The following is a 72,089-nucleotide window of genomic DNA, read 5'->3' as shown; positions in this document are numbered from 1 at the left end:
AGGGTTTTTTGAGAATACCTCGAAAAATATGCATTTAATAAAAAAAAAAAAAATTGTAGATATCACAATTGTATCTTTTAGTAACATAAACCAAATTCTTTTCCAATAATATCTTTAAGACCAATACAAACCGAGATACGGCATGTTAAAGGTTAGCTTTTTTCGTCAAATGCATAATTTGAAATATTCAAAGCCAAATAATGGGAAAAATTTGCATTTTTCGAGGAAAACTTAAATAATCTTTTTCAAGTATATAATTAGACCTTTCAAAAAAAATAATAAAAAGTTTCTAGCATAAAAATTAAGCTACTTTAATAAAAAAAGTCGGTACCTGCTTTTCTCTACGAAAAAATCAGTGAAAACAACCCCCTAACTACCTTCCTAATTCAAAATTGGTCTTCACCTTTCTGTAGTTCCTTTTATATTTATGTTATCAATACACTCAAGGAGTTTGATCTATTTAAAATGCCTAATTTTGGAAAAATATTATATCTCACTGTCTACTGATTTTCAGCCTTAGTAAATGGATTTAATTACCTTCGTAGGAAAGCAACTTTGATACCCTCTCAGTAATGAGACCCCTCAAAAATGATTTTGTAGGATTTTTAAAGAGCTATAAGATTCTGTAAATTAAATTCCGTAAGATGCCTTAGATTTTAATTGGGGCGGGTTTAAAGGGCTCGAATAAGGGGGTGTTTGCTGGTAAATAGAGGTTTTAAACAGCTATATCTGGCTAACTATTCACTGTAATGAAAATCTATGCACAGGGTAATTTTAGTCATTAAAAAAGCTACAAGTGGCTAACTATTCACTGTAATGAGAATCTATGCACAGGGTAATTTTAGTCATTAAAAAAGCTACAATTTACATAGTAGTACATATATAATTTTTTTCATTTCTTCAGTATTTTCGGAAAAATTTTGAAGTAAAAGGTGAAAAATACCAAATTGCAAAAAATAAATTTTTCTTTAAACTCCAGTTATTCCGAAATTAGGCATTTTAAATAGGTCAAACACCGCGAGTATATTGATAATATAAATACAAAAGGAACTACAGAAAGGTGAAGACCAATTTTGAATTAGGAAGGTAGTTAGGGGGTTGTTTTCACTGATTTTTTCGCAGAGAAAAGCAGGTATCGACATTTTCTTGTAAGTCGCGTAATTTTCATGCTAGAAACTTTTTATTATTTTTTTTTGAAAGGTCGAATTGTATGCTTAAGAAAAGATTATTTATATTTTCCTCGAAAATGCAAATTTTTCCCATTATTTGGCTTGAATATTTCAAATTGTGTATTTGACGAAAAATCTAATTTTACATGCCGTATCTCGGTTTGTATTGGTCTTAAAGATATTATAGGAAAATATATTGGTTTGTGTTACTAAAAGATACAATTTCGAAATCTACAGTTTTTTTGATTAAATGCATATTTTTCGAGGTATTCCCAAAAAACCCTCTAAAAAAGTCGATTTTTTCGTCGAAAAACTGTTATTATCAAGCGCGAATAACTCGAAAAATATTAGTTATACGAAGAAAATGTAAAAAACATTTTTTTCTTAAATCACTTTTTCCATCGAATTACATGGTTAAAATATAATAAAAAATTCCCACCCCCGAGATGGGGTGGCAACCACCCCCAAGGTTTTAGCATATGATAGCGGCATGATTTATAAAATGATCCTTGGACTATTCCCTACCTTCTGTGAAAATTTCAAGTAAATCAATGATGGACGAAAAAATTGCGAGCCAAAATGCTTCATTTCCTCAATCGACTATTGGGTCCGACCGACCGGCTCTGTCCCGTCATACAGCTGACCGACTATAATAACTATATTTATAACTATTATTTATATTTAATTTAGAATGTGTGTACTGATTTTCAGCCTTAGTAAATGGAAATAATTACCTTTGTAGGAAACAACTTTGATACCCTCTCAGTAACCCCTGTTCTACGTTTCGCTTGACCGACCGCAGTATGTTTCTCTACACACTCACAGTAATCAACTGTGAAAATCTAGCTTTAGTAAATTCAAAGAGATTTTTCAGCGCTGCCTCTTGGTCTATTACAATAGCGCCCACGCTCGGGGAATCAAGAGCTGGTCGCTAAAGAGGAGTGGTCGTTAAGAGAGTACAGTAAAGTACTAGTTCTTTTTATAAAGCGCCATCGCTGATTTACATCTTCACTTTCATGTTAATTTATTTCCAAAACCTGAAACCTATTTCCTATTTCTACTTGGTACTGTTGTTCCTTATCTTCTTCCAGATTCACCACATTCCATCTTTCCTTCTTTGTCTGTTTATCTATTGTTTGTGTTGAAAATGGTCCGTGTCGCTATCTGGCGCTCTCATAGCTCTTTCCCTTACGCTTTTGATGCTGCTAGAATGTCTCCCATCAATCAATACATGATCTATTTGATTACTTGTTTTTTCATTGTTCGATCTCCCTGTTGCCTTGTGGATCTTTTTTCTGGAAATCTGATAATTTTAATCAATTATAATTTCAATTATAATTGATTGCAAATTTTGGTTGATCGTACTACGAACTACTTCGAGAGGTATGGAATGGAATGCTCTAAACACACATAAAAAAAGAATGTGTGTGTACTTTGTACGCACGTAAGAAGTTATACTTCTATTATAATTTCAACGAAATAAATATACTTAACAGTTACAATACCAAAAATTAATAATAATTACCAAAAATTAACCAAAACTTAACAATACCAAAAATAAAAAAAAATGAATATGGATCGTCCGGGATTTGAACCGGCGATTTGAACCGGCGGATTTTAAATATATACTATATTATTATAATACATAAATATAAAACTATATATTATCTTTAAAGTTTTACTGTTGTAGGTACAGATTATAGATAATTCTGTTGATAATATTTTGATTTGTCACACTTTACAATACGTAAGTACCTAATACCTAATAAACTATGCTAAAACTATTAAAGTGTGGTCTTATAAATGCCCGTTCATTGGTGGCTCACTTTGATGAAGTAAGGGCTGTTATATTACATGAGAACTTTGACATACTTGCAATTACCGAATCATGGCTTAAAAGTACAGACGTAAATATTAATATTCCTGGATATTTTTTCGAAAGAGTTGATCGTGGCACTGATGTTATGGGTGGAGGTGTTGGTATTTATATAAAAACTAATATTAATTATACAGTCATTCCCAGTAGTACTAAAATAGAACAGATTTGCTTAAAAATTTCTTTTAATTCAAAAACTTGTGCTATTGGTGTATTTTATAATCCCAACGAGAAATATTACAGATATTTTTTAGATAGTTTTGAAGAAATAGTGTCTCTGATCCAACCTTCAGTTGATTTTGTTGTGTGTCTGGGTGATTTTAATGTAGACCTTTTAAACATAAATAGTTCAGCATGTGACATGGTCATTAATACGTTGGAGGGACTTGGATTGAAGCAGCTTATAAATCAAGCAACTCGCATTACGGAATCTACGGCAACGCTGTTAGATTATCTAATCACATCCGATGATAATATGGTAACAGACCATGAAGTCCAGCATATTCCCCAAATTAGTGATCATGAGATGATTTTATTCAATATTAATATTAAAATAGAGTTAAAACAACCTAAATTTGTGACATGTCGAAATTTCAAAAATTTGGATTACGAAAAATTTAATACTGTTTTACAATCTATACCTTGGAAAAATATATATGATTTGGATAATATCGAAAGTAAAGTAGATTTTTTAACAAATAATATCACTACTCTTTTAGACTTGCATGTGCCTTTACGTTCATATAGAATTACCAAACCATATGCTCCTTGGCTAACAGATGGAATCTTGGCTATGATGACTGATAGGGACAAAGCACTTAAAACTTTTCAACTAACTAAGGTGAAAAGGGACTGGCAACGCTATAAACAATTACGTAATTTAGTTACTCTTACAATTAAAAAAGAAAAAAAAGCATATGTAAATAATAAATTAAAGGATCAGTCCCCAAAGGAGATGTGGTCTAGTTTGAATTCAATCGTAAGGCATAAAAATCAAAACCGTAGCACAAATAACTCACAAATGGAATGTGAATGAAATAAATGAATATTTTTTAAACTCTATTTCCAAATTGACCCCCGATCACGAAACTGCTCTTTTTTATAATCAGAATATTAAAAACTCTGTAAATTCTATGTTGCACTTTCATGCTGTATCTGAAGTTGATGTACTAAATGTTTTAAAGACTATTAAAACTAAAGCTATTGGACATGATGGCATAAATATACTAACCTTAAATTTATGTATACCATTTCTGTTGCCATATATAACTCATATTATTAATTATTGCTTAATACACTCGGTTTTTCGTGACAGTTGGAAAAAGTCATTTGTTACTCCATTACCCAAAACAAATAATCCGGAAACATTACAGCAGTTACGACCAATAAGTATTTTGCCAAATTTGTCAAAAATTTTGGAAAAAATTATAAATTTACAACTATTATCTCATTTAAATAAAAATGCCATTGTACCTTCGACACAATCTGGGTTTAAAACGGGACATAGTTGTACTTCTGTGCTACTAAAGATTACAGATGACATCATTACTGCCATTGACCAGGGAAAATTAACAATATTATTTCTATTCGACTACTCGAAGGCTTTCGATACGTTAAACCATAGTTTACTTTTCTCAATACTAGCATATAGTGGTTTGGGTAACAAAGCCATAGATCTTTTTAGGTCTTACCTTTATAACAGATCTCAAGCAGTTAAATGTAATGAAAATATATCGAGTTTTTTACCTGTAACAACAGGTGTACCGCAAGGATCTATTTTAGGCCGTATTCTTTTTTCCGTTTATACTTCTAATTTTTCAAATGCTTTCGTATCCTGTTCGCAGCATTACTACGCTGATGACACCCAGTTATATATATCTTTTTACCAATCTGAGGCTCAACAGGTTACAAGTGCAATAAACTTTGACTTAAGCAATCTTCAAACTTTTTCTACAAATCACTGCCTACATTTGAATGCATCCAAAACCAATGCCATTATTTTTGGAAATAAAGTAAATGCACAACTTTTTGAACAGAATTTATCTTCTAGTATATCATTAAATGGGCATAATATTACATTTAATAATAAAGTTAAAAACTTGGGAGTTTGGTTGGACCAAAAACTGAGATTTACTCATCATATTAGTGTATGTTTACAAAGGGCATATGCGGCTTTAAAGCTTATATTTAAATATAGATATGTTTTGAACAGGTCAATTAAGTTAATGTTATGTGATACACTAGTTTTATCAAAATTAAACTACTGTGACATTGTATATAACTCTTATCTTGATTACTTTGATGCCAACAGAATACAAAAATTACAAAATTCATGTCTTAGACTAATTTATGGTATTCGGAAGCATCAGCCAATTAGGCATACTCTTAATACATCTAAATGGCTTAATATCAAAAATCGTAGAGAGATGCACGCAGTTATGTTTTATGTCAAATTGCTCAAAGAAAAATCTCCTCCATATCTTTATTATAAAATTAGATATAGAACAGACATACACACACTTAATTTAAGACATAAACATGCATTGTCATTGCCCAGACATAACACACAATTGTTTAAAAGAAGCTTTTCCTATAACATTGCTTGCTGTATCAATGATTTACCCTTCGATCATCGGCAAATATCCACAAACAAACTTAAAAGGGCACTATTCGACCACTACTTTTCTACACAATCTTAGTTTTCTCATGGTGAATACTCTTACATTTTATTTGTAATGTTTGTTACTTTATTAGGTAAGTTGTAAAGTTGTGTAGATATTATAATTTTAATTTTTTTTATGTTTTTATAGTGATACCTATTTGTAATTTGAATCTTCAAGTTTTGTTCTGTACACCATCTACAACTTTTAGGGGTTAGGTGGAAGAGCAGACGTACGTTGACTGCTAAAGCTTCTCTGTAAAAATATATTGTTAAAAGTAACGTACGAACTGAATCTCGCCCCAAATTTATTTTCTGTTACTTTTGTATCTTTTTTTTGGAAGACATTAATAAAGACATTTATTATTATTATTATTATTATCTCTCGATCTCTGGTCCAATGTTATACCAACCGAGCTATCAAGCCCCGGGCTATTGACTTGTCGGATATAATTACACATCACGGTGGCAAATAGATCAAAGTGAAGTATAAAAATAGATATTGTATTATCTTCTTCTTCTTTAAGTACCGTGCCTAAATTTTTAGGCGTGGGTAGCTTCCATAACAATTTGCCGATATCGTTCTCGATCTTGTGCGGCATGTAACAATTGATCTGCTGATAAGCCAGTCCATTGACGAAGGTTTCGGAGCCATGAATATTTCTTTCGACCAATTCCTCTTTTTCCGTCGATCTTTCCATTGAGTATTAACTGCAGCATCCTGTATCTGCTACCTCTCATTATATGCCCCAGATATTATCTTAGAGGAAGACAAATCCAAAGACACAAAAATTATAATAAATAATACATTTACTAAGAACACTAATATATTCTTTTAATGACTTATTTGCGCTGATACATACATAATTTGAAAGATTAGCAACGAACTACATGCTGTCTGTCTGCGCATGCGCCAGGAAATTATAAAATTTCACCCTCGATCTTAAAGAAGTATAACTTCAAAAAACAAAATTCATGATTCTCAGTCAGAACAATTTTGTAGACGAAACAATTTACGTTAAAGGAAAAGGTTTAGAGTTTAGAGAAAGTATCCAGATACAATTATGTACTTGTATCAAGATGTAAGTTAAATGAACAATGGGACCGCAGCCTTAAAATAAAACAACGCATTGAGATGGCCATAAGTATTATCGTATTATGAAGATACCTAAAGACTATTAGGTGTTAGAATAAAGAATCAACAGCCATACATTAAAAACAGTGCAATCAAAAGGCACATCAATAATTAATTATGAAAGAAACGTATAGGAAAAAAGGAAAATCAAAGGAGTAGCCCTCATGTTTTTTTCTTTAAACAATGTTTATTGTAAACCGGTAGTACTGCAGCGAGTCAGCTTATTCAACGTCTTCAATTTCTATATCGTACCCATTTCAGGATTCTGGAACCCCATACCAGCTTATACAAATCTAGTGAATGGGTACCATATATTTTTGGAATCACTTGGTAGTTTCCAAAAAAAATTTTCCGCATGCGAGCTAATTCTCAAAGTTATACAGTGCGCTGGAATAAGTGTTACCCCCCCTTATTAACTTATTTATTTTTAGTACATAAGCAAAACGCTCGGACAGGTCGATTTTTAAAATAATCAAAGTATATTATAACATCAATGTTTCGAACTTTACGCGATCCCTCTTCAAGTGACAGGAATAACTTTGATTTTTTTACATGGAAAAGTACATCATGTGACACCTCATTTAAAAGCCTTTGAAACACTGATTATAAAAATGTATAACACTTTGGTACTTTTTGAAAGCGTTGGCGCAAAACTTCGGTCGAATTATTTTTAAATGCATTAACTTTTTTCGAATCCTCAGAAAACTAATAAGTATTTTTGAAGCATTTAAACGCAGAATGAAATACTACAGTATTCTCCAGGGTCGAAAGTCCCTGAGAACTTCTATAATGTTTATTTTAATAAGTCACAATGGTGAAAAAAAAAGAGAAAATTTAGTTTGAGTTTTAATTTCAAATATATCATTCAAAAAAAAACTTTTTGTGTATTCTAAGTGAATTTCAGCTCTTGGTAATAATATATCCTTTCATTCTGCGGTTAAATTTGTCAAAAATACTTATTAGTTTCCTCAGGATTCGAAAAAAATTAAAGCCGTTAAAAATAATTCGATCGAAATTTTGCGCCTACTCTTTCAAAAAGTATCAAAGTGTTATACATTTTTGTAATCAGTTTTAACTATTTAATGGGAAATAAGCCACAATATTATTAAAAAAAATGATTTTTATTAACGTTTCGACGCCCAAATCGGGTGCCGTTGTCAAAATACAAAATACTACTAACATAAACAAAAATGTTGTTGCTTAGTTAAAAAATTCTTCTAATAATTTATTTAATTTGACTCATTTATATCGGCAATTCAGATACATATGGTACATTTTAAAGTAGAAGACTTTAAAATGATGTTGCCAATATTTATGAGTTGCGTTCCTGGGACGACTTTACTGAAAGATAGCTCATTCGATTATTTGAAATCAACCACAACTCAAGAATATCCGTCACAAAAAAATCATAGCATGTGATCTGTCTTTAAAAAGACAACCACATGCAACGGTGACATTAAAATTCTCGCGTTGGAGATCTCATAGTAAATCACGAGGGAAAACCAGGAAAAACCTCGTAATACTATCCCGACATCGTAAGTATTTGGTCTTACATTTAATTTACTCTCAAAATTAATACCAAATTCTGACTTTACTATAATTTTGTTTAAATTATAAATAATATCAATAATACATGGATATATAAATAATACTAAAATATAAAATATGTACTAACTCGACTATTGACTTACTAATTGTGGTATTTTCTTTCTATTGACTTCCTCTTTCAGTATGGGTATCCACATCCTACTGCATTCCACCGAGGAATTTGCGACACAATTGGTTTCGTTTAGCATAATTAGAGCCGCTTCTTTGAGTTTTCTCTTTTTTTACTATCTGTTTTTTTTTTTCAGATTTTTCCTGGTTTTCCCTCGTGATTTACTATGAGATCTCCAACGCGAGAATTTTAATGTCACCGTTGCATGTGGTTGTCTTTTTAAAGACAGATCACATGCTATGATTTTTTTGTGACGGATATTCTTGAGTTGTGGTTGATTTCAAATAATCGAATGAACTATCTTTCAGTAAAGTCGTCCCAGGAACGCAACTCATAAATATTGGAAAGTCTTCTACTTTAAAATGTATCATATGTATCTGAATTGCCGATATAAATGAGTCAAATTAAATAAATTATTAGAAGAATTTTTTTTACTAAGCAACAACATTTTTGTTTATGTTAGTAGTATTTTGTATTTTGACAACGGCACCCGATTTGGGCGTCGAAACCTTAATAAAAATCATTTTTTTTAATAATATTGTGGCTTATTTCCCATTAAATAGTTAAAATTGTAAAAATGCCACAAGAAAATAGCTTCAGAACAACATTTGTAATCAGTATTTCAAAAGTTTTAAATGAGGTGTCACATGATGACATGTACTTTCCAATGTAAAAAAAATTCAAAGTTATGCCTGTCATCTGAAGAGGGATTGCGTAAAGTTCGAAATATTGATGCTGTAATATACAATGACTATTTTAAAAATCGACCTGTCCGAGCGTTTTGCTTATGTACTAAAAATAAATAAGTAAATAAGGGGGGGTAACACTTACTCCAGCGCACTGTATAAGATATTAAGATATTGTTGACTATTTTAAGTTCTCTGCTACAGAGTCCACGTCTTAAGACTTTATAAAACAACCCCATTGTATGCAGCTCTCCCTTGTTTTGCGCATGGTCAATAATGAAGGTTGTTATTATTCTGAGTTGATTTCTGCTTGTTTTCCGACAGTACCTATTAGCACATGTCTGTCTAATATACATTTTAGCATGTGTTTGACCAGATATGCTTTCCCCTGTGAGAGTTATGTTACCTTCGGATCCAGGGTTTTTTTCGGTCGCAGACGACACTTTTTGGCACTACCACGGCTGATTCTGGACCGAAATATTTTGTAACTGATGCTCTTCTGACAAGCGCATAAACTTTTTCCATTGCCGTGTATTTACAGGTGAAGTGCAACTCATTCCGGTGTTATGCCAGTCCGTTAGTTCCTCTCGGCATTCTCAAACTAGCCTAAAGTCCTCTTCTAAGACCTTCTAAGTCCTTAAAGGGTTAGAACAGCCCTCACGGCTGCTTAGATATCTGTGGATATGTTAGGCTTCAGTTTGATACCTCATTTTAATTTCTCTTACACACTGCAAGATTGACTGAAAAATGAATGAGTTATAAGAGAAAATGCGGGATATCATAAGTTAGGCTAGACAGAGGCGCCGCGCTGGGATTGGAGAGAATACATCAGTAGGATAGGCAATGAAAGGCTCGCAAAATTGCAAGATATGAAATACCCAATACATCAAAATTACCTGGGAGACCTTTAAAACGATGGTACGAGAGCTGAGTTTGCAGACCCAATGCTTAGGTAAAATCTTAAATTAAGAGGAAGAAGACACAGTAATGCCTACAAAAGAGATGTGTCAAATTGCCAGATGCCTACAAGTACATCAACTGTCAAATTGGTATTATCATCTACCTCCGAATAAAATCATTTACAGGGTTTCAATAATTTTAAAAATTTCAAAAATTTTTGAAAACGATTTTTGCATCTGAAATTAAAACGTCAACACAAATGTAAAATGTAATTCTGATTTCAACCAATTGTAGTTTAGTCCTGTATACAATTATATTTAACCGTTATTTAACTTATACATACAGTGGAACCTCGATAAGTCGGATTACCGGTAGTCGATCCGGGTTATCGAAAATCCGGATTAGCCGTAGAATATGATAAAAATTAATAAAATACGGTATACTTACAGACTCAATTATAATTGCAAAAACATGAAATACAAATGCAGAATACTTACATCTATATTACGTACATTTGTATACCTACAGTGTTGTTTATTTCTTGGTAAAAAATTCAAAGTGAAGAAATGTTCTTTTTTGTCCAATGAAAATCGGTCTGGGTTAGCCGGACTTCCGGGTTATCGGATGCCGACTTATTGGGGTTCCACTATATCATAGTCTAGGAACCGAAGCTTTTCACCTAGCAACTTTTACAGATTGGATCGATTTGCTTGAAAATTTGAGAATAAGTAGTGGATAGTCCAAGGATCAAAATCTATATCATGTTGAAAGGATCTTTTACCATTGGGGTGGTTCCCACCCCATCTCGAGGGTGGAAATTTTTTATTATACTTTGACCGCAAAAGTTGATAAAAACATTCATTCTAAGCAAAAAACGTCCTATACATTTTTTTGATTAACTTAATTGTTTTCGATTTATTCGCTATCGAAAGTGTTAGTTTTATATCTAAAAAATCAATGTTTTTCGATAGTATAGGTACTCATTTACGATTCATTCAATTTTGGCCGTTAGCCCAGTAAATAAATGGGAAATTCGGCGATACCGTGTAATTTTCAGGGGCAACTCCGAATTGCATGAAAATTTGGATTTAGGTTCTACTTACCCTTCATTTCAAAGTTGAAATTTTACCGTTGGTTGCTTTTACTTGGGGGGTGACAGTCACCCCTTCTCGGGGGGTGAAAAAACATACGTTCAAGGTAAAACCGGAAATGGATAAATTGACTGATTTTAAGCAACTTTTGTTCTATAGAGTTTTTTACTTAAGTCAATACTTTTCGAGTTATTTGCCATTGAAAATGCTGATTTCTCGACAAAAAAACTACGTTTTCAGACGGTTTTTCGCAAATAACTCAAAAAGTAAATATTTTATCGAAAAAAATATCCTTAGCAATATTGTAGCTTATAAAAAACCCAAAAAATGGTGTGTCAGTAAAGTCTATCAATCAAATAAAAACAAAGTTGTAGCTCATGAAAAATACGTTCTTATTCGTCTAATTCCAAATCTAATATTTCAAGGTGAAATCACCGAAAAATTAAGCACTTTTCGGGAAAAACCCATTTAAAGTTTTTTAAAGTGTTTATAAAAAGCTTTGATTTAATGGTTAACAAAAGTTTTAGCATTAAAAATAAGCGAGTTACGCTCAAAATAAAGTTGGCCCTCTTTTTTTTGTAAAAAATCATGAAAATCTCGCCGTGTTTAGCTCCCCAAATGAAATTATTCGCTACCGCTTTACAAACAATTTACTTACCTATCTATTTTTTATATGATCTGCCAGTCTCACCGGTTTAAAGGGTTTATTTTTGAAAGGGTTATAATTGAGAAAGCTTGAATGGGTCACTGATCACGAGTGTATGCAAATTTTGAACAGCCCTATCTTAACCAATTTTTGTCTTACGGAGAAACAAAATAAACTAGCATATTTATAATAGCAAAACCTACATTTTTTTACTCTTTAAGATTTTTCTTATCACTAACACTTTTTAAGTTATTTTGAAAAAATGAAATTTTTAAAAAAATTTTAGAAATTTTTTTTACTATAAAACCAAATGTTTTCAAAAATAAGCACTTCAAACCAATCAAACTTACAGATCATATAAACAATACACTTCTTCTTAACGTGCCCTATCAAGTCCCCTTGACGTTGGCGATTAACATGGCGAAACTGTCTCTGTCTCGAGCTATTCTAAATAGGTGTTCTGCTTTCTTTATTCCTGTCCACTCCCGGATATTCTTCAACTAAGAGGCCTGCTTTCTACCAATTCCTCTGCGTCCTTCGATTTTACCCATCATAATAAGTTGAAGAATATTATACCGGTCTCCCCTTACTACGTGTCCAAAATAGGCCATCTTTCTATATTTGATGTTATCAAGCAGCTCGCGGGTAGCATTTGCTCTCTTAAGGACTGCCACATTTGTCAGAATAGCCGTCCATGGTATTTTCAGAATACGTCTGTGCAGCCACATTTCAAAGGCCTCCAAACGGTTAATGGTGGATATTTTTAATGTCCATGCTTCGACACCATACAAGAGGACTGACCAAATGTAGCATTTAATCATGCGCTTTCGAAGTTGAAGTTGCAAGGTATCATTACAGAAGAATGACCTCATTTTTAAAAATGTCGTGCGGGCTATCTCGATTCTACATTTTATCTCTTTATCTGGATCTAGTTGTTCAGTAATACGGCAACCAAGATATTTAAAACTGGGTACTCTTTGAATTATATGACCATCAACATATAAACGTGAATCTTGATGGGCCAAACGGCTAAATACCATGTATTTTGTTTTTGAACAGTTTATATTTAGGCAAAACTCTCTTCCCACTGTGTCAATGGCATTTAAAAGGTGTTGTAATCCATTCATATCATCACTTAAAATAACTGTATCGTCTGCATATCTGACTGTATTTATCAGAATTCCATTAACCTTCACACCCCATTCCAAATTATGCAGCGCTTCCTTAAATATTCTATCTGAATACAAATTAAACAACAGTGGGGACAGTATACAACCTTGTCTGACACCTCTTTGTATTTTGCATATTTCTGTTGATTTTCCATTTATGCAAGCTGTCGCTGTTTGACGCCAGTATAATTTTTCTATGATTCGCACATCTTGACTATCAACTCCTTTATCCTTTAATATTTTAATTAATTTGTGATGTTGTACTCGATCAAAGGCCTTCTCATAGTCAATAAATACAGCAAAGACGTCTTTCCTTTGATCTCGGCATTTCTGCAATAACACATTTAGTGCAAAAAGTGCGTCCCGGGTTCCCAGTCCATTTCTGAAGCCAAATTGTGTTTCATCCTGGTCTTCTTCACATTTATCTCTGATTCTACTGTGGATGATACGTAGAAAGATTTTCAAGGTGTGGCTCATAAGGCTTATCATTCTATAGTCGCTACAGTTTTTCGGACGTTGTTTTTTTGGTAGGGTTATGAATTCGGACTTTAACCAATCTTCAGGGATATCACCAGTCGAATAAACATCATTGAAAAGTTTGACTAGTATTTCAATGTTTTCCTCATTTATGAGCTTTAACATTTCTGTAGGTATGTTGTCGGGACCAACGGATTTCTTGTTTTTTGCCAATTTTATAGCATGTTGTATTTCTGATTTTAGTATTTCTGGTCCTTCACCTTCATCTAAAGTGTCCAGTTCGTCGGGTCTATCAATACACATACAGTTAAAATAGATGGTAAAGCCAAACGATTAATTTCATTTAGGTTGCTAAATAGAGGGAGGTTTTCACGATTTTTTTTTACCAAAAAAAAGGGACCAACTTTTTTTTCAGTGTAACTCGTTTATTTTTGATGCTGTAAACTTTTGTAAAAAACAAATAATAAGTTTTTTTCGATACTTTAAAAATATTAATAAGGTTTTCCCGAAAAACGCTTCTTTCTTCGGTGATTTCGCGTTGAATTATTCAATTTTGAATTAGACGAATAAGAACGTATTCCTCATGAGCTACAACTTTGCTTCTACTCAAATTGTAGACTTTACTTGTACACCATTTTTTTCGTTTTTTCATAGGCTACACTTTTGCCAAAAATATTTTTTTCGATAAAATATTTACTTTTTGAGTTATTTGGGAAAAACGGTCTGAAAACTTAGTTTTTTTGTCCAAAAATCAACATTTTAAATTGCGAAAAACTCGAAAAGTATTGACTTACATAAAAAAATTTATAGAACAAAAGGTGTTTAAAATAAGTCAATTTATAGATTTACGGCCTTGTTTTAAACACGCGTTTTTCACCCCCCGAAAAGGGGTAAATGTCACCCCCCAAGTAAAAGCAACTAACGGCACAAATTCAACTTTGAAGTGGAGGGTAAGTAGAACCTAAATCCAAATTTTCATGCAATTCGGAGTTGCCCCTGGAAATTACACTCGAAAACGGTCATTTAGTGGACTACGTAGAAAATTTTTTTCAAACCAAGTTGTTGGGAATTAAATAACCTACAATTTCACATTTAAACATTTTTTCGTATCTCTGATACTAATTTTTTTATTCTGAAGAGAATGGCATTTTTACCAAATTACAAGAATTCGTTATTCGTTTTAAACTCCAGTTTTTTAAAAACTAATTAATCTAAGACAGTCAAACTTCTAGAATCCAGTAATAATACATTAATAAAGACAAATGAATAAGGCCAATGCTTAAAAACACCTCTAACTTACATTATTATGCTTCCTATTTTATTTCTCCTTTTTTTTCAAAATAATATATTGATTTTTTAACCGTAACTTTTTTATTTTTATCTTAGAAAGTTTGGTAAAAAATAATTTTGTAGGTTTTTACAGGATCTATAAGGCTGTTAATCTTAAATCCTTTTAAAATCATCAATCACAAAAAGACGTGACATTGAAGGGGTTGGTAAAGGTGGCCTTTGCATGCTATTACAAGTTTTAATTGTCAATAACTCACTTAAATTTTGCCGTAGGAAAATTATTTGCAAACCAAGTTTTTGTGAATTAAATAAGCTACAGTTTCAGATTCAAATATTTTTTCGTATCTCTGATGCTAATCTTTCTATTCTGAAGAAAAAGGCACTTTTACCAAACTACATAAATTCGTTATTCGATTGTAACTCCATTTTTTTAAAAACTAATCATTCTAAGTCGATCGAACTTCTAGAACTATTAATAATACATAAATAAAGAAGACCAAATTAAGTCAATGACTAACTTTAATTAGATTGGTGATTAGGGGGTTGTTTTCTATAATTTTTGTTGCAAAAAATAGGGACTGCCATTGTTTTCATTATAAATCACTTAATTTTTGAGCTAGAAACTTTTTTTTATTTCTGGAGATAGATATTTCTAAATACTTCAAATTAGTTTGAACAAGTTATCCTCGATAAATGCATAGTTTTGACGTCTTTTGACTTTGAAACTACAATATTTAGCATTTGGCGAAGAAGAGTTAAAATATAATAAAATATAGCTCGATTACTGTTGGTCTTAAAGAAAATTAGAAAAATAGGGTTTTGTTTATTTTTTTAAAAGGTACATTTTTTAAGTAAAGTTGTTTTGCTAGAACGAAAACTTTTTGAGTTATTAGCAGAAAACTGATTAAAAACATTGATTTTTTCGATATAAAAGTAACACTTTCGATTGCGAATAAATCGAAAACTATTAATTTTATCAAAAAAAATGTAGAGAACGTTTTTTGCTTATAATGAACGTTTTTACCAACTTTTATGGTCAAAATATAATAAAAAAATTTCCAACTCCGAGATAGGGTGGCAACCAACCCCATGGTAAAAGAGCCTTTCAGGATCATATAGATTTTGATCCTTGGACTATCCACTACTTATTTTCTAAAATTTTCAAGCAAATCGATCTATTCTGTAAAAATTGCGAGGTTTTGTCCTATTTTAAGCTTCATTATTATGTACTTGGACTATCACAAGAATATAGGTTCGAAACCTTTTTTATTGCAGACTTGCAAAAAATACTGTATTTTTTTCTGCTTATTAGAGAGATTTGTAAATTTTTACTAAAATTTTATGCATGGGCAGATTTGGAGTATTTATTAAGAAAGAATGATTTTTATTTCACAATTTTACAGTTCACCATCGTTCCTTTATAGACCAGGGCCCATCTGTAAAAATATTAATACATTTGGACGTTGAGAGGTGACTCAAATTTTTTTGCAGAAATGGCTTGAAAATAAATCAAATAATAATATTTGAGTTATCCTCCCTCTCAAAAAGGTCCGGAACATTGTTTAAATAATCAAAATGTCAAAAAATTAAGGAAAAATTCGATTTTTTTCTTGGTTCTTTGATTATAACTTTAAAAGTATTCATTTCCGAGAAAAGTTGTACTGACATAAAAGTTGCGTAATTAAATTTAATACAATATAGAATCGGTTAAAAATTTAAAAAAACAGTCACCCTTTTTGCAAAATAGCAATAATTGTGAAAAAAACATACAAAAACAAGTATTCGCATTTTACATTTTTCAACCATTTATGCTACACTTAGGACCTTCGTATATTTCACTCTGAAAAACTTTATTACACAGTAAAATAATGCTGTAAATTTCATTAAGATCGGTTTAATAGATTTTGCAAAATAAATTTTGAAATCCAGCTTTCGTAAAAAAAATTCATTTTTTCAAAATGTTACAGGACTGAAAATAAAGCAGATAGCAAGTTGAAATTTTTTGCATATAGAAGTATACTGTACCTTTCATTTGCAATTTTGAAAAATTAAAATCGGTTAACACCACGGCGTCAGGAATTTTTTTAAATAAACATTAATTATTGGTGCTACGCGCAGGACAGCGGATAGTTTTCTCTGATTGGGCATTCCAATGACCTTTGATAATGATTGATACATTTTAATTTTTATTACATTTCGATATAAATAAATAAATTTGTTTATTGCAAAATAAAAACACATACTCTATCCTTTGAAATAACACTTTTATTAGCAAAAACTTTCTTTGTTCATATATTTTAACTTAAATAATAAAAGTTTATTATTTTCAAACATATACAATTGTTTAAATAATATTTCACAAACAATAATAAAATTAGTTTGATTTTTGTGGAATTAAAATATTAAAATACAACAAAATATAGAGTAAGAAAATAATATATTAGATAAAGATAGGAAGAAATTTTGGTGGAAATCAACTTGTGTGAATCGAACACCGCTGTCCTGCGTGTAGCACCAAAAATTATTGTTTATTTCAAAAATTTTCTGACGCCGTGGTAATCAATCGATTTTAATTTTGAAAATTGCAAATGAAAGGTAAAGTACACTTCTATAATTCAAAAAAATTTCAACTTGCTAACTGCTTTATTTTCGGTCCTGTAACATTTTGAAAAAATGAATTTTTTTGCGAAGGCTGGATTGCAAAATTTATTTTGCAAAATCTATTGAACCGATCTTAATGAAATTTACAGTATTGTTTTAATATATCATAATATTTTTCTGGGTGAAATATGGAGGTCCTAAGAGTAGCATAAATGGTTGAAAAAACGTAAAATGCGAATACTTGTTTTTGTATAGTTTTTTCGCAATTAATGCTATTTTGCAACTAGGGTGAACATTTTTTAAAATATTGACCAATTCTATGTTGTAGGAAATTTAATTACACAACTTTTATGTTAGTAAAACTTTTCTCGGAAATGAATACTTTTAATGTTATAATCAAAAAACGAAGAAAAAAATCGAATTTTTCTTTCAATTTTTGACATTTTGATTATTTAAACAATGTTCCGGACCTTTTTGAGAGGGAGGATAACTCAAATATTATTATTTGATTTATTTTCAAGCAATTTCTGCAAAAACATTTGAGTCACCTCTCAACGTCCATCTCAAAACAGATGCGCCCTGGACTATTAAAGTAAATAAGTCAAATCCCGTATTATTTATTCAGTGAGTTCGTCAAGGATTTGCGTTTTATCGAAATTTATGCAAGTTTCAAACTCTTCTTATTAACTTTAGTAACAGTCCAGCACTTGTAGATACTTATCGAATCGATAGAGCTAAGTGCATTTAAATGCTCCAATTTTGAGGCTACTTTCTTTTTTATTGGTTAAGTTTTCCTTTTATCCCTGATTTCCGTAGTGTTTAACATGAAATATTAAACAGTGGATTTATAGTTTCGTGTATATTAAGGCTTATTTTCCCAAGTATTATAATTTATTATTGTACGCTGGCATGTGTGACTAATAATTTTATTTATTTTCGACATGTTGCATGTTGTTGATGTTATTAAACTGTACCAAATATTATTTGTTTTATTTTATTTGGTATGAGGCTTCAAGCGTGGAGCTTGTAAAAAAGTTTTCCTTTTATAAATTTATAACAAAGCTCACATCAATATATTGTAATTATTAAATAGTCCATTGAAATGTTACAACATTTTTTAGGCTGTACCTTGCATTTATTAGAGGAGACAATTTTATTTCTTTAATATTTAGAAGGGATCAGCAGAAACTTAAGTTCAAGATTTTGGGGTCGCCACCCTTGTCCCCCGGCCGCCATCTTGGAAAAGATGTGTAAAAGAATTTTGCGCTGTATCTCGTAAACTACTTAGCCTACCCAAAATGTAATAAACATAAAATGTAGCAAATTAAATTTTCCACAATTTTATTTATATTACTCTTTATCGTCAAGTGACCAACAGAAAAATATAAACAAAAATAAGTAAACATTTTTTAACAAGTTTCCTTTTGGAGGTTATAACTTTTTTTAAGTTCATTTTACATTAAAATAACATTATAAAAATTTTGTAGAGGGTTTTTCAGCGAACAATTTGCACTATAAAGTTGTTTAATTCTATTTATTTATCTAGGCTTTACAGCGCTCCAAACTTGACCAGATTCTCGAATGCTCATAGGGATACAATAAAAACAAAACGTTAGGCCTACTTTTCTATCTATATATTTTTTATTTATACAATTTATTATGATTTTAACATTACTATGCTATTACCAATCTATTTTTGACCTTTCTCCCCACTATAAAACTTAGAACCCTAAGCATATATTATAGAAAAGACTCAAGAAGTTGTTTGACGACAAATTTGCCGGTCAAGAAGAAGAATAACGCAACCGCATATTGCAAAATTCTTCAGAAGAGCAAAAAAGCAATTTTTAAGTATTTAAAATAGGAAAAAAAATCAAGAATATGTAACGATCCACCCGTTATAATATCATTTTTAGCGCTTTAATTATTTTTATAACTATTTTCTTTGGTCGCGCAATTAAATTCTCTAATTTTGTCGTAATTAAATATTTACGTGACGTCACGTTCTATACGGAACATATTCTACGCCTCTGTTGGTTAATTTAATTCGTGTTTCGTGGTAGTTGACGTTCTGATCGTTCTGAAAATTTGACAAAGCGATCGTCCGTTACTTGGTTGTGAAGTGTGCTGGAATTAGGTCGACGAACTTTTGGTTCCATAATGGCGGAAGCTTTCATTTCTCAAGCCATTTTATTTGGAAAAATACGTTCCACTGAAGTAAAAATGGTATCCTGTGGTTTTCCCAGAATCCATCCAGAGTTTCTAGAGGGACAGTAAATGACCAACTGACCTATCCGGTAAATATTTTTTTTGACATATAAAGGTAGGGGATATTACAATCATTTTTCATATAAAATATTCTTTCTTAATTTGGTTTCTCTTAATCACTCCACTGTGTGTAATATGTGTTCGGAGAAAATTCTCATAGTCATAATTTTTTTTGGGGTAGTAAAGTTTAAAGTTAGTCCACGCCCAATATTTGATAAATTGTGAATAAAAAAATCTAATGCTATGCTCATATCACACTGGCAATATAATTATCCTATAATCTTTTGTTCTCAATATCATATTCTGTATTTAACGACTACATCAAGGTCACACACACAATATCTTCTTACATCTGATAAGCCTTGCTAATTGATGTTTTTTATTGCTGTTCATTATAAAAACCTCTTCTTCATTACTTCTTCTGTTGTTTTTTATTCACACATGTTCGAGTGTAAAAATAAACTAAAACTGGAAATGTTTTTTTAACCATTTGGGAGAAATATTAAAACATACCATGTAAATCCTTCAACCACCTGGAAGGCGTCGATTCCAGCCACGACCACAGCCAAGTCCCTATTGGGGTTTTGGGGAACAAGCTTTTTGGGGGCATTCCAGCTCCTTTTCGTCCTGCCACCTGGGCCTACGGAGGGCATGGGGGCGCATCATCCTGATGCTCATTTCTGAGGATGCAGTAGCAACCTCTTTAGGAGTCGTTTGGGTTTGATTGGGAACAATTAGTGTGCTTTAAGTAACTATTGGTTTTTACGTTTCAGACATTTGGTTGAATGCACTATTAATTTTTTTCCAGATTTAGTTTACCTCTGTTTTTTTTATATGACATATTTGTATACTATTGTATTAGGTTCCCAAACTTATTTACGATCTATGGTAAGTTGCTTGTGTACACAAGGTAATAAGCCTAGAAAATTAGGTTTTTATATTTTATTATTGGTTTGATATTTATTTTTGTAATATTACTTGCTTGTTTCCCAAATATTTTATTGTTATTCGCTTTATTCCATTTGTTCGGTTAATTTAGGTCATCGTTTCGGTATTTATCTCAACTTCATTTCTATTTCATTCATTGTATATTTAACTTGCTTAATTCATCATTGTATTTTCTCTTCGTCAGGCTTGTGCCCATTTATTTATATATTTTCAATATTTTTCGGGTTTTAATGCAGTTGTATGTAGCAGGCGTACTATAACCATTTGGTAGAAGACTCATGTGAGTTGTACCCTATATGTAAGCAAGAGGTACTTATACCTATAATTTTGTAACAGGTAACATGATTGTTGTTATCTTAGATAGATATAATTTTTTGTGTAACTTATGTCATTTTAGAGTCACATGATATGCACTTTGTGTAACTCAGAGATTGTCAAAAATCTAGTAGCTATTTTTAATAAATATTTATTTGTTTTGTATATCAGTTATTTCTTATTATTCCTTTATATTTACATTTACTCATATATTTAATATATTTAATATTTGACAGCAGTGTAATATACCTGGGAGAATGATCGAAGATCATTTTCATGGCGCCCATGATTTGTTAGTTTTATTTAGTTTGTTCGTCTTTAGCAATTATTCATCTTCATTCATTTTCAGTACATTATTCTTATTTTATTATTTCACCTTTTAGTCATCATTACTATCTACTTAGAACTACTGTTCTTCGACAGGCATGCAAACGAGCCGTATCCATCCTTGAGTGTCAAGTTGTTCTCTTGCATCTATAGCTAGCCAACTCTATTCAGGTTGCCTCTGTCTCTATATCCTTCCACTTTCCTCCACCATAGTACTGGAAAGTAGTATTTTCCCTACTGCGGCTTCTCAACGTAGAAGCCACTTCACTCACTTCTTTACATCCCATCTATTTTCATTTTTGTCCCACTAGTTACTTCCTTTTTCCTTACTTCTGTTGAAGTATATCTTTCTTTTTACTTTCACTCCAACAGAAGTTTTCTTATTTTTGTTAAAAGTAATCGTCCAGGAGTATTGGCATGGCGTTGGTTTTTTGAAAACGATGACTTTTATTTTCAGCGATATTGGTTCGAATTTCATTATCTTAATTTAGTCACCATCATTGCAATTTTCAACCCTATCTACAGTTGCATCATTATGCATCTGAAATAAGGTCTAACATAGCGTGTATTTCAGTAACGACGCAACTACCCTATAGTGGCTGAGCATATTTTTACAGTTCGGTCGCTTTTTTATCATCTGTACAATGTATTTTAGAAGTTAATTGCACAATAAACAGGAATTAACAAAATTTGGAGTTAAGTCATTCTTCTTCCGTACCGGACTGAACATCTGCCTGCTATTACTTTTATTATTATAATTTATCCTAGGTGGCACAGCAGTAGGTTCCCCTATACTTAACTTATTCTTACAGTTGTGCTACCTATTTGGCCACGTGCAGTCGTATTAAAAATTGTTAAAAGTATTTTGAGTTTTATAGATAATACTATTGAGAGTCTTGTGGGTAAAATTTATATTTGTGTGATTACATAAGCAATTTCGGTTTTTTGTTAGTGCGCATTATGAGTGGTGGTTCTTTTATTTGTAAGAAAAAATATATTGGTATGACGTCTCCTAATGTTTAAGTACACTTGTCCCTTGGAAAAGTCTGCGGAAAATTTTCACCCTGATTCCGTGATTTTCTTAGTCCTGCCTTTAAAAAGTTATAATACTCAAATACAATCAACACCTTTTCGGTACTCGGCAGGAAGGTTAAACGGTTCTTGTAAGACGGCAGGAGTCCTAGAATTGTAAGAAAATTCGTGAAAAAGTCAACGATTTTCTGAGTCATGCCATTTTGCACATGTTTCAAGAATCTTAATATAAGTCTATTTACAAAGAGGCAGGATGGTTTTATGGTTATTTTATATTCAGGGTGGGGCATTAGTGTGACAAAGTCCAATTACTCGTTTGCCGTAAAATATACGAAAAAAGTTATTTAGGTAAAACTTGGGCCACAGATAGGACTATGATTTAACAGTATTTTCTAATATACAGGGCTACCCGTTTTCACAGGGTGACACAAATTTTTGTGTTTTAAATGGAATACCCTGTATATTTTTATATTTTTGGATTCTACTCGATGTTCTCTTTAATAAAATATAGTGTTTTGAAATTTATACGAGGTAGTTTAAAATATAATTACGTTTTTTTGTTAATTTTGTAGGAACATTCACACCCTATATATATTGTTAGTGATTTGATATCTAAACTTCTATTAATTTATGTTTAAACAATTTTTAATATAGCCTACTATTGTCAGTTATTAATAGTATAACAAAATGTTTAATTTTATTTTACGGGGTTGGTTGAAACTCGGAATGAGTATTTTCTGAGTTTTCTTAAATGGGGCACCCTGTATTTTAGTATTATAATAAAATGATATTTTATGGTACCTTTTTATTTGTTAAGCATTTTCTATACCATATTTATATATTAATTTCGGCAGTAAATTGATACAGACAGATTACTCAGGTGGTTTTTGGGATTTCTGAACAAGAACGTCACATTAGAACAGATCTTTACCTAGTGCTCGGGGTGACTAATACACACGCCATATTCTAAAATTTCGAGGCTTTCAGACACTAAAGTGATGCAAGCAGATTACTCGAGGAGTTTTGTGGTTGCTGAACATGAATACGCCATCAGAATCGACCTCCAAAAACTCTCTAAATTCGAGATCAGTCACCCTGGGCATCAGGTGCTCCGAGGGTCGGTTGTAATGTCATATTCGTGTTCGACCATCCCAAAAACCCTCGAATAATATGTTTTCTTTAATTTATTGCCGATATCTTACGAAACTCCAGATGACGTGCCTTAGCAGCAACTCTGGGCACTAGGTGATTCGGAGGTCGGTTCTGCTTGCGTATTCGTAACTCCATAAACCTCCCAAATAACAAAATTTTGCCCGTAATACACTGATTTTGACAGGTTTATGCACTTTTGGATGCATGTTATGCACTAAAATGCAATTTCCACCCATTTTTATATTATACACCTTTTTCTGATATTATCCTGAACACAATGCAAAAAGTTGCAAGTAGATAGATGCTGTATTTAAAAATCGATTTATTCTGGTGAAAAATTCCGAGACATTATTCAAGAAAATAATAATTATTAGGATACGATTGTTTTAATGATATACAAATTAATTTTTTGCATTACTCATCTTTGCGGTTATCCTGCCAAGTTTTAAACGGTTTTAGATTAGTGTTTTTTAAGCATACTCGACAAGGTATGACTCAGAAAATTGTGGTAATATGAATATGTTTGTATAACACTCTGAAATAATTTTACAGACACACAATTTAATTTTTTATACGAAACAACTATACAACCATCCTGCCTCTTTGAAAATAGATTTATATTAACCTTCTTGAGATATGTGCGAAATGGCATGACTTAGAAAATCGTGTAATTTTCCACGAATTTTCTTACAAATTGTTTAACTATATATAGTAAAAAAGGTGTAATTAAACATCCTGCCATTTTGAATAATGTCTACTGAAATTATTTATTTTATAACACAATTTATTTTATGACTTAGAAAATCATGGAACCAGAGTGAAAATTTTATACAGAATTTTCCAAGAAACAAGTGCAGTTAAACATTAGGTGACGTCATGCCAACATTTTTTTTTGGTCATTTTGAAATAAATATGATTAATTTATTAAGTTGGCAGGACTTAGAAAATTATGAAAATTTCATTATTTTCATTACATGTTTGTATATCTGTATACTTCCTTAGTCCTTTTGCAACCGTCCTGCCAAAAAATTTTCTTCATAAAATAGATAGTATCGTGTTATTCTATGGATATGGCAGGACTTAAGAATTCATCGCAACTCCCAATTTTTTTTTCATGGAAAATCTAATTTTCACAGGAAAATGTCAAAGGAAACCCGTGGATTTTTCCACAAATTGTGAGTACCTTCTCTAACCTTCCAGTATTGCAAAGGGCAGGACTTAGAAAATCGTGGTTGAACTTCTGTTAACATCTCCCGGTTTAATAGTGGCTGAGAATATTTTTACAGTTCGGTCGTTTTTTTATCATCTGTACAATGTATTTTAGAAGTTAATTGCGCAATAAACAGGAATTAACAAAATTTGCAGTTACGTCATTCTTCTTCCGTACCGGCTGAACATCTGCCTGCTATTACTTTTATTAATATAATTTATCCTAGGTGGCACAGCAGTAGGTTCCCCTATACTTAACTTATTCTTACAGTTGTGCTACCTATTTGGCCACGTGTAGTCGTATTAAAAATTGTGAAAAGTATTTTGAGTTTTATAGATAATACTATTGAGAGTCTTGTGGGTAAAATTTATATTTGCGTGATTAGATAAGCATTTTGGGTTTTTTTTGTAAGTGCGCATTATGAGTGGTGGTTCTTTTATTTGTAAGAAACCTCTGGGGAAAATTATTCGTCATTGAGAAAGTCAAGCCATCTTAACTCACTGTTGTCGGCCAACGTTTGTCGTCTCTTTATATGGTGGAAATAAAGACGATTCTCTGGAAGCCGTGAGATACAAACGATTCACTAAAACAATGACAAAAAATGCATTTAATCTTATCTCACTTCCTTCAACACAAGATGCAGCCCGCTTCCACAGACTCCGAGTGTATCACCAGATTCAGTCATGGCTCGGTAAACATTGTGATTCAGAAGATTGGGGCTGGAAAAAGCATAGAAAATTTTGGATACCAATCCCAACTTCCAAGCCTCCAGTACACCCGAGCTTATTAAATCCATCTTTTGCAGATGCAATGGAAACTGGAAGTGCATGTGGTTGCCGAAAAGCAGGCCTCAAATGTTAGCAGTGTGCCTCCATTATGGTGGTGAAAGTTGCAGCAACATCGTAGACATATAAACATTAATTATTGAAGAAAATGAATTAGAAAATTAATTACCGACAATGACGCCAACTCTAACTCTCATTATACCACAAAAATTTACCTCGTATACTTATTCAGATCTTGACTTGTAGCCTGGACCATCGAAAAAAAAAATTAAAAAAATTATAACTATGATAGATCTTTTTCAACATATTTATAATAATAAATAATATTATTTTCTCTAGAAATTGTCAGTGGATTAGGCCTATTGGGGACACCACACAAAAACGTCCCTCCAGACTCTACCTCCTAGGTGGCGGGGAAAAGTGCCAAAAAAGATTTAATAATAGCATAGGAATGTTAAAATCATAATAAATAAATATATAGATAGAAAAGTAAGCCTAAGGTTTTGTTTTTATTGTATTCCTATAAGAATTCGATGGAGCGCTGTAAAACCTAGATAAATAAATAAAATTAAACAACTTTTAGTGAAAATTGTTCCCTCAAAAATACTCTACAAAACCGCTATGATGTTATTTTATTGTGAAATGAACGGAGCAAAAGTTATAATCTCCAAAAGGAAACTTCTTACAACATTTTCTCTTATTTTTGTTTATAACATTTTTGTTGGTCACTTGACGATAAAAAGTAATAGATATAGAATTGTATAAAATTGAATTTGCTACATTTTATGTGAAATTAAATTTTCTATAGGGCTGCTAGTTTAGGAGATACAGCGCGAAAGCTCTTTGCACCCCTTTTTCCAAGATGGCGGCCGGGAGACAAGGGTGGCGACCCCAAAAACTTGAACTTAAGCTTCTACTGAACCTAATTGATGGATTCGACCGTTACTTCCACAAAATTTATTACAGCTAAGTGACTACAGATGTTTCGGCAGATTGCCTTTCTCAGTGAGGAACCCCTCTACACATCTACACATGAACCCCTCTACACAGTTTCTCTACTGAACCCCTCTACACATTAAAAAAATAAAATTGACTCCTCTAAGAAATGCAACCCTAAATGTAACATTTCAATGGACTAAAAGTATAATTTTGATTAATATAATTGACTCTTTAATATATAATATATTAAATAATTATATATTGAATAATTTATTTTTATTTGGACTTAATCACAATTACAACCGAAGTGGAAGTAGAAATGTCAAAATATTTGATTTTAAACTTGAATTATTGTTAATTACCAATTAAAATACAAAATTAATTAAAATGACACAAGAAAAAAGCTTCACAACAAAACAGGTATTAAAGTTTTTATATAATGATTAAGTCTACATTAATATAATAATTATCGAAACGAGGACGTGCGAAGCAGGACGAAGGTGGAAGATGTAATTGGAAGAATTGCGCAAATGAAATGGAACTGGGTGGGATACGGGGCACGGCAAAACAACGACATGTAGACGACAAACATTTAGAGCTTCACGATACGGTACAATATCGATACTTTTTAAGTATTGAGTATTGTATTGGTTATACCGAGCAAAGGCAATACAGAGAAGAAATGAGGGAACTCCGAATTGAATTAGAAGAATTAAGACAAGAGAATAGTGAAGTGCGAAGAGAAAATGAACATATGAAAAAGGAACTGGAAGATGTAAAAGTGCGCCTTGAAAGACTCGATAGAGCAAGAAAAGAAAATAATGTTATAGTACAGAGAATGACAATAGATACGTGAGATAGAAGATTACTAAAAGAAACAATGGAGAACTTTATAAAAAAAGAACTAGATATTAATATAAAGATAGAAGAAGCTGTGAAATTAGGAAACAAAACATGTTTAGTCAGATTGCCAAACAAAGAGGAAAAAATAAAAATAATGGAAAATAAAAGAAAACTTAAAGAAGTAAAAGAAGAAAGAATATATATAAACAATGATTTAACGAAAGAGGAATTACAAATACAAAAAGAAATAGTCAAAATAGCAAATGATGAAATAAAGAAAGGAAAACGCATCCAAATTAAGCACAACAAATTGATAATAGATGGACGGGAGAGGAAATGGAATAAGAACAAGAATTAGTTGGATGAGGTTTTTTAAAACGTTTCAAAAAACTAGCAACTGATGAGAAAATACAAGACAATACTTATTTGGCGACGGACGAGGCAAATAAAAAGGAAAGGAGTGCAGATAAATTGATGTATCACAAAAAAGAAATAAATAAGAGCAGACAAGGAAACAAAAATACAAGACGAAAACAAAAAAATAAAAAACATAAAGAACTGAAAATAAGCACATGGAATATAAGAACGATGTTGGCACCAGGAAAAATGCAAGAAATAAGCAAATAACTAGCAAAGTATAAAATAGATATTGCAGCACTGCAAGAGATACGGTAGGAGGGATAAGGACAGATTGATAAACAAAACTTTACACTATTATGCTCAGGAGGAAAGAAGCAAGGACAAAAAGGACTGGGATTCATGATTCTAGGACAGCTAAGAGAAAAAGTCATAAACTTTAAACCGATATGTGAAAGAATTGCGTATGTAAGAATAAATAATAAACCATTCAATATATCACTATTAAACCTATACGCACCTACAGAAACAAGCAATACAGACGATAAAGACAATTTTTATGATAAGATAGAACAAGAGATGGAAAAAATACCCAACAAGATGTTATAATTATACTAGGAGACCTCAATGCCCAGATTGGAAAAGAAGATTTTTTACAGCAAATTGCAGGAAAACACACCGTACACAAAAACACTAATGATAATTGTCTAAGACTATGTAACCTAGCAACAAGAACAAACATGATAATAAGCTCAACAACATTTGAACACCCTAAAATGCATAAAGTAATATGGAGGTCACCTGATCAGAAAACGTATAGCCAAATTGATCACATACTAATAAACAAAAGAAAACAATCTTCAATGAAGGACGTGAGAACATTCAGAGGTTCGTGTGCGGATTCAGACCACTATATGGTCACAGCCACCATAAGACAAAAAGTTAAAATCCAAACTAAACAGAAAAATCAACAGAAAAAATGGAATATCAATAAATTGCAGAATGCAGATATTGGCAAAAAATATGAAGAAGAAGTAACAGTGCAAATAAGAGAGAAATATAAAGCAGAGGACATTAAATCAGAATGGGACATGATCAAAAAGTCAATAGAAGAAGCTACAAAAAAGCAGGTAGGCAAACACCAGAAGAAAACAAAAAACGAATGGTATAACAACGAACGTAAAGAGCTAATAGCACAAAAGGTGCAAGCAAGAATTAAATGTCTGAGAACGGATAAAGAGGAAGACAGAGAAAGTTATGAAAAATTAACAAAGGACGCTAAGAAAATTACAAGACAAAATAAAAGAAGATGGGCAGATGAAAAGATGCAAGAAATAGAACAGGAAAGAACAAATAGGAACACGAAAAATTTCTATAAAAATATTAAAGAACAAACCAAAAAATACAAAGGTAAAACAAACGGAATAAAAAATAAAGAGGGAATAGTCATTGTAGAAGACAATGAATATAGGCAGGTATGGGCAGATCACTACAGAGAACTCTTGACGGAGGAATACAATTGAAAATAAATGCACGAAGAAGAGGAAACGGTGGACGAAGAAGCAGACGAAATACACATTGAAGTCTCAAAGGAGCCAACAATAGATGAACTCGAGGAAGTAATACAGAAGAGCAAAAATGGAAAAGCTCCAGGAAAAGACGAAATTAACATGGAACTTATAAAATATGGAGGAAAGGAACTGAAGGAAAAAATACTATCACTATTGAAAAATATATGGAAGGAAGAGAAGATATATTATTTTTTTCAGTTTTTTAAATGATTCCAGCGGAATGGTTTTTTTCTCCTGGATTTATTAATTATAAAATATATAAGTTAATTCTCGTGTATGTAGGTATAGCATATACACCAATATAATACAACTATGATCGCACAGCTGATTGATACTATAATATCTATTTTTTTCTATTTTAATATATATTTTTAACTAGGATTCCCAATTCAACAAGCAAGACATGCTTATTCTCAAGTTCATCAAAGAGCCAATTCAGCTTATCACATTTCTTAAACATATTTCAGTGAGTGCGAGAGTCAATAACGAATATAAACATTAAACAAATCAATAATTGATGGATTCGACCGTTACTTGATGGAAGTTCATTTTATCTAACAATAAAAAACTGAAAACGTTTGTTTTCTATACTTCCACAAAATTTATTATATCTAAGTGACTACAAGATAAGTCATTATACAAGTCTAATTTATTATATCTAAGTGACTACAGCTGTAGTCACTTAGATATAATAAATTTTGTGGAAGTATAGAAAACAAACGTTTTCAGTTTTTTATTGTTAAATCAATAATTATTCATGAATAATATTTTTTCTTCGAATTCCTTATTTCTTTTCATAGGTAACTTATCCGGTTTTTCACCGGTTATTAACGTAAAAAAAACATCGGTTATAACCTGGACAAAAAAACAACCGCTAAAACCGGTTATTGCGAACCAAAAAAGACCGGTTTTAGGCTATAACCGGTAGATTTTTCCCATCCCTATACAGGGTGAGTCATGAGGAACTGTACATACTCCTACCTCGTATAGAGGCCCCTATGGGGAATAACAAATGACCATTAAAAAGTGTCTGCTCCCATTGTTTAATAATATACAGGGCGAGTTTCGTATTTTGGCAGAAAATTGTATTCGTCATAATTTTTGAACGGTCAGATCGATGTGTCTCTTATTTTGGTTAATCGTTACACTATTGCCACCTAATCAACTGATTTATTCAAACCAGAAAAAAATCAGGTCCGGCTTTAAAAAAATTAGTTCGTTTGGGTCTTAGAAAAAATTTCACCCTGTATAAGCTTTTTGAAAACTCTAATATGAATTTTACAAATTAGACAAATAGGTAATTAAAACACCATATTTATTTTTTTCCGCACACAATTGCTTAATTTTTTATAAAAAAAATCAAATTTGTTTATGAATTAAAAGTTTGGTAAAGTGAACCATAGATTTAACAAAATTAACTTTTACTACCAAAATTAATTTTTTTTTAACAAATATTTAATTTATGCTACCACCAATCAACTGATTTAAAAAATTAGTTTGTTTGGGTCTTAAAAAAAATTTCACCTTGTATACGTTTTTTGCAAACTCTAATATGAATTTTACAAATAAGACAAATAGGCAATTAAAATGGCATATTTATTTTTTCCCTACACGATTACTTATTTTTTTATTAAAAAAATCAAATTTGACTATGCATAAAAAGTTTGGCAAAGTTTTTGCATAGATTTAAAAAAAATAACTTTTTTTACAAAAACTAATTTACAAAAACAACGTTTTTCTTAAAATTAAAAGTTTTACCATTTTTTTTTTCTATAATACGTCTAGATCTAAAACTTTCCATAACACTTCTTTTGGACTCTATATTTTAACATAGACGTGATCAAATTGATAAATTTTAAATTTTTCCACCTAATTTTTGCGATTTACAAGTTTGCAACTTTTACAAGAAGAAGACTGAAAGTCTACAACAATTTTCATAGTCTTCACAATGGTAAGAGGTATGTGCTGTAAAAATTTCAGAAAAAAAATATTAAAATGGAACAGAGTTGTAGCGAGTTAAACCGAGAGTTCATTTTTTTTCATATTTAGGTTAAAATTCCGATTTTGATAAATTTGATTTTTTAATAAAAAATTAAGTAATCGTGTGGGGAGAAAATAAATATGCCGTTTTAATTGCCTATTTGTCTAATTTGTAAAATTCATATCAGAGTTTTCAAAAAGCGTATACATGGTGAAATTTTTTCTAAGACTAAAACGAACTATTTTTTTAAATCCGGACCTGATTTTTCTCTAGTTTGAATAAATCAGTTGATTGGATGGTAACATCAATTACTTATTTGTGCAAAAAAAATTAATATTTGTAATAAAAGTTATTTTTTTTAAATCTATAGTTCACTTTACCAAACTTTTAATTCCTAGTCAAATTTGATTTTTTTATAAAAAATTAAGTAATCGTGTGCGAAAAAAAATAAATATGCCATTTTAATTGCCTATTTGTCTAATTTGCTAAATTCATATTAGAGTTTTCAAAAAGCGTATACAGGGTGAAATTTTTTCTAAGACCCAAACGAACTAATTTTTTTAAAGCCGGACCTGATTTTTTTCTAGTTTGAATAAATTAGTTGATTAGGTGGTAATAGTGTAACGATTGGCCAAAATAAGAGTCACATCGATCTGACCGTTCAAAAATTATGACGAATACAAATTTCTGTCAAAATGCGAAACTCGCCCTGTATATTATTAAACAATGGGAGCAGACACTTTTTAATGGTCATTTGTTATTCCCCATAGGAGCCCCTATACGAGGTAGGAGTATGTACAGTTCCTCATGACTCACCCTGTACTAACTCACGTGGTAGCAAAGTAGTCATTTGCTAAATATAAGTAACTCTCGTGTCCATTATTTCCATTGAATGACCATGTGACATACTATATTTTTTTGTGTTGCCGGACTCGAGAATGAACAAAGAAATAAATGACGCTTTTCCTACAACAATAATTATTTTGTGTATTCAGTCCATAAACACTCAAGGATTGTCCTTGTGATTTATTTATTGTTATAGCGAATCGGATACTAAATTCGCTAAAATCAAATGACGTATAAGTTAGTACTTATCATCGGAATTCTCGGAATGAGAACGTCCTCATCCTTAAATTTCTCTTTGAGTATCGGCGCGTGTATAATATTGCCTATGAATTTTCACACTATCAGACGCGTTCTGTTACATAGTTCTAGTAGCTTCAGATTTCAAATTATGATGTCGACGGAGCCAACTTTTCAAATCGAAATATATATTATGTATTTCCTACCGGTAGGTACAAAATATATACAGAGTGAGTTTTATGTATCAATTATATCGAAAACTGCTTGTACGATTTTTATAAATTTTGGTGGATGAGGGTCTTTTAGTAAGACCGATATTATTATAGTTCTATTTACATTATAATCAGATCTTCAGTTTTTCTGGAAATCTAACGAACTTTCTTATTTTAAATGTAACACCCTGTATATTTTTCACGTTTAAAAGCCCCTAAGAAATATTGATTGTTTTTCTTGTAATAATTTCTACACCTAAATGACGTAATTTCGGAGTTATTTGTACATTTATTAAAAAAAAATTATAACAAAAATTATTAAAATCAAAATTGGAAAGAAATCCTTTGTAAAAGGTATAACATTTTTTATTAAAAATCCCTTAAAAGGGCTACATCACAACAAAACGTTTTCGATTTTTATAAAAAATCATCATCAGTGTTCGATCTAAAAATAAGTATAACCGATTTAATGAATATAAAGTTATTATTTAAATTTTGACAAAGGTTAGAGCAAGTTGGTTATACTTACAAACTGGATGCTAGCTGAGCCACAAAAGAAAAATATTTGGGTAAAAACCCTTTACATAAAATATAGATGCCTTAAAAGTGCATACTTCAGTAAAAAGGCCTGTGATGGTCACATGGCAAACAGGATAATGCCCTAAGGTAAGGTATACAGGTTTCCCAACACGTGGGATCCAAATTGAGTTGATCACATTTCAATGACTTAATGGCAACTGAATGCAAAATGAGTGATGTTTCTGAAAGGTGTCAAAAGACAGATGGACAACGTGACGTGGAATTTACCCTGTATTCCGACAGCCAACTAACTGTTAGTAAAATATTTAATGAAAATTTACCTAGTAATAACAAACATCAACAAAGTAAATATAACAAACATCATTAAATATTTTACTAACAATTAGTTGGCTGTCGGAATACAGGGTAAATTCCACGTCACGTTGTCCATCTGTCTTTTGATACCTTTCAGAAACATCACTCATTTTGCATTCAGTTGCCATTAAGTCATTGAAATGTGATCAACTCAATTTGGATCCCACGTGTTGGGAAACCTGTATACCTTACCTTAGGGCATTATCCTGTTTGCCATGTGACCATCACAGGCCTTTTTACTGAAGTATGCACTTTTAAGGCATCTATATTTTATGTAAAGGGTTTTTACCCAAATATTTTTCTTTTGTGGCTCAGCTAGCATCCAGTTTGTAAGTATAACCAACTTGCTCTAACCTGTGTCAAAATTTAAATAACTTTATATTCATTAAATCGGTTATACTTATTTTTAGATCGAACACTGATGATGATTTTTTATAAAAATCGAAAACGTTTTGTTGTGATGTAGCCCTTTTAAGGGATTTTTAATAAAAAAATTTTATACCTTTTACAAAGGATTTCTTTCCAATTTTGTGATTGATGGTATACAGCCAACTACAGGAAAACCTTTTCTTTTCCTTGTGGATTTTATTAAAATCAATTTTTTAGGCTCAGGCAGACATTATTTTAGGTTATTTGGATCATTGGGAATAAAAAAGGTCTTTTGTAATCTTTCTTTATAGTTGATCGTTTTCGAGTTAAACAATTTAAAACTGAACAGAAAAGGAAAAAATAGAATCTTTAAGGCTCAAAAACACAAGTAAATAGTACTATATATTTTTGAAATCCTGAAGTACCTGTATCAAAGATCAATCCTAATTTTATCCGTTACCGATAAATAATTTGGTCATATTTTATTTTAAAATACTAGTTTTTAGTTGTTAATGTCTGATCGTCCGTCCTCTCATACGCGCATCATTAACAATAATTATTAAAAAAACAATATTTTACATTAGAACATGCAAAAAATTCTTATGGGAAGCTGTCAAAAGGTTTAAAATAGAATTTAGGCACTTCGTAATTTCAAAAATTATATTTTTTACGTGTATTTTTGACCTTGAAATTCGTAGTTTTTCATTGTTTTTTTCAGTTTTAAATTGTTAAACTCGAAAACGATCATCTTTAGAGAATAATTACAAAATACCCTTTCTGTTCCGAATGGTCGAAAGTATGAATCTAAAATAATGTTTGCCCGAGCCGAAAATAATAATTTTTTCTACGAGCGTGCAAAAATGTCTACTTTCGCGCACGCATTTTAGTTTAGAAAGTTTCACTTTTCCGCACGCGTGTTACTATTCCGCACGCGGTTTTTAATTTTCCGCACGCGTGTTAATTTAGATATGTTAATATGGCCTTAAAGTAATTATAATACATGCAATAAACTAATATTTAGATATCATTTACTAATTTATTTCAAATATATCTTCGCGACAATTCGATGAAATAAAATTATTTTGACATAATATGCGAAAGTCAAATTGGTAGACAATAACAGTCGTTTTGAATCATCGTCATGGAAACCAAGATCGTCGTCATGCTAACTAATTATATTGAAAGTTTGGTTTTGACAACCTTGTCAAAGAATTAATTTGTGTATATATTTTCATATTAATTAAATTAATTGATTAAGATTTGGTAATTTTTTAAAGACTCTTAGAAAAAATATTGTTCCTAACTCTTGCAGAAAGTCTCTTTTCGCAGATCCATTTAGAAAGCGTCCATAGTTGAGAATGTATTAGGCGTACGGCACACATAGATATAATAACAAATATATTAAGCAAGGTCCGAAAAGTAGCGTTACGCCGAGCAGTTCGGGTCGGTTGTCTATCTATCTCTCTCTACCGGCGCGTAGCTTTCTCTCTCAAGCAAATAATGGCCGCTGTTTCTTTCCATTACTCCCACCTCTTGGTAGATACGCTCACACTCGTACGACAGACAAAGATAGCTAGACCATTGTACTTGATATTGGCGTTACACCTGATGCATTGAGTGGCATATCCCTAACCTAGTCTATCGTTAATATGTCCATGGCAAGCAAGCAAGCATAGTGATTTAACCCAGCCTGAGAGACTTGCTCACCCCTAGAGAATGACATTCGGGTGATACAATTCATTGGGGCGAGGAGGATTAACTCTCGTAAGCAGGAATCACTCCACCCCGCTTCAATGCTCCAGACCATCCACTTACCCCCCGATAGCACTCTGATGCGCTATAGGGGCTCTCAATCAGCAAAGTGCTTATCATATGGGAGTCTTGGGTACACGGACTCCCATATGAAATCCTACCCCGATCAATGCAGGCCAGCGTGAGGCGCTCTATTCCCGCTATCTCTAGTGACTTATCTTCGATCTGTTTTGCTTGCTCGGGCGCCGAGTCCCCGCTCTGGGCTATGTCCAGTTCGGCGACTCGGCGCTCGAGGATGTGGGCCCCTCATGCCCTTTTTTGGGTTTTGTTACTAATATTTTTTTTGTGGCTTTCGCCTATTGTTAATATTTTATTGATTTGTTTAGTGGCTGAAGCCGTTTTGAAGTTTTTTGTATATTTTTTTTGAAGGATGTCTGAAAATTATAAAAATCAACATTAATAAATACAATGAGATGCCAAAGGTGAGCAAGTTGTCTTCTTTTGATAGAGCTACGATTATCTAGCCTTTATTATATATTTACTAATATTTGTTGTTTGGGTCTCCTATGTTTCCATCTATGGTACACATCATACCTTAATATCTCTTGCAAGATCCGGTTTGGGTGGTCTTCTAGCTCAGCAAATTTTGTTCTGGCTTTTTCCTCCATAATATCCAGTACTCTTATTTGTTTTAGGTCTCTAAATAAGAACCGTTCGGCGACGTATCTGGGCACGTTTGCAGCTTCTCTGAGGCAGTTGTTGTGTGCCGCTTGTATCTTCTTTTTGTTACTTTGACTTATGTGACCCCATGCAAGAGATGCGTATGTAATTATTGGCAGTATAATGCTATTTATCAGTCTTAATTTTGTTTTCATAGCTAATTTGCTTCTTCTTCCTGTGAGTCCTCTTATTGCCGATCTGGCCGCTGCTGTTTTCTGGACTGTTGCGTTGACATGTGATGTGAATGTAAGACCTTGGTCCATTGTGACTCCTAAATATTTAACTTCGTTTTGCCATTCGATGGGTCTGTCTTGCAATGTTAGCTGTTCTTCTGGGTTATCTCTTCTCTTTTTGAAGATAACCGCTTGGGTCTTATCTGGATTTATTGCTATTTTCCATTGGATACTCCATTCTTCTATTGTATCCAATGCCGTCTGTAGATTTCTTACAGCTATATCTAGGTTCATGTGTTTTGCAGCAATTGCAGTGTCGTCTGCATAAAGGCTGATCAATGTTCCGGGTGTTCTTGGAACATCTGCTGTATATATGGTATACAGAAGGGGTGATAAAACTGCCCCCTGTGGTACTCCAGCTTCCGGCATTCCGTGTTCTGATAGAACTGGTCCTATCCGGACCCTGAACTTCCGGTCGTTTAGGTACGAGGAGATGAGTTTCGTCATGGCCCCGCTGTATCCATAATCTCTCATTTTGTATGTCAGTCCTTCATGCCACACTCTATCAAAGGCTTTGCTTACATCCAGAAAGGCTGCTCCCGTATATTGTTGGTCATTGAATCCAGCTACTATATATTCGGTAAGTCTTAATATTTGAAGTTCGCTGGAATGTTGAGCTCTGAATCCAAACTGTGATTCTGGGATTATGCCTAGCCTGTCTGTCTCTGATTGGAGCCTGGTTTGGATGACCCGCTCCACTATCTTACTGACTGCTGGAAGTAAGCTAATCGGCCTGTAATTTTGAGGAAATATGTGGTTCTTTCCTGGCTTGGGTATCATAATTACATGGGCTTCCTTCCATCGATTTGGGAAGAGCCTGTATCTTAGTATTGCGTTTGTTATATTTGTCAAATACACAACTGCTTTCGAGGGAAGATACTTCAGAGCTCTGTTAGTGATTTCGTCTGGACCAGGTGCTTTCTTTGGTGAACTTTTTCGAATCAGTTCACTTATTTCTCTTGGTGATGTGGGATTTATTATTTCTTCTTGTTCTTCGGGCGTTTCTAGTTCTGTTTCTTCGACTTCTTCGATAAAGTCTATATCTTCGTATTGGTGATAATTCAGTGTACACTCTCTTTCAAGTGTCCTTCTCATCACCTCGGCTTTATCTTCTTCTGTGTAGACGATCCCATTTTCTCCATGTAGTGGGGGAATGGGTTTTCTATCGTTCCTTAAAGTTCTTTGGAGCCTCCATATTTCTTGCATATTTTGGCTCCTTTCCTCCATTTCTTTTATGTAGTTTTCCCACTTTTGGCTTCTATGGTCTATTAGTGCCTGTTTGACTTGTCAATTCAGTCGATTTGCCCTATTTTTATCTTCCTGGTTTCTTGTTCTTCTGGCTCTCTTTTTGGCTCTGTTCTTTTCCCTTATCATTTCTTTTATTTCCTGATTTATGTCTCTAAATCTTCCCATATGAATTTCATATTCTTCTTCAGTAGTGCTATTTCTTAGTGCTTCTTTTATGATGTTTTCGAGCTCTAGGACTTTTTCCTCTATTTCTTGTGGATTGTCAATTGTAGGAATGTTTCCAATTCCTATGCTCACTAGGCGTTTGAAGTTAGACCACTTGGTTTTCTTTCTTTTCTTTGTTGTTCTGTTATCTTCTTCCCATGTACCTATTTCTATGAGTATGGGGTTGTGGTCTGCTGATCCTTCGTTTAAGGTTCGGATGTCTGTTTGTAGTCCTAGGCTTTTGGCCACTACTATATCTAAATGGGTTGGTAGAGCATTTCCAGGAAAGTATGTTGGTTCGATGGGCCCAATCACCATGGTGTCTTCGTTGTTCACTAGATAATTATTCAGTATTCTACCGTTTCTGTTTGTAGCTCTATCGTTCCAGTTAGGGGATCGGGCGTTTAGGTCTCCTATTATTATGGACGGTTCTTCGGCGTTCAGGAACGTATTCAGGTCGTCGTCGTTTAAAGGATCTGTTGGCCTTACATATGCTGAAGTGATCCTTATTTCACCTTGTCTCATCTGGACTTTTATTGTTGTTGCTTCCATAGTGTTTAGTGGTGGCGTATGTTGTATATATTATAATAATATATATTATAATACATAATGGTCATTATTCATATTTTCGAAGTAGCTGAACCCGAATATGAAGTTTATTTTTATCTAGAATGGGTGGAACATGTTCAATAATCAAATTTTATGCAAAAATGCGAAAAATCAATTTTGATAATTTTTCAGTTTTACCTCGCTGTATCTTTGCTCCTTGTAAATATTTCCTTTTGAAAATTTTACTGTGTCATCTTTGAAGAATTTAGATAACAACGAGATTTGTCCGAGACGTTTGGACAAATTAAAAAAGAAGTTGTTAATTTTTAAACAATTTGTCGTCAGATTTCGTTAGTCTCATGTTTACTTAAAAAAGTTGAGTGACAAAATTTTTAGTTTATCATTTTAACCAAAACAGCAATAAAATATAATTCATGAAGAAGTTTTCTGGAAAAGTTCAAGTCAAATATTCAATAGGAAAAAAGTTATGTGACTTTATAGACGAGTTGCACTCCTCCAAAAAAACGCTTATTTCTCGAGGTACTGACCACGGTGTGGTGAATGGCTAATTTTGATAATATTTTATGTTTTTGATGGTACTAAAAAAAAATTGGTTTTATTTTGAATTTTACGTGGGGAAACATTGTCAAAATCGCAATTTTACCCTAAAAATAAAAAAAAAAAATAAATCACGTTTTTTTGTGTTTAACTCACTACAACTCTGTTCCATTTTAATATGTCTTTCTGAAATTTTTATAGTATATATTTCTTACCGTTCTGAAGGCTTGGCCTAGGCAAAACTAGATTATCCTATCGCGTTTAGGACAAACTAGTTTGGCCTAGGCTCGTTCTGTGAAGTATCCTAATCTCTGGTTTATGATCCACGTAAACACCTTATAACTCACACAGAATAAGAACAAGCCTCTATAGCAGCGGTTCTCAATCTTTATGAGTCATGTACCATCTAAAGTTTATTTTATTGTATTTCTATATTTTTAGATTGTATAATCAAGATTTACTATGTACTACTATTTCAAGTTTTTGTGTGTTTTGTGTACCACCGCCAATAATTATATGTACCACCAGTGGTACATGTACCACAGATTGAGAACCGCTGCTCTATAGTTTTTGTAACTAAGGTTTTCTCCCTTCTTGTGGATTTGGCATGCGTGCGGAAAAGAATGACTTTCTGCACTTGTTAGGAAAATAACTATTTATTAACTCGTTAAATTTTTTTTTAAATAGATGTAGCAGTAACTCAGAAATAACGGCATTTAGTTATATATAGGGAATATTACATAAAAAATATTAAGTATTTCTGGACTTCAAAACGCAAAAAATATACAGGGTGTCGCATTTTAATTAGATTTCCAGAAAAATCGAGGATCTGACAACAATTCAAATAGCACCAAAATATCGGTCGCATCACACGACCCTTACCCACTAAAAGCTATAAAAAACGTACAAGCCGTTTCCGAGTTATTTGAGGTGTTCCATGCATAAAACTCCCTCTATGTCCAGTCGCGGTCATTGAATAGTTTACACCTTCATTTTTATATTGTAATACTGTAATAGTATACTATGCAACGAGCATTTATTGATGATAATTATGAAGCAAGTATGAGGGATAAGAAACGAGCCGTATGCGGCGAGTTTCTTATAGAGTACGAGCTTCATAATGATAATGAAATGCAAGTTGTATACACTGTTTTTATATGATCATTTATAACAAAAATATATTTAAATTTATTAATTTTGTAACGCAAACAAATTAAGTAATTTGTCAGTTTGACGGTTTGTTTACATATTGAGAACTGTCAAAGCGTATGTACTTGACTCGCCATTGGTCACTGCGCGTGTACCACCTTTATGGCGAATGCCATATCGCGATATTGGTTAAAAATCTGTATCTTAATGAAAATCTGTATCATAATGAAGTTCATTATGATACAGGTAGTGACATCATATAATTGATATATTATAGTATGAGAATAGAAAAAATGACAATGTAGTACGGATTTACTAAATGTCAAATTACTTGTCAAACATTTCGCCTGTATCATAGAAAAAAGTGTTGTGTGATTTGGTAGAATGCGATCTTACTCTTTAAAAAACATGTCACGTATTTCAGCGCCATCTCAGCACCTGGTTAAATGGAAGTATACTACAAATCTGGCCTCCACATAAGTGGTCTGTAGCTTCTACATGATAGGTGTGAAATTTTAAACGTTCTTCTTGTTGATTGGATAGGAAGAGTGGCGTAATCTACCTCCATGCTAGGTACACCATAGCCTCCATACGGTACTTCCAATATTTAATATTTTATTCAGGTGGAAAATAAAGGTGAAACACAAACAACTTTTGTTTCTTACTTATTTATTTATAAAATAATGTGATATTTTACATAGAAATATGAGTATTTAATTTGGACTAAATAAATGTTTACTTGTTGAACTTTTCTACCGCCTGTACACAACAGCTGAACAGAGCCATTAAACCTAACAACAAAAAGCGAAATAAAGTGTGTATTTTAAAACTGTTGGATAAACAGTACCTACAATCAGAAAATCTCTACCTTACAATCAGAAACACTTACCTTTAAAAAGGTACTCGATTACAAAATAACAAGAATATCAAAAAACACGACTGAATATCAGCTTTTTATGGTGACACAAACACATCACATAACCGACCATATAAAATAACTGAACGACAACGAACGAACGAACACGAACACTGAACACAGATTCACAGATAGCGCAGGATTTGTCAAAAGTCATGTTCCACCAATCACAAGGCCGACATCAGCGCCTCTGACTAAATGGAAGGAAAATAAATACGATTACATATTTTTTATCAGAGTGAGCGGGGCATGGCCTGTATTGAAAGAGTTATTTTCCTAACTAGTGCGGAAAGTGATACTTTCACGCACGAGACTGCCGTTGACCCGAAAGACGCGATAGCGGAGTTCGGTCACGCAGTCGAGTGCGGGGAAGACACTTTCCGCATGAGTTAGGAACAATATTTTTTCTAGGGCCGTACCTTTGGAAAAAAGCCACAAAAAATAGAGTTATATCAATTTTTATGTAGAAGTGAACATACACAAATTAATTCTTTGACAAGGTTTTCAAAACCAAACTTTCATTATAATGGTATAACCACGACGACGATATTGGTTTCCATGACGACGATTCAAAACCATTGTAATTGTCTACTGATCTGACTTTTAAATACTATGTCAAAATAATTTTATTTCATCGAATTATCAGTAGTAATTGCACAAGAGCTCTAAAATTATTGAATTTTTCCCGAATGACACTTTGACAGTTTTAATTTCACGAGCCGAAGGCGAGTGAAATTATGTCTAAAGTGTCACCAGGGCAAAAATTCTATGTTAATTTTAGAGATTGGGTTTAATTTGTTGCGATTATTTCATGAATAAAACTGTTCAAAACCAAATTTTATTGTAATTTATTTATGTAAGTACAAATTAGTACAATTAAACAAACAGTTGTTAAAAATTTTAATTTGACGGTTGAAAGTCATCACTTTTATAATTTTTAAAACATTAATTGTCATTAATGTCACTGAATGTATTTTTTCGTAGCAACGAAGGGCAGCTGACGTAATATACTTGACGACGGGAAATTATCAAAAATTATAGATTTAATTTAGATTTCTGTAGCTTTCTATTGGTCAGAATCTTCTATGAATGAAATAATTAGTAGTAATTGCACAAGGGCTCTAAAATTCTATATTAATTTTAGAGATCCAGTGCAATTTGTTGCGATTATTTCATTAATAAAAATGTTCAAAACCAAAATTTTATTGTAGTTAATTTATGTAAGTACAACTTAGTACAATTAAACAAACAGTTGTTATAAATATTAATTTGACGGTTGAAAGTCATCACTTTTATTATTTTTAAAACATTAATTGTCATTAATGTTACTGAATGTATTTTTCGTAGCAACGAAAGGCATCTGACGTAATATACTTGACGACGGGAAATTATAAAAAAGTATCGATTTAATTTAGATTTCTGTAGCTTTCTATTGGTCAGCATCTTCTATGAATAAAATAATCGCGCCAATTTCATTAATACATGAATACAATAAGATAAATTTGAAATAAATTAGTAAATAATATCTAAATATTAGTTTATTGCATGTATTATAAAATATTACAATGCCATATTACAAGGTATTTTACTTTCCCGCACGCCGTGCGGGAAAGTGCAACTTTCGGGAACGAAATGCGTGCGTGAAAGTGGCTCTTTTAGCACGGCCGTAGAAAAAAATAACATAAAAAGCTATTAAACGCGTCCAAAATGCCTATAAGCATTTGAATTACGCACAAAACCCAGAGCAATTGCCAATTTTATTCAAAAAAACGTACTTGTTTCTATAATTTCCATTTTGTTGCATGCTGTAAAATAGATTTATTCTATTTTGAGTTTTTAATTTTAACTGATTTTGGGTCCGCCACTGGTAACGTCACTTTGACTTAAAAGGTGCGTGTAAATGAGGTAAAAATTCAAAAAATTGTTCACTGGATATTCAGGGGTGTAAACTATTCAATTGCCACAGCGGCAAGTATAAGTCAAAACATGTTTACGATGCACAATTTATTGTATGTCGGGCACATCTGGGTTAAAAAGACAACAAATATTTACTATTTCATTTGGTTCTTTAGTATCTACACTTATCTTACAACATAATACATTACATGCCTCGATTATCTCTCCATCCTTAATCCCTATAACTTTCAGTCGAGTGGGTACGAAATAATTGGAGAAATAGGGAAAATATTGCGGGTCGAACGACTTTTGAACAAAAAAGTTTTATTTTAGTTTTTACTTTTGTTTTATGAGCTTTCTAATTAACTATGTAGTATCTAGAATTAGTGCGTAGTTAGTAGTATATTCCAAACAGTACGTTGGTTAATACCATACTAAATTTCAATAAGCGATGCAGGGCATGTAAACAAAGATTTTAGTCGTTAAATATGTTCAAAATTTATCTACTGGTTCCGTAGTAAGTGTATATTATTAAAATCACTTTATCACTTTATCTCTTTTCTCGATTATTAGTTCCTATTGCATAGTATATAAATTATTGTAATCATTGAATACATAGGTAGTGAAAAAACAATCCTATTAATTAAATTAATGAATAATTTAAGCGATCATACAAGTAATTGTTATCCAAAAATATTCAAAAACTGAACGAAATATACCTCTATGTTGCTGATGACGATATCGCTGTCAACTAATGTTTACATATTCTGCATAGCTTATTGAATTTTAGTATAATTTATCTTCAGTTCCAATAATGTCAACTTTGTTTTTTGTCTACTGTCTAATATTAAAGTAATTCCCAATAAAATCAAATTACATAATTATTATTTTGGTAGTTAAGTTCAGTAATATGTATGGAGCATATAATATGTAGTTATGTAGCAATATATTCCATGAATGTCAGGGTTAATTAGTGTAGGAAACAGAGGTTGAACCTCGCAAAATGGACATAAGTCCGGTTTTATTTTTTTTCTGGTATATCAAGGGGTGCTTATTATAAGACTAACTTTTTTTTAATTTCGCCCCGGAATCCCCCTTTTCATCCCTTTAAAGGGGGTAATTTGTGGTTTTTACGAAACGTAGCCCTTCCTGAACGTTTTGCAAAAAATTTATTTAATAGTAAAATGAAGAGGACTATATTTCCTACTATTTATTTCCCGACAGCACATGTCTATCACCCACCGTTTAGCGGGGGTGGCGCCCCAAAATTTACAAATTTTTAAAAAAGATGTTTTAAAAAAATATTTTTCCCTAACTGTAAAGAAAATTAAGAAGAAACCCTGCGGCAATTATTCACAAATAAGTGGCTGATTTTTTGGTATAGGTTCTATTTAAAGATAATTGCAAATTTTTTAATTATATGGTGTTACATTTTAAAAAACCCCTTTTTATACCATCTGAACCGCCTATGCTAGAGTAAAAAAAAAAGAATGTGTGTGTACTTTGTACGCACGTAAGAAGTTATACTTCTATTATAATATAATTTCAACGAAATAAGTATACCTACTTAACAGTTACAATACAAAAAATTAACAATAATTACCAAAAACGAACCAAAATTTAACAATGCCAAATATTAAAAAAAAAAGAAAAAATATGAATCGTCCGGGATTTGAACCCGCAATCTCGCGATTTTTTGATCTCTGGTCCAATGCTCTACCAACAAGGCCATCAAGCCGCATGCTAGTTACCTTTCAGATATACATAGTTATACATCACGGTGACAAGTAAAATATAAAAATAGATGTTTTATTATTTTACGCCCAAGGAAGACAAATCCAAAGACACAAAATTATAATAAAAAACCTTTTAAACCACCTTTTTCAAATTACGCCAGTTGTATTATTAATATTAATGTTAATAAATGAAATATAAATATTTTGACGTTTCACAATTTGACAATTCACTTTTAACTGCAGTGCCTTAAAATTTTTAAAGCACTAGTGCCTTAAAGTAGCATTTTTAACGCTCCTATGGAGTCCTAAAAATTGCATTTTTAACACGTTTGTAAAAAAATATATTTAAAAACACTAATACATTTTTTCCACACCTTTTCTGGACTGATACATACATACATTAATACATTTTGAAGTATAACATCAAAAATATAATATGAAAACTATTTAAAAAGGCAGTATAACTATTAACTAACCTTTGTTGTTTCTCTTCCCACAAATTTTAAAACGCAACAACCATACATAACCAAACCGTCAACCGTCCAAACCACAGCTGCGCTACAGCTGCCATATTGGATAATTTTTGACATGTCATTTTAACATCCAATCAGAACAAAGTTATAATGCGCATGCGCCGGGATCGTAGGTTTTAACATATAAAAATTCACCCTCATATCGCGCGTAAAGAAGTATAACTTCAAAAACTTTCAGCGATTATCCATGTACTGGTGTTATTTACAAATTTGTATAATGCACCCCATATTTTCCCCGGAAACACCTCAAAAAACAGGAGAATTAATAAAGAAAATAATTAAAAATTGATTTTAGGTCACCACTGTGGCTTTAGGGTGCAAAGAAAATAAAATATGCATGGGTCATAATGTGTAGCAGACAGTATGTTCTTTTATTTTCCATAAGTACGTTATCAATAAAATAAATAGGTGACGAAAAAAAAAATAAAAACTGGAGCCCGCCAAAGCGTTTCTGAGGTTTACGGAGCCACTGTGCCGTAACGGTTGCTTATACGAAAAAAATGTATAGAACCTTATTTGTAGATAAAATAGTGGTCTTTAATTCTGTATAAGTTTTGTTTTAAAAAATGCATAAGTAATGAGAAAATCGTAAAAACATGCCCTCCAAGGGCTAGGGTTAGTTTCTGCAGTCTATTTTCAAGGATAGGGTAGTTTCCGCAGGGATGGTGCAATAATCATATATATTTATGAAAATCCCAATTGATGAAGCATATGTCCATATGGGTCAAAAAGCAAAAAAAAAATTTTTCAACCCCACCTTTATTTTTTTTTGGTTACAGGGGTTGCATCAAGAAATCGTTTTGGTATCCATGCATGGGTAAAAAAATCTTGCACAAAATGATATATGAAGCATTATAATAAAGGGCATGGTGTGTGAAGGAAATAATAAAGGGCATCGAAATTCTCCCTTTTTTTGGGGTGGTTCCGGAAAAAAAATGGGGGTGCATTATAGAAATTTATAAATGACACCAGTACGTGGATAATCGCTGAAAGTTTTTTTACTCTAGCATATGCAGTTCAGATGGTATAAACAGGGGTTTTTAAAATGTAACACCCTGTAACTAAAAAAATTGCAATTGTCCTTAAATGAAACCTATACCAAAAAAATCAGCCACTTATTTGTAATTCATTTCCGTAGTGTTCCTTCTAAACTTTCATTACAGTTAGGGAGAAATAATTTCTTTTTAAAACATCATTTTTAAAAATTTGTCAATTTTGGGGCGCCACCCTTGCTAAATAGTGGGTGAAAGACATATCCTGTCTGGAAATAAATAGTAGGAAATATAGCCCTCTTAATTTTACTATTAAATAATTTTTTGCAAAACGTACAAAAAGGGCTACGTTTCGCAAAACCACAAATTACCCCCTTTAAAGGGATGAAAAGGAGGGTTCCGGGGCGAAATTTTTTAAGAAAAAGTTAGTCTCATAATAAGCACCTCCTGATGTAACAGAAAAAAACGGACTTGTGTCCATTTTGCAATGTTCAACCTCTGTTTCCTACACTAAATTGCTTCGATGCGACTTTCACGCATTCAACATTCTTTCCTGGTATTGTTTCCAGAAGGGATTAGATATCTATAATAGGTGTTATATTATATCTCATGGAATTCGTTGATAAAAAAGTTAATATCATTAGCATTAAAACGAATTTAATTGGTATTAAAGTATTAAAGCAAATTTTTAGATTTTCGAGATTTTAGTTATTGCTTAATTGAATCTACACCCAACTAAAAATCTAATTAATTAGAACCGCTCATTATAATTCGAAATCAACGAATTTAGATGAAGGGCGTAATTTTTTTTTATTCACCAAATAAACACATATTTTTTTTCGGATTATAATGAAATGACGTAGGCGAGATAAATAATATGTTTTGTCTTTAAATCTTGAATCTAAAAAAAATCATCGCCAATTATTCAGTGTAGCACTTCCTTTTTTTATTTTTTTGGTTTTTATTTTTTATTAATACCTATGTATGATATCTATGTATGTATTTATGAGTGTGCACATGCATAAGTACATAATATCGAAACTAAATGGATCAATTTATCTAATGCCATTAAAAAAAGTCTAAGAAAAGTAAATATTTTAGAACAAAATGATTATTACCTACGAGAATTTTACAATCCTCTTATAAAGAAAAGAGGCTTTCCCATTAAAAATACTTTTACCAACAATCTCAAAATCAATAACTTGCAGAATAATACCTCAAAGAACAGAAAGAAAAAACCATCAATACACACTAAATCCGTATATTATTTCCATACTTTAGATCTCATCAGAAACATCCAATTAATATTTACAAAAAGTAAAAAATTTTGTGAATAAAGACAGTCGAACAGATGTAGTATAAAAAGTAAATTGTAAAGATTGTAACTCATCATATTAGGGGAAGGGAGGGCAAGATGGAAGGCTTAACTTTATGATGTGTAAAAAAATAAAACAACGTAATACAAAACTTTCATTTTAATCATTCTTGAAAGGAATCTTATACAGTTACAAAAGTCAGCCATTAAATATTATTAATAATAAGTAGAATTTTTTTTATGAGTAATTAAAAAATAATGTCAAAAATTCCATCTGCCCTTACCCTGAGGGCAGGATGGAAAGCTTGTTCGGGCAAGATGGAATGTAGAGGAAAGCACTACATTTTACAGTTTACACACATAAAACTGCCATCTTCTGTGTCGGTACACAATTCATGTGCCCAACCATTACATACAGGACATTGTACCCAGTCCTCTGTGGGTGGTTCCACATAACGTTCACCACATACACAGAACACATCATTTTGTGAAGACTGTTCTAAATGTTGTACAATATTTTTAACTTTTTCTGTTTTTGTCCCTTTTCCTTTACCTTTTCTATTATTCTCGCAGGTTCCTATTTCCTTGCTGTTATTTTTGCCTAACTATTATCTTCCAACTTGCCCTAAGTTGCAATTTTCCATCTTGCCCATATGCCCCTTTCCAATAAAAATATCAATATTTTAAAAATGCTTTATTATTTCTCTTATTTAAATATCAATTCAGATAACCTGTACCTAGTAGATACTTTGTATAAATGCATAATAATAATATTATACACCTTGTTTAAATAATCGGATCACAAAAATTCAATAATTGCGTAATATTTAACTGCAAAAATAAGAAGGAAGCGTGTACACTCATTACAGTAGGAAAAATGAAAGAATACCCATGAACGAACATATAAAACACGCTGTATTTTCCTGTCACTGTGTTACACAAAAAATTGGCCAGCGCAAGTACATGTAATAATTATTGTTACATGTAATTGCACTGGACAATTTTCTTTGTGACAAGGTGACAGGAAAATACAGCGTGTTTTATATGTTCGTTCATGGGTATTCTTTCATTTTTTCGACTGTAGCTGACCTGAACTGATTGAGCCGTCGTTTGTAAATGGAAGAGGTTCGCCTTCATCTGTGTGAGTGTGGATCCGGGCGCTTTATTGCGAAGTTCGGATTTTATAGGTAATTTCCATCTTGCCCTATCCTTCCATCTTACCCTCCTTTCCCCTATTGTAATTTGACACAGACGAATTTATTGTAGATTATAACCATATTATAAGAACAGTATAAGAAACAATACAACTACAACACTAAGTTAGCAATTCTGGTATTAGCAATTGTAATACCAGATGGGTAAGAGACAATACCAAAATATGGTAGGACTATTCGTAGAAGTAGCAAATGAAAACGAGAACGTTCACTTAAGGTTACGAATGGTTTTTGAAGTTAAACTTCTTTAGGCGCGATTGAGACTGAAATTTCATAATTCTGCGCGCATGCGCACACAGACAGTATGGTATAAACGTTATACGGGATCTGATTGGGTGTTAAAATCATCTGTCAATAATTGTTCAATATGGAGATTTTGGATAAACAAATTAATGTTGTGTATATTAGTTTTTATTGTTGTGATGGCAGAGAAAAATGCAAGTTTATAATATTGTAGTGACTTTTTAAATAGTTTTTAAAAGCGACAGGTACGTAATAATTGTAAATGTTTCAGTATCCTAATAAAAAATTTCATAGGTAGGACCTACCTATTTGGAAAATTTAAAAAGAACCTACTAAAATAGTATATAATGCTTTGATTTACATAATTTGATTACCATCAAAATTTCTATCAATATTCACCTAATATATTGTTTTCTTACTCTATGTTTTGTTGTATTCTAATATTTCTTTCAATTCTAAATAATTTCAATTCAAAATCAAAATAATTTGGTTAAATTCAGCACCGTCAAAAGTTTAATCCGTTTAGTTAGTTGATCTTCGCACATGATGACACATGGTCTCCGTGGGTAAAAGTTTAAGGTGAATGAATTTCAATACCAACTGCGCCGATAAGCGGGTTCGAACCCCAATGGAAACTTTTATTTTTTTATTTTTTTTTATACATTTTATGATTATAAGTTTATTATATAATTTTTTTTTCAGAAAATACGTATTTAGTTAAAATTATTTCCTACATTGTTCAGAAATCATTTGTGGCATTTTTCAATGTGTTTGTTTGTGTGTGTTTTATTCTTTTATTATTTTAATTTTTAGCACTGTTTTAATAAAAAAATTTGAGAAGTAGTAAGTATTAAAATTAATTTAATATTTAAATAAAATATAAATAAACTGTTTAAAGTATATTAATTTCGTTGAAATCATATAATAGAATTATAACTTCTGACGTGTGTACAAAATACACACACATTCTTTTTTATAATCGTAAGAAATAGACAAGGCGAAAACGGCGGGTTCGAAGGGAAAAATATTCCCATGAGATTTTTTTGCATAATCACGTTCGTGAGACATCCCAGAATAAGGTTTAAGAAGTCGCCCAAGTGAAAAGTGGGCCAATTTTTTTTAACATTTTTTTTTTAATCAAATTGCAAGAATCAATATTTTTGGCCCGAACAATTTTTTTTTAATTTTTTGGACCATTCTGGACAAAAAAGGTCTCTTATAATTTTTCTCTAAAGTTGATCGTTTTCGACTTATAAGCAATTTAAAATTGGAAAAACGAAAAATGGCGATTTTCAAGGCTTAATAACTCGGTTAAAAGTTATTATTATGAAAGTCAATATATGACTAAATCAAAGTTTGAAGCCCCCCCTACAAGATCCTGAAGAAATTTTTGTCATTATTTTATTACTAAGCTGTTATTTTTAAATAATAATAATAAGCGCCATGCACGTGTGCGGGGCTGTAAATGCTGAGTCCGAGAGAGAAGCTATTCCAGCAGTCCAATAATTGTGCATATTAGTCGAGGAAATGAAGCTGAAAAAATGGTAAAACCTCGCAATTTTTTCGTCCAGCATCGATTTGAACAAAAATTTGGGATTAGGCTCATTACACCCTCTAGTTCATTTTATATATTGAGCCGTTGTACGTTTTCGGTTTTTTAAGGGTGAAAACTACCCCTAATTGTAAAAAAATATAAAATAACATTTTAAACTTTAATATTGTCAACATTTGGTTCCTATTAGTTACATAATGATTGTTTTATGCTTTAAGATATACTATTATAATATTTCAACCCTTAAAATCACCCTTGTAGGAGCTATATATAAAAAATTTACTTATCCTAAAAGAATCATTTCGGCTTGCATCGATTTATATAAAAATATGGGATTAGGATCATCTCACCCTGTTCTTCATATTCTATATCATGCTTAAGGGCGTTGATTATTTTTAGGGGTGTAAACTATCCCTTATTGTCAAAAATTATATAAAAACATTGTAAACTTTAATATGGGTAAAATTTGGTTTTGATTAGGTAAAATAGTGATTGTTTGATACTTTAGGATATATCATAATATTTCAACCCTTAAAAACCACCTTAATAACATTACAGTTTTTATAAGTAGATATTTTAATAGATTTATACAGAAAAAAAAGTAGAATTAAAGAAATACAAAAACATTTATTTACACAAAAATACGAATTTACAAATATGTACAAATACAAATAGTTTTTTAGTCATCTTCCAGTATACTAACCGGTTCTGTGGTATTATACATACATTGAAAATTATCCTTAGCGGACTATCCGAATTTTTCGAAAGAAAAAATTCGTTTTATAAACATAGCTCCTTCATTTTTTTCGATAAAAGTTTTTTCAAAAATTGCTTTGTAGGATTTTTAAAGAGTTATAAGACTGTGTAAACTAAATTCCGTAAGATTCCTTAGTTTTTAATTGGGGTGGGTTTAAAGGGCTCGAATAAGGGAGTGTTTGCTCGTAAATAGAGCTATATCTCGCTAATTGTTCACTGTAATAAAAATCTATGCACAAAGGAATTTTATCTATTTAAAGAGCTACAATTTAGTAATCCATCACTTTTTTCGCATCTCTAGTATTTTCGGAGATATTTTGAAGTAAAGGGTGAAAAATGGGAAATTCCACAAAAATAATTTTTCTTTAAACTCCAATTCCTCTAAAATTATGCCTTTTAAATAGGTCAAACTTCTTGGGTGTATTGATTACATAAATATAAAAGGAATTACAGAAAGGTGAAGACCAATTTTTAATTAAGAGGGTAGTTAGGGGGTTGTTTTTACTGATTTTTTCATATAGAAAAGCAGGTACCGATATTTTTTGATCATAAGTCGCTTAATTTTCAGGCTAGAAATTTTTATTATTATTTTTTGAGAGACCTGGCTGTATTCTTGAAAAAATATTATTTAAGTTTTCTTCGAAAATGAAAAGTTTTTCCGTTATTTTACTTTGAATATTTCAAACTATGCATTTGACGAAAAAAGCTAACATTTAACATGCCGTATCTCGGTTTGTATTGGTCTTAAAGATATTAGAGAAAAATAATTTGGTTTGTGTTAATAAAAGATACAATTTTGATATCTACAGTTTTTTTGATTAAATGCATATTTTTCGAGGTGTTCTCAAAAAACCCTCTAAAAAAAGTCGATTTTCTCATCGAAAAACTGTTACCTTCAAGAGCGAATAACTCGAAAAATATTAGTTCTACGAAGAAAATGTAAAAAACATTTTTTTCTTAGAATTATTTTTACATCGATTTACATGGTTAAAATGTAATAAAAAATTTCCACCCCCGAGATGGGGTGGCAACCACCCCCAAGGTTTTAGCGTACAGTGACATGATATAGAAAATGATCCTTGGACTCTACCCTACCTTCTGTGAAAATTTTAATTAATCCATGCTGGACGAAAAAATTGCGAGCCAAAATGCTGCATTTTCTCGACTATATTACTCGCACTCACATTTACAGCAGCGTCAATACGATAAAACCACTCATTGTTATTAATTAAAAATAACAGCTTAGTAGTAAATTAATGACACATATTTCTTCAGGATCATGTAACGGCGACTTTAAACTTTGATTTAGTCACTTTCTGACTTTCAAAATAATAATTTTTGACCGAGTTATTAAGCCTTAAAAATGGCCATTTTCGCGTTTTTCAAATTTTAACTTGCTTATAACTCGAAAAAGATAAACTTTAGAGAAAAATTATAAGAAACCTTTTTTGTCCAGAATGGTCCAAAAACCTAAAAAAAATTAGTCCGGGCCAAAATATTGATTTTTGCAATTTGATTAAAAAAAAAATTGTTAAAAAAAATTGGCCCACTTTTCTCGTGGGCCACTTCTTGAACCTTATTCTGGGATGTCTCACGAATGTGATTATGCAAAAATATCTCATGGGAATATTTTTCCCAACGAACCCGCCATTTCCGCCTTGTCTAAAAGTCCACACATGCATGTGGACACAAGAAACTAGAAACCATAAATCAGTAATTGTCGACTATTTGATTATCAAATAGGACAAAAATAACAAGGGAAGAAGTGGTGATACTCCCCATAACAGCATCGAAATGGGTAGATGGAAGCCACAAAGTGCCCCGTTTCATTATTTGAGAATCAAAAAGTCTAAGGCTACGGCTCCACGGGCGAGAAATTGACGCTAGCAGTAGCAGTAAAATGAACTTAAGGTTCCGCGGAACGGAATGGGAATAGCCGAACAGAACCGACTACGTACATGTCCTGTAGTCGGTACAGTTCGGCGATTCCTATTCCGTTCCGCGGAACCTTAAGTTCATTTTACTGCTACTGCTAGCGTCAATTTCTCGCCCGTGGAGCCGTTCGCTAAAGCGTTTTAATTGCGTAAAATCATTGCCAGTAAAATACAGTTTCAATAAAAATACTTGGATGACAAAAATTCTGCTTATGGAATGGCCTATTGACTTCGACAAGAAAATGACAGAAAAGGATAGAAACGTACCTACTGTATTTGTTGATGACGGCTCTGTCCATAAACCTCACGTGAGGTTGAATAAGGTATATATTATACACCGTTATTAGGCGTCAACGCCTTTCGGTAGGGATCTATGGAGGAGTATCACCAAGCTGCAAGCCCTTATCCCTTGCCGTACCGCTCCTCCATAGGCCGATCAGACACTCGTTTATTCCAGACCAAGTAGTAGATTCTATATAGAATTTTATACTACGACGTTGGCTTTTTATTAATTTCAAATGACCGGGCTGGGGCTCGAACCCCGATCGCAAATCCACTAAACTTGTCGATCGACTGCGCCTCAGCCAACTGAGCCATCTAGACCGACTCATCATCATTCTTTTTGCCTTATCCCTATGCGGGGTCGGCTTCAGTAATTGCATTTCTCGACACAATTCTATCTTGGGTCAAATCAATATTAATCCCCTTTACCAACATGTCCTGAATAATCGTCTCCCCCCACGTCTTCTTTGGTCTTCCTCTCCTACTCCTTCCAGGGATCTGTACTTTAGCAATTTTTCGTATTGGGTGATTAGCGTCTCGACGTTGAACATGACCAAACCATCTCAACCTATGCTCTCTCATTTTGGCATCAATTGGTGCCACACCTAAACTTCCCCTAATATACTCATTTTTAATTTTATCCTTTTTTGTCACTCCACTCATCCAACTAAGCATCCAAGCACAGCACACCACTCGCTGCCTTCTCCATTTTGTCCATTACTCTGTAATACCGATCCCAGGTACTTAAAACTATTACTTTTACAATCAGTTCCCCATTCAAAGGTACCATTTTATTTGCAGTAACTCCATCTTTAAATGAGCATTCCAAATATTCTTTTTTTGTCCTACTAAGTTTTAAACCTTTTTCCTCGAGAGCTTGTTACCACTGTTCCAGTTTTTGTTCTAAGTCTCTTTCACTATTTCCTACTAACACGACATCATCAGCATACATTAAGCACCATGGAGTGTTACCCTGTAGTTTCGCTGTTATCTGGTCCAAAACTAATGAGAATAAATACGGACTAAGCACCGAGCCTTGGTGCAATCCTACTTTCACATGAAATTTATCAGTCTCTCCCACACCTGTCCTAACACTAGTCGTTACTCCCTCATACATATCCCTCACAATCTTTACATATTCACCAGGGACTCCTTTCTTATTGAGTGCCCACCACAGAATCTCTCAAGGAACTCTATCATATGCTTTCTCAAGATCAATGAATACCATATGAGCGTTTGTTTTTTTACTCCTGTATTTTTCCATCAACTGTCTTATAATGAAAATTGCATCTGTTGTTGATCTGTGCTGCATAAAGCCAAATTGGTTCTCGGATATTTCGGTCTCTTTACGTATCCGTCTATCAATTACTCTTTCCCATATTTTCATGGTGTGGCTAAGTAGTTTTATACCTCTGTAGTTTGTACATTGTTGTATATCTCCCTTGTTTTGTAGACAGGTAGTAGTATACTGCTTCTCCATTCGTCTGGCATTTGTCCAACTTCCATAATTCTATTAAATAAACCTGCTAGCCACCTTCTTTATGTCTCTCCCAATGCTCTCCATACTTCCACAGGAATATCATCTGGTCCTACCGATTTTCCTTTCTTTATGTTTTGAAGCGCTTGAGCCACTTCCCCGTTTGTTATTTTGGTGACCATTGCTGCTACTATCTTAGTTGACTCCACAGGCTGTCTGTCAAATTCTTCATTTAATAAGCTGTCAAAGTACTTTCTCCATCTCTTTTTGACATCCTTTTCGTGAACTAGAATTTTATTATTTTCACCTCGGATACATCTAATCTTATTAAAATCTTTTGCTTTCTTTGCTCTCTGCTTGGCTATTTTATATATCTTCGTTTCGCCTTCCCTGGTATCAAGTTGATCGTATAGGTTTGAATACGCTTCTGCTTTGGCTTTTGTTACTGCTACTGTCGCTTCCTTTTTCGCGACCATATAGTTTTGAAGATCTGTGTCGGATCTGGTTTCTTGCCACTTTTTATATAATTTAACCTTGTGTCTTTTATTTTTCCTTGTACTTCGTTTGACCACCACCAAGTCTCTTTGTCGTCAAACTTTTTTCCTGACGTTTTCCCAAGTATTTCAATAGCAGTCTCTCTAATACTACTGGCCATCTTTCTCCAAATTTTATTAGAGCTTCCTTTCATATTCCGTCTAGACCGACTGAATAATGTAGAAAATCAAAATTTCAAGAAAACTTAATTTTAAAGTAAAATTCTGCTTGTTCCGACCAAAAATACTAAATTACATTAATATAAGATGACGCAAGAAATTAGTTTCAAAACAATATTAAGAAACATAAATATAAAAATCTTAATTTTATTGGAAAAGGTTATGAAAAACTTTCAAACTTTCAAGATTCTAATTTATGTAGGATGCAGCTTTTAAATTAGTTATTAGCTATAAAGTTTTTGTAACATTAAACTGGTAAGTTCGCATTCGCTTTTAACTTTTTAATCGTTTATTTTGTATTAATATTTTAAATAAGAGTTCTTATAGTCTCTGACAATATAAAAAACCGAATAGATATCTATTAGTCCACTCTCTGTGTGTTTAACTGAGGACAACTAACTATCGGAATAGGTGCACCGAACGCATTCCGAAGTCTTCCGAACCCCGTCGATTTGGTGCGTTGAGCGGAATTGACAAATCCGTATCCTTCCCAATGACTATGTGTTATGAACGTAGTTATCATTATCATATCATGTTATAATTTAGAGGTATACCCATATTTTTACATTTCCTTTTCCAGGATTTAAACACTTGGTACAAATATATTTTAAATAGCGTCGACGATAGGCAGCAGCCCTCTATCAGACCTTTATTCACTTCATATTCTGACGATATTTCCTTGCCTAGCTTAACTATTGCTATATGGTGATGGTATCTATTTTTTACAGATTTAATGAAGTTATTAATATCAAAGTCCATAAAAATTTTAATTCTTCGTTGAAAAGGTTATGAAAAACTTTTAAACTTTAAAAATTCTAATTAATAATTAATAGAATGTAGCTTCTGAATTAGTCATTAGCTACAAAATTTTTATGAAATTAAACCGGTAAATCCGTATTCCCTTTTAACTTTTTAATCCTTCCTTTTGTATTAATAATTACATTAAACCATCCTTTTTTAAACATAGAGAATTCTAATCTTATATATCTCGTACATCATTAAGGTCTTAATGCGGTTTATCAAAATTAATTCAACAGGAAATCATGAGCGTGTTTCCCGAGATTAACAAGGTTCTGAAATTGTTTGCAGCAAGGAGAATTTTGCTGAAGTCGGTAAGTTTATAATGAAGAGATGTACTACTCTTTTATTTCATTTATATTCAATTTACATATTCCACGTAATCTTTTGTGATGTTTACAAATAATACATTTATAACAATAGACTTTCCGATTTTCCTTTTGAATTATTTTAGTATGAATAATGTATTTTATTTCACAGGGAACAGTAAAAGGCCTGGATCCCGCGTACCAAAAGAAAAGCTTATTAATTGCAAGCTGAAAATTTGTTAATAACTTAACGGTGTCTAGTCGAACAAACCTTGATGTACGGGAATACTGGAACAGGGGAAGTTTTAATTGTGGAACAGGTTACAGCTTTCGAACGTCAGACTACGAAAACTTCCCATGTATTTTGTCGGACAAAACTTTCAATTGATTTGGTACCCTTTAATAATTAAACTCTCATTCAAAAATCAGACTACTATTTATCAAGAAAGTAAATAATCGTTTCGTTTTGATTCAATTCGAGTCTCTTGCCATCCTCTGACACCTGATGTTTCGGAATCTATTCCTTGTCAAAGAGGCTTTGCAAGAAGACTGAATTGGACCATAACGAAATGAAGAAGATGGTGCAAATGTTAAAATATTTACACCGGAGTATGTTTAGACTGTCCTCTAACGGGGAACGATGAAATGAGTGAAAAATAATTTCACCCACGAATCAAGTAATCTGTTAGCCGAGGTACACAGTACCAAGCGGCGCCGCTAGGAGAACACTCCAATAATGCGTCGCAGATTACTTATATGAAACGTGGCAATTTTGTACTCTAATACAGAGTATGATATGACAAGAAAGAAAATAATCGTTTCGTTTTGATTCAATTCGAGTCTCTTGCCATCCTCTGACATCTGATGTTTCGAAATCTATTCCTTGTCAAAAAGGCTTTGCAAGAAGACTGAATTGGACCATAACGAAACGAAGAAGATGATGCAAATATTAAAAAATTAAAACATACGGTGTCAGAGGATGACAAGAGACTCGAATTGAATCAAAACGAAACGATTATTTTCTTTCTTGTCATACCATACTGTGTATTAGAGTAAAAAATGACCACGTTTCATATAAGTAACCTGCGACTCATTATTGGAGTGTTCTCCTAGCGGCGCCGCTTGGTATTGTGTATCTCGGTTAACAGATTACTTGTTTTGTTTATTTGGGTTTATATGACTGCGGACACTAAATCCATTCGCCATAGATTACTTGATTCGTGGTCTAAATTATCTTTCACTCATTTTACTATTTATCACCCGGCATATTTCCTGTCATTTGATATGTTCTACGTGTCGGACGTATTAAACTGCCCAATATTTTTGTCGGACAAACCTTTTTCATATATTATATAAAGCTTGTTATTCAATAAAATTAAAAACAACCTGCTAGTTTTCACAATCATAGACTTGTCAGGATGACAAGTTCCACAATTAAAATTAAGTTTCACAATTTAAACTTCACTGTTCCAGTGTTCCCATACATCAAAATTTGTCCGACTAGACACCGTTAAGCTTTTAACAAATTTTCAGCTTGCTATTAATAAACTTTTTTTAGTACGCCGGATCCAGGTCTATAATTTCGTTGTTTTAAAACTGTGACTGGACTTCAACTAAATTTTGGCCCCTGGATCCGAAAATAACCTGATTTTGTGTACCACGTCAACATTTAATGATACATAATGCCCCAAAAAGTCATACAACTTACATACATATAAAGGAAAATAAAGTTACGAATACAAATATAGAAGAAAAATGGGAATATCTAAAAACCAGCATAATCAAAGCAGCTGAGGAAACTTGCGGGAAAGCAAAAATAGCAAATACTAACATGAGGAGAACGGAATAGTGGACGGAAGAAATACGAGAGAAAATAAAGAACAAAAAAAGACAAATGAAAGAGATACCTAAGCACAAAACACCCGGAAGATTACGAGGCATATAAAGAAAAAAGGAAAGAAGTTAAAATAGCGGTGAAAGCAGGAAAGGAAAAGTCATGGGAGATATTTGGACAAAAAGTGACAAAACATTATAGGAAAAACCAAAAACTCTTCTACAGCGCATTAAAACAACTCAGACAAAAGAAAGAGCACACGATGTTGAATATAAAAGACAAGAATGGAAACGTACTAACAGAACAAAACAAATAATGGAAAGATGGAGAGAACATTTCAAAGAGCTAACTCATGCAGACACGGAAAACATAGGGGAGATACAAGAAAGGAATGAAGAACAACAAGTGGAATCCATAACAAGAGAGGAATTAGAGAAAGCAATAGAAAGAGTAAAATTGGGCAAAGCACCAGGCAAGGATCATATCACCCCGGAAATGATAAAATTCATGGGGACAGAGGGAATGGATAGCATAAAAGAACTAATGAATGATATCATAAATAGAGCAGAATTACCAAAAGACTAGAAGAAACATATAATATTACCAATACACAAAAATGGAGACAAGAGAAACTGTAATAATTACCGAGGTATCAACATATCAAGTATCCCTGGGAAGGTATTCGCAAGAACAATAGAAACAAGAATAAAACCCAAATAGTGACAACTGTGGAAGACACACAGTGTGGATTTAGGAAGGACAGACGCACGCAAGAGCTAATATTCACATTAAGACAAGTAAGTGAGAAGGTAATCAAGAAGAATAGAGAGATATACATATGTGCTTCTTTGACCTGGATAAGGAGTTTGACAGAATCCGAAGAAAGGACGTATGGAAGGCACTAAAAGAAAGGGGAGTCGACAGACACATAATAGAAGTAATAAAGGATATGTACAAAAATAATACAAATAGAGTAAGGACCAATAACGAGGAATCCAGAGAATTTATTACAAGTCAAGGCGTCAAACAGGGATGCGTGCTGAGTCCACTGCTATTCTCAGCGGTACCGGATGAAACGATAAAGAAAGCCAAGAGAAGAATGAGAAAATATTAGGATACTGGCAAATGAAACGGACTCAACTTTTGGAGCTACTATTTGCAGACGACATGGTATTGATAGCAGAGAACAGAGAAGACTTACAGAAGAATCTTGAAATCCTAGAAGAAGAACTATCAAACATAAATATAAAAATTAATACAGCGAAAACAAAAACAATGGTCATTTCAAATAAGAGGAAGACACACGCAATAGAATTAGACGGGAAACAACTAGAACAAGTGGAATATTTTAAATACCTAGGAATAATAATCGAATCAAATGGTAAACAAGACATGGAAATAAACGAGAGAATGGGACGAACAGGAAGCTTATTTTAACGCTATGAAAACAACATTTTTGGGGAAAAAAGAGATACCAGAGAAAGTAAAAACGGCAGTCGTTAAATCAGTAGTTAGACCAACAATCATGTATAGCAGCGAGGCATGGGCATTGACGGGGAGACAAAAATCCAGAGTTAATGCTATGGAAATGAGGTTCCTGAGGAAAATAGCAAACATAAAGAGGACAGGCAAAATACGAAACGAAACAATTAGACAAAACCTAAAACTAGAACCAATCAATGAAAAAATAGTGGAGGGAAAACTAAGATGGTTCGGGTACGTGTGTAGAATGTCGAACGAATGGATAACAAAACGAATGTTCAAAACGAGGGTGCAGGAGGAAAATAAAAGATGTAGACCAATAGTTATGTGGGTAGATAAAATCAGGAAAGAAGTCGAGAAGAAGGGATTAACATTGGAAAGTGCAAGAAACCTAACGCAAGATCGGAAAGCATGGAGACTACAATGCCAAACTCAACTCCACCAGCCTACACCTCAAGGTAGAAAGGCTTAGGACTAAGTAAGTAAAGTAAGTAAGTTACGAAATGTATTGTTTACAAAAGCATTTTCTGTAGGTTAAATAGGGTTTATACAAAATAATTACTGATTAAATTAAACAAAACAAAAATTTTCGCTTATAGCTTTTTGTGGCGTGTTGAATCTGACGACCTTCTCGTTTGATACTCCAACGACAGTCATGGGCGTAACCAGGGGGGTTTTGGGGGTTATAACACCCCCCCACTAGGATCTACTTTAAGCTCAATACGCTTAAAGCCATTATGTGTTGTTGACAAATCAAGCCATTTTGAAGTTATAACCTCCCCTTAGGATCATCCTGGTTACGCCTATGACGACAGTCAGCCAACATATTTTGTTCATCCCGTCTCTATAATATATATCTTGCTTGATATTGTGGCTCCATGATATTCAAATATTGGTGGAATCACTCACCTTGCCCATTACTGACTCCACCAATATTTTCCGAGAAATCAGAAGGGTGGCTATGTAAAAAATGCATTTTTGTGCTCATGTTACAACCTAGCAGTCTGAAGTTCTCCAAACAACAAAGAGATGCTGGACAATATCAATGTATTTACATGTTCGTATATTTCCAAAATAACGAAAATGACCAAATAGTAAGAATGGAGGAAGAATGGCAGGAGCATCTAAATTCCTGAAAAAACTCACAGATGGATATAAACCACGCACTAATTTGAGATTTTAATATAATTTTTCATCATAGAGAAAAAATTAACATACCTACCCACAAGAGAGAAGATAATGGATGCCATTAAAGCAGTGAAGAATAGTAAAGCCCCAGGAATTCTGACAACATACCAGCTGAAATTTTCAAAATTGGAATAGAAATGATAAGTACGAGTTGTTACAGCTGATTATGAAGAGTAAAATTAAAAGAAAATATGTCCCGGTAGACGACAAATTTAATATCCTGACCGAAAAAGATTCGCGACTGGACCGGGTTAAACACACCGACGCTTTTAAGCAAAGCAGAATATAGAAATGAATTTGTTATCGTTATAGCCAACTTTCACTAGTGGAGTCGGCATTAGAAGAAGAACAAGGATATTGAGCATTAGAATACTTTGTGACAAGGATATTGAGACTCTTTCACTTCCTTACTGATAGTGATTCAAATATGATTTTTTTAAATAATTTTTTAAAGAAAAAATAAAAGATCCTTAAAAAAAAACAGAGAGCATGCGATAGGTTTAACACTGATGATGGATTGTCTATTAATCCGATAACGTTTTGTTTTGTAATCCTTATTGGGGTCGTTTAAATATACCTTTTATAGAGGATCCTTTATTTTTTGTGATTTATGCTATACATCCAACTACAGGAATTTTAATTTCCTCGTGGATTTTTAATTTTTTAAAGAACAGAAAACCTCAAAATAGTTACTTTTCTAACTAGTGCGGAAAGTCATACTTTTCCGCACACGATTGCAGTTTGCCAAACGACTCGAAGCGGAGTTCGGCAAGCAGTCGAGTGCATAAAAGAGATTTTCCGCAAGAGTTAGGAACAATATTTTTTCTACGAGCCTTTAAAAAATTAGCTTCAACAAGCAAATATTTACCCATGCCGATAACCGTTACTACGGAGGATGAAGAGGCAGAACTACCGGCTGCTTTCACCACCTCAAAAAATCGGTTATCATCCGCCATTAATTTGCACAATGCAACCAGTTGTACGTTTAATATAAACATTGTAAATTATAAATAGTAGATATAATTAATATTACATATTTTGTATTTGATATAATAATAAAATTGTTAAAAAGTTGACTTTATAGTGGAGTCACTGAAGGTTTTCACCTCCGATTTCGTTGAACCTCCATCGATTTGCATGAAAATTGGTGAGTGGTTAACTTGCGTTTTTACCTTGGGGGGGAGGGGGGGGGGGGGTTGGCAGCCACCCCTTCTCGCGGGTGAAAATTATTTTATCAAAAATAATACCATACATCGATATAAGTATAAATTCTAAGCAAAATTTGTTATATAAAGTTATTATTAGCACACGGTAGCGATCAACAGGTAGCAACAAACGCGGTCCAAGATTGCAAAAGTTCTGCGAACTTTCAAAAGTGAGGCAACAGTTCGTCGGTAATTCGACACTGACGGTGACATTTATACTATCAAAAACAATAATTTTTTTACACATAGGCGCGAAATGTTGCCAAGTCAGTGACGTTCGATTTCTTGTTATAAAAAATCGATTTTTAGTAGTTCCAATGTGACACAAAATCTAGGAACGGGATTAAAAAGTTTATTTGAAGAAAGTGTATTTTTTTGTTTTTCTTAATGGCGGTACAGGTTTCTTTTTCCAATATTTTATTTACGTATAGAGTAATTTCCACATACTAACATATTTCTGAAATTGGGCTCTGTACCGCCAATATTTATTATGTTACGAATATATGTGCCAAATATCTCGACAAAATATTCAAAATTAGAGCCGCAATCTTGGAACGCGTTTGTTGCTACGTGTTGATCGCTACTGTTTGCTCTTAAGATAAATCAAGACTTTTGAGTTATTGAAAATCAAACATTTTATTTTTTTTTTCGTAAAAAAACGCATGCTTTAAAGCGGTTTTTCACGTATAACTCAAAAAATAAAAGCTTTTTCAAAAAAGTTATTATTACCACAATTAAAGATAATAAAAAACTGAATACACCCCTCAGTTAAAGAACTAAACTGATGTTATGTAAAAGTGGGTAATGGGTAATTGAATGTAAGTTTTTTTCGACGAGTACTCAAATCTAAGTATTTAAGCTGAAATAACGGAAAAACGATGCATTTTATAAAATATACTTGTTAAACAGTTGTCAAAGCACTTCGGATTACCTATCAGAATAAGTTAATAGCAATAAAATTAAACAAGTTATGACGAAAATAAGAGAACCCTTTCGAATCTTTTAGGAAAAAGTGAAAAATAAAACATACGCCATTTCCATAAAAATTAAAATTTATAGTAATCCTTACAATAATTTCTTTACATTAGCATAAGTAATGATATAAATAATAATTTTGACCGGTTTGGATTGAACATTTTTGAAAAAAAGATATAATTTAAAAAAATCAGAATTTTTAAAATTATCGTAATTTTCATTTTCTTTTGATAATAACTCCAAAAATACTCAACATACGTAAAAAATGATATATAACCAAATTTTAGCTTTTTCTGTGTCAGATATTTTGCTTTTTTTATTATTTCTATAGGATAAAAAATAACCGAGATAGAAACGTTTAAATCTTAAATTTTGCTACGAGGACCATGTAACCGGGATTATTTAACCTTTTATTTTTTTAAAAGTAATGAGTTTAAAAGATAATTTAACGTCGTTTAATTGCCCTTGGAATTATTTTTCAAATGGTTTCTAGTTGAACCCGACGTCATCAGAATTAACGGAGTTATTAAAGAAAACAATAACAAGATAAAATTTTGGAGCTTAAATTTTAATGCTATCAACTTGTTCGAGAACCCATTTGATAGATATTTCTAAGTACTTTGAAAAATGTTAAAAAAGTTTATGTTATAAAATGCATAATTTTCCCGTTATTTAAGCTTGAATACTTAGATGTGGGTACTCGCCGAAAAAAATCTACATTCAATTACCTATAACTCACTTTCAGTTAACACTAAAAGATTTTTTTAGTAAGGGATTTATTTCATTTTTTATTAGCTTTAATTTTGGTAATATTTTGTAAAAACTTATGGTTTGTGAGTTATTAAGGAAAAATCGGTTAAAAACATGCATTTTTCTCACGAAAAATTAAAATATTTGATCTTTAATAACCCAAAACTTTTGATTTATTTTAATAACATTATATAACAAATTTTGCTTAGAATTTGTCCCTCTATCGAATTATGGGATTATTTTTAATAAAATTATTTTCACCCACGAGAAGGGGTGGCACCCACCCCCAGAATAAAAGCGCAAGTTGGCACCTTGTCACCTTTGTTCCTTGAGATATCCTCTAAACACTCACCAATTTTCCAGCAAATCGATGGAGGTTCAACAAAATCGGAGGTAATAGCTCATATCCACCTTCAGTGACTGCACTAATTAAACTTACCTAATATTTAGTAATTTTGAGTTATACGTTATCTTCGAACTGAGACATGCGAAGCAATTGGGCATTAAAAGCGCAATATGTATGTAAATTCAGTGCGGAAAAGTAAAACTTTCCAAACTAAGCCGCGTGCGGAAACGTAGACTTTTTTTCACGCTCGTAGAAAATAGTCCTTTTTGCTAACAAGTGCAGAAAGTTATACTTTTCCGCACGTGACTGCAGTTTGCCGAACGACGCGAAGGGGGAGTTCGGCAAGCAGTCGAGTGCGGAAAAGAGCCTTTCTGCAAGCGTTAGGAACAATATTTTTTCTACGAGTCTTTAAAAAATGACCAAATCTTAATCAATTAATTTAATTAATATGAAAATACATACACAAATTAATTATTTGACAAGGCTGTCAAAACCAAACTTTCAGCATAATAATTGGTTAGCATGACGACGATCTTGGTTTCCGTGACGATTCAAAACCACTCTTATTGTCTACTGATTTGACTTTCGAATATTATATCAAAATTATTTTATTTTATCGAATTCTCGCGTTAATTTCATTAAAACATGAACACAATAAGATATATTTGAAATAAATTAGTAAATAATATCTAATTATTAGTTTATTGCATGTACTATATTTACTTTAAAGTCATATTAACATATCTAAATTAATAGGCGGAAAAGTAAAACGCGTGCGGAAAAGTAAAACTTTCTAAACTAAAACGCGTGCGCGAAAGTAGACATTTTTGCACGCTCGTAGAAAAAATATTTATTTATACTTGCAAAGATTTTATTACAAAAATATATCAGACTGAAAAAGGTGGTTTTGTGATGCATTTTTATAATAAAATACAAAATGTGAATTTGCAGTTCTAATACGTCGCATTTAATATTGCAAGATTAGATAATGTTTGGTGCTGACAGGTGGTAACCTCTTATTAAATGCGTGATGGAATATGCTAGATTCTACCGGTCACTGTACTGTAAATCGTATTATATGAGATACTTCCCAAACGCCCAAACCCTTAAACCCCAAAATGTAATATATAAATTAACACACAGCGCAGCAGTTATAATAGTATAAACCTATTAGACCGAGAGATATTAGATAGAAGTTCAGCCACGATTTTCTGAGTCCTGTCCTTTGCCATGCTGGACGGTTAGAGTAGGTACTTCAATTTATGGAAACATCCACGGGTTTCCTGTAACATTTTTCTGTGAATATTAGATTTTCCATGAAAAAAAAGTGGGATGTTCAAGGCATGATGCTGGAAAATATAATATCTGTTGTTAGATCTTTATGTTTTATATTGACTTTTATGTTAAAAACGTCCATTAACTCAATGTACTTCTTAGCTTTTTTGTTTGAATATTTCATAATAGAAAAAAGATATGACACTAAAACTAAGACAATTTATTTCTGATTAATCAGGTATTTATGCCCTTTTTTTAAAATCTAATCCAAATTAATGTATCTATGACAAAAAAACTTTTTGTTAATAATAATATAGACAAGACGAAAACGGCGGGTTCGTTGGGAAAAATATTCCCATGAGATTTTTTTGCATAATTACATTCGTGAGACATCCCAGAATAAGGTTCAAGAAGTCTCCCACTTGAAAAGTGGGCCAAATTTTTTTTAACAATTTTTTTTAATCAAATTGAAAAAATCAATTTTTGACCCGGACAATTTTTTTTGTAGGTTTTTTGAACCATTCTGGATAAAAAAGGTCTCTTATAATTTTTCTCTAAAGTTATTCGTTTTCGAGTTAAAAGCAATTTAAAATTGAAAAAAAACGAAAAATGGCGATTTTCAAGGCTTAATAACTCGGTTAAAACTTATTATTATGAAAGTCAGAAAGTGACTAAATCAAAGTTTATAGTGCATTCCCCTTTATGGTGTATTCCATGAATATACGATTGTTTTGGATTATCGTGACAACGAATATTTTATTGTGCAACATAAGAAGTACGAAAGTATTTTGTTCTAATAATTACTTCAATAAACAACAATATAATTTGACATTTACTTTCGTTCTCCATATTTTGCACAGTAAAATATTCGTTGTCGCGATAATCCAAGAGGGTCGTATATTCGTGGAATGCGGTAACTGAATTACACAGTTTAGAGTGGAAATTAAATACAACGTTTAATAATTCTAATTTAGTTTTTACATTATGCTCGGACTATCAGTAATTTGTTTACTTGTGATTTAAAAATTAAATACGATGTTTGTACTTAATTGACAATATTTTCAACGAAAACTTTTCGTTTATAAATTTGCAAAAGTCTCTGTGTTATTGCGTTGCCGCTCCTGCAATACTTAGAGCAGATGTATCGATGGATTCTTATGTAGTTTTGTCTTCTGAATCCAAATCTGAAAACTGCATTTCCATATCTCTAACAGTCTTCGATATAATCGACTTCAAAATCTAAAATGTGACGTCACAATCCGGTTATTTCCTACCACGCACTAAACGTCAGCTGAAATCTTTGATTAGGAAGTAGGCTACTTTTTTAATCTGAATTTGTTAAGCAAAGCAAATGTTATTATTTACATTTGAGTTTGACACTTCGTGAATGTCAAACTAAATTTTAAATTATTTAGCTATTAATAAAATATAAATGACATTTTATAGTGAATTTAATTATTATATAAAATAATATGTGTAATAAATGTATAAAAATGCAATTTGAGTATATTTTGAAAGCAATAATACATATTATACTATATTAATAATGAATCAGTAGAAACGATTATATTTAAATTTGGTAAAAAACTCCACTCGACCAGCGTACGACCACTCGAAACACAAGTACGCAAATACGGTTGCGTGAAGCGTGGCGCAAAGCCGTGGAGTTTACGAGACTCGCTCAGTCTGTAGATCCAAGTAAAGTTCATCAGTAAAAAGTATCTTTATCATGTACATATGTATTATTTATTTTACAATATTGGAAAATTTTTATTTAAAATGTGGTTTGGAATAAAAAAGTATGTTCTGATATATGAAATTACATCCTTCTAATGGAAAAAAATATTTGAAGAATTTTCTCAAATTATGGATACCAACATCATTTTCATTTATAACTCTTGTATTTTTAATTTGACGAAGAAAAGTTATTCTTCATAAAAATCTCTTCTTGGTCTATGGTAGGGGAGCCCAAGCGGGGATTTTTGCAGTTACACGAGCGCGTCAGATTAGCATATGGGAGAAACCTGGTACCCTGCAGATGTACCTCTACCATATATTGGCTCTTAACACAGGGGAGTTCGTTAAGGGGGGCCCGAAAAATATCTATCATTAAAAATACTCGAAATTGTCAGATTAAGATAAGGTAAGTTAAGTACATGCAAAAGAGTGTATATTTCAAAAATCTGACGACTTGAGCCGGGCGTAAGGAAATGGGTGAGTCCCAAATTTTCACAAGAAAAAAGCGAATATTTCGCGAAATTAATGACAGATCGAAAAACTAAAAAATATGTGCTCAATATATTTTAAAAATCTATCGAATGATACCAAACACGACTTCCCACGGAGAGGGGTGGGGATAAATTTAATATTTTAAATACGAATCCCGCGATATTTCGCGAAATGAACATCAGATCGAAAAACTGTAAAATACACTTATTCGATACTTTTAAAAAATCTATCGAATGGCACCAAACACGACCCCCCAAGGAAGTGGGGTGGGGGGTTACTTTAAAATCTTAAATAGAAGCCTCCATTTTTTTATTGCAGATTTGGATTCCTTACGTAAAAATAAGTAACTTTTATTCGAAGCATTTTTTCGAATTATGGATAGATGGCGTTATAATCGGAAAAAACAATTATTAGAAATGGAAAATTAAATTAAAAAATGGCAAGCTCCCACTAAAATGGAAAACTTTACTTAACTTTTTTTGGTTTTAGGACCTACTCTTCACAACCCAATAGGTCCCCATAACGCTCGAGTGACTGCACATTTAGCATACTTTGCTCCCCTACCATAAGAATTATGATACAACCATCATGAATAACATTTTATTAATTTTATACGAGGTATGTAAAAAAATATGAATTTCGAGTAAAGTATCTTTATAGTTCACAACATTTAAATTAGAATGATATACTTGCACATTAAAACATAATTTTTAATTCTAAACAGCTTTTGGTAATAACAATTTTCTATATTATGAATTTAAATACGTATATAAACAAAGTTTTCGTTATGATAATGCTCGCATTTTCAGCTTGTTTATAATAAATTTTCAAAGTGAGCTCCATCTGCGCTAACACATGCATCCATACGACGAATTAATTTGTTAGTAATGCCATAGTTAACTAAATTATGTCGGATAGTTTCTGCAGCATCAAAAATGTGTTCCTGTAATTCAGCTTTTGTTTGGATTTCATGTCGGTTATCACATATCGGTTTCAGATGTCCCCAAAAATAAAAATCCAATACTAGTCCTGTCGCCAGGGGGGGTACAACGGCCCCCTGTATTCAGATGGACTTACCCAAGTTTTTTTTATGTATTTTGACCCGTAGAACACGAATTTTTTGGGTAACAGTTGATCCGGATGTCGATAAGATTGTTATAAACAAAGAAGTTGAGGAATTACATAACAGCGATTTCTCGCAAAACAAAACATGTTTTTGTATTTTTTGGGCCATTCTAACCAAAACGTGTTCCTACAAATTTTTTCGTAGGATGCATAGTTTTCGAGATAAACGCGGTGGAACTTTCAAAAAATCGAAAAATTGCAATTTTTGGACCCGAATAACTTTTGATTAAAAATAAAATAGCAATTCTGCTTACCGCATTTGAAAGTTCAAGTCAAAATATATCGGTTTTAGTTATTTGCATTGCTAAAAATTTATTATTTTATTGTTAAACAAAAGTATAAACACCTAGTGCTGGAGTGATGTTTTCAATGATTTCTCATTTAAAATCGAACGAGTAGGTAGAGTAGGTACAAGTGCAAGCGAGGCTATTTCTACGTAGCATGCATGTAAACGCATGTATTAGGCACGGGAAACACTATGTGTTTATAGCTTTTTTAGCAATAAACACATACATTTTTAGCAGTGTATATATTCGAAACCGATAGAATTTGACTTGAACTTTCAAATGCGGTAAGCAGAATTGCTATTTTATTTTTTAATCAAAAGATATTCGGGTTCACAAATTGCAATTTTTCGATTTTTTGAAAGTTCAACCGCGTTTATCTCGAAAACTATGCATCCTACGAAAAAACTTGTAGGAACATTTTTTGGTTAGAATGGCCCAAAAAATACAAAAACATGTTTTGTTTTGCGAGAAATCGCTGTTATGTAATTCCTCAACTTCTTTGTTTATAACAATCTTATCGACATCCGGATCAACTGTTACCCAAAAAATTCGTGTTCTACGGGCCAAAATACATAATAAAAAAACAAACTGGAACATGAAGTAAAAACCACTTCTATGTAAAAGGTATATTTACTTAGATGACTTAGTAGTCATCGTTGACCGAAGATGGTTGATTGGGTCCTCGGGTAGAGTTTCACCATGTTCCCAGAGGTTTAATCCCTGAACATAGGCGTTTAGCCATTTTAAATTTATTTCAACATAATGTAGATTTATTTATAATCACAACCATTGTTTGGTTCTGGGGCTATTTTGCAAGTATTCAAATTCACTGATGATGGACCGATAGGTTTGAAAACGTTCTGATGAACTCATTTTATTGAATCCATTGGGATTCTAAAAATTTTTAGTAAATATACCTTTTATATAGAAGTGGTTTTTACTTCATGTTCCAGTTTGTTTAACTATAAGGTATACAGCCAATCCAGGGAACTACCCCTTTTTAGTACATAATAAAAACTTAGGTAAGTCCATCTGAAAACAGGAGGCCGTTGTACCCCCGCTGGCGACAGGACTATACATTGAATTCGGGACTTCGTTGGTGGCAACAGAATTAGTCCATTCCTACCAATTTAACGATGAGGATAAGTGGTATCCAGAAGATTTTTCACAGCTCTGGGGCCCCGTCGCGCGTCGTGAAGAAACCACATTTTACGTCGTGTTTGCAAAGGCACTTTAAGAAGTACCGGCAAAACATTTTGCAAGAAAGGACCCCGCACAAACCTTATGGAAAATAGGTCCCAGTGGATTTCGTTCATACCTTGGGAAAATACTCTTTGAAGCATCCTGATAAAAAGTTCTCATGGGCACAACTCAATCGTATGAAGGATTTTCAAGATATAGAGGCCCAAACTCGGAAAATTATAAGATTTACGGGGTATTTCAATTCCGTGAGTTACTGGTTATTCGGCAACATGTAGAAGTTTGGATCAAGAAAAAGTACTAGTAGTCTAGGATTTTTTCCTGGCTATCGAATGGCGACCTTTACTTTGACCTTGACCTTCAACGGAGCTCATCTTCTAGAGTTTCGAGGGTTTTCGGCATTAAATTGATATAAACAGATTACTCATGGGTCTTTGGGATCACAAAACATGAATATGCCATCCAAATTGACCTCCGGATGACGTGGTGGACAGGGCCACTGCAAGGGACATCATCTTCTGGAGTTTCCATGGTTTTCGGCATTTAGTTGATGTAAGTGAATTACTGGAGGGTTTTTTGAGGTCGCTAAACACGAATATGCCACCAGAACCGACTCCCGGAGCACCTGGTTTCCAAGGTCAATGAAAGGGACTCCTGAAGTTTCGAGGATCTTCGGTACTACATTGATGCAAACGGACTACTCATAGGTTTTAGGAGTTGCTGAACACGAATACCCCATCAGAACAAACATCGGAGTACCTGGTGCCTAAGACACGTCATGCTTTGGAGATTCGAGATCTTTCGGTAGTAAATTAATATAAACTGATTATTCACAGGTTTTTGGGGCTGATTAACTTGAATATGCCATCATATCCGACCCACGGAGCACCTGGTGGTTAAGGCAGGTGTTCTTCTGGAGTTTTGACAGGTTTCGGCATTAAATTGATGCAGATGGGTATTACTCATGGGTTTTTGGGGCTTCTGAACACAAATATGCCATCAGAACAGACACCAGGGTACCTGGTGCCTAAGACACGTCACCTTGTGGTGTTTCACGAGTTTTCGGTACTAAATTGAAGCAAGCGGATCAATAAAAGATAGATAAAAGACTCTGGAGTATCTAGTAACCACGATGAATAACACTATCAAAATAGAATATAGTAGATCGATCTTATAAATGAAGGAAAAACATTTTCAGATATAAATTGAGTTTATATTCAGCAACCCCAAAAACCTATATCTAATCCGTTTGAATTAATGTAGTAACGGAGACCCTCGAAAGTCCAGGAGCCCCTTTCATTGCCCTTGGAAACCAGGTGCTCCGGGAATCGGTTCTGGTGGCATATTCGTGTATAGCGACCTCAAAAAACCCTTTAGTAATTCATTTTCATCAATTAAATGCCGAAAACCATG

The sequence above is a fragment of the Diabrotica virgifera genome, chromosome 7 (assembly GCF_917563875.1).
Source record: "Diabrotica virgifera virgifera chromosome 7, PGI_DIABVI_V3a".
NCBI classification, from domain to species: Eukaryota; Metazoa; Arthropoda; class Insecta; order Coleoptera; family Chrysomelidae; genus Diabrotica; species Diabrotica virgifera.
The sequence above is the reverse complement of the archived record's forward strand: the minus strand, read 5'-3'. Positions refer to the sequence as shown.